Source organism: Gobio gobio (genome assembly GCF_949357685.1).
Source record: "Gobio gobio genome assembly, chromosome: 15".
Classification (NCBI taxonomy): Eukaryota; Metazoa; Chordata; class Actinopteri; order Cypriniformes; family Gobionidae; genus Gobio; species Gobio gobio.
Genome location: NC_137108.1, coordinates 43938255 through 44006350, shown reverse-complemented (window position 1 = coordinate 44006350; position 68096 = coordinate 43938255). Strand labels below are relative to the sequence as shown.

Here is a 68096-nt window from a genome sequence, read left to right as displayed (position 1 = left end):
GACTGAGTTTTTGGGAAGAAAGAATCATTTCCTTTCCAGATCTTGTAACAAACAAGGACTTATCAATCCTATAACCGAGGAGCTGGAGAAGAAGGGCTGCACTGTTATCAATGCCTCAGGGGATGCAAACGAGAACATTGTGAAAGCTGCAGTCAAGGCCTCAGAACATCAGCCCACAACCTTGATAGGAGAGGATACAGACTTACTCAATCTTCTCCTTGGGGCGAACAATTTAGGTCTCTATTTTCATTCAGACAAGTCCAAAGCTACCTAAGCTACTACATCAGTGAGATGAAACAAGTCCTAGTGACTTGTGTTCCCAGTAGCTGTTTATTCATGCCTTCAGGATGTGAGATAAATTCAAGCATTTTTAGTGTTGGCAAACAGACAGCATTCCAGAAAATTGTGAATGGTGAATCAACCATCCAGTCCTGTACAAATGTGTTTCTGCTCTCACATCAAGCAAGGATTGTCATAGAGCAGGGGTTTTCAAACTGGGGTCCTCCAGAAGGTTCTAAGGGGTCCCCAGAAAAATTCAGAGAATAAAAAGACAAAGCAGAAAATGGTTTAAGTCTACCAAACTTTTTCTAAAAGTTTCATTTCTAAATGTCTCTCTCCTTTCTTGCCGTATACACTTTCCAGAATTGTATATGTTTGCTTTGTATCTTTCTAGTGTGTTTTTCTCACTATAGTCCCCTTTATCTCGCTCACTGGGTTTTTTAACGCAGTACATCTGCTGCTTACATACATTTATTGTGAAAGTTGCTTTTTCAAAAAAAATTTAATTGAAAATGTTCTTCTTCAGGTTTATACATCCAACATTAAGTATAGCCAATTTAAGTTTAGAAACAATGCCACACCTACTATTTAACAGTTTAAACGTTTTTTTTTTTTCATAAAAATATATGGATTTTAGGAAGGGCCCTCATTAAGGCTCATCTTATTCGGGGGTCCTTAGCATCATAAAGTTTGAAAACCCCTGTCATAGAGGACCATGGGACCAAGGCAATGGCAGTGTTGTTTGGCGGAAAGAGTACCAATTCACTTGCCTCTTTGCACTACAACCTTTTTAGCAAGAAAATTTGCCTGTTACCACCAAGTGCTCAACCAAATACCACTGCCAAAGAGTTTACTCCCAGATCATGGTGTGGATTGGAAAGGAAGGTGACATGAACACAGTGGATTGGGGATGGAAACTGGTGGACAACCGGTTCCTGCCAGTTATGATCAGTAAGACTGCTGCCCAAGAAAGCCTCCTGCAGATGATCCACTGAAATTGCACAACTGCCTGCCGAACACAACAGTGCAGTTGCAGGGCATATGAACTACCACACTGTAAATGTCTCCAATTGAACATTTTCTAGTGACTGATCACATCTAAATTTTTTAGTTGGCCAAACTGAATTTCTGTGAATTAAATTGCATCAATTCACAGAAATTCAATTTGGCCAACTGAAAAAAAATTGGTCACTAGAAAATGTTCAATTGGAGACCACTAGAATTTTTTTTTACAGTGCATGCATACCTGCTTGTGGACCATGTCAAATTGGGAATAGTGAGAATCACTATAATCAACCAATATGGGAGGAAGATTGTGATGACTAATGGTAAATTAGTGAAGGTCACAGTGCAAAAAAGTATATAAAAAAACTAGAATAAGAGGAAACAAATGAAGAAAATAGAAAACAATATGTATAAATAATAAAAGTTTTTTTTTTTAATAAAAAAATTTAATAAAAGGGAGCCCTTTGACTCATTTTACACTACCACACAGTTCTAATTAATTCATATTTTATTGGAATCAAAAGAATGGTTATGAACCACAGAAACCACCAACACTAGACAATACGATATGAGAAAGGAGAAATAGGCTATGCAATTACTTAAGGGAATTTGTACTTATTTTATAACCAATTGCTTTAATATATAATTGTACTTATAATCACTTATGCAGATATGCTAATTAGAATATTACAAGGCCAAAACATGTATCAGGCACCAGTATTCCTGATCTAGGAGGAATACAAAGGAGTAATGGTCATTTTTAGGACCTGACGGTCGCCATTTTGAAAATAGGGCCTTTCTTGGAGTCAAACTTTGGTAAATTTTAGTATGTTTTAAGGACATCTGACACTACGGTAAACCACTGAGAAACCTTTTGTTAGAATTTTTTTGGGATCAAGCCGTATTTGCAGCTGACTAGTAGGCCTACAACTTATCTCTTTTTCCATTTGTCAGAGACATTAGGTGCGTTTACACTGTAATCGGTTTAAAAGTCCAATCCGAATAAAAATACTCCATATAAACACCTCAATCGGAATAAAAATGGCCAAACCGAATGAAATTGTAATCGGTTTGAGAGGGGTGGGATAAACCTTTTCATGAACCGATCAAACGAAAAATTCCACCATGTAAAAGATCTGATCCGATTACTTTGAGTGTACGTCTTTCTGTGACGTAATATACAGCGCGCGCCTCCTCAACTGAAGAGCGCGCGCCACGCTCACACCAGGCTAATGTTGACAAGAGAGGAAAATTCATTTTTCTGAGGTATTAAACTTTTTATTTCGTAACATGTTATGAACATGATGTTGGAATAATGACACAGACATAGCCTGGCTACACCATCTCAACTTGACAGCGTTTGTCCTAGGCTTCAACTGCGCCTGACAGAATAAATTATTTTTCTGAGGTGATTCTTACACTTTACGACAAATAATAAATAGCTTTTATAAAACTGTACAAGTCCTGGTGGCCGTTGAGAGCTGCCATTTCAACGGGGACCATTCAAGCTGCTCTCTGTTTCTCGTTAGTTAAGTTAGCTATAAAAAAAAATTCAACAACTGCTTCAAATTGGTTAAGTAACATTACCCACAGTCTACTTTAATTACTTTTGTTAATATTTATACCTTTGTGATTATGGTATCTTTCCTTAATCATCTGAAATATATATGTTTAGTACTATTAGTAATGATGCTGAGCACGTCTTGAATGCTTCATTCATGTTTCACCATATGTTTTTATTAATAATTTGAGTGCATTTTATTGTTAATTTTGTGTTTTTCAAAATAAATGAATTGAATTCATTTTTGATTCCGCATTCATCATTCACAGCTGTTGAAATATTGTATAGGACATCAATTAGGTTAAACTACTGCATGTCCGCCCACAGAAAAATAAATAAATATAAATATTACCAACACAGAACTATTGATCCACGATACGAATCTGATGCGGCAGACAAACTGTGTGGTCATGTCACAAAAGGATTCCGATTAAAAGTCAGCACATGTAAACACCAGATCGGTTTAGATAACGTCAAAAAAGTGCGCATGTAAACGTGGCTACTGAGAAGTGTTGTGTCGTCAACATCACAGCGCCTCCCAACGGCAAACAAACGGTTGACTTTTATTAATTATTACATAATACACATACACAAATTAATTACATAAAGACACAAAAGAGAAAGGTAAAACTGGAGTTTATCTACGTCATAAATGTTAAAATACAATTTTTTTAAAAACTAGCCACGAAATAACGTTAGTGAGTTATAACCGTCAAGACGCGATTCAGAGCATATCTTTACACCTTACAGCTCTAGCCTACATAATGGTACCCTTGTGTTCTTCTACACGCTCTTTAAGAAAGACATCATGCAAATGATTGAAACCTCAAAGCTACAGAGTACAGAAAAAAAAAATTGGATAAAGTTGAGATTGTAGTCTCAGCAATCCACCACAAGAGGGAAGTATACATCTGACTAAACAACAGTGGACTCAAAAAAGCTGCCCAGCTCGTGGACGTGCAACTGTTTCAGGTTTGAACTCTTCATTCCTCCACCATCGAAAATATCGATTGTATCGTGTGTGTGTGTGTGTGTGTGTGTGTGTGTGTGTGTGTGTGTGTGTGTGTGTGTGTGTGTGTGTGTGTGTGTGTGTGTGTGTGTGTGTGCGTGTGTGCGTGTGTGTGTTTCACATGAGTTTTGAAAATGTAAAAATGCAGAAAGTTTTGTGTGATGGGTAGGTTTAGGTGGGGTAGGGATTGTGTAAGGGGACAGAATATAGAGTTTGTACAGTATAAAAACCATTAGGCCTACGTCTATGGAGACCCCATAAAGATAGTGAAGACGCAAAAGCAGATCAAAATGGGTAGGCCTACCTTGTGTACCATTACCATACTCAAAAACACAAAAGATGCAAATACTTGGCAACCCTCATGTCATTCCAAAACTGTACTACTTTCTTTTTTTTCTGTAGAAAAGTTTAGCTGAATTTCTGATATGATCCTTTCCATATAATGAATGTAAATGAGAACGAGCTCTGTCAAGCTCCAACATTTATTTTGTTTATTTAATTTATTTTAATATTTATATATTTTTAAATGTAGTTTAATAGATTTTTTTTTATTTAATTTGGGCTATTTTAATAATTATTTTTTATTTATTTTAATTACTCTTTATTAAGCATTCCTTGTGTAATTTTTGGAGCGCAACAAATCATTTCACTTACATTGTATACATTAGAAATTATTTTCTCATTTTGTGTTCAGCAGAAGAATGAACATCATGAGTCAATCAATGAGTAAATATTGTCAGAACTGATTGATAACTAATTTCAAAACAAGTGAAGCCTCATTATTTACAAATGTTTGCCCAGATATTGGTCTGAAACATCACACTTTGACCAGTGTTAGTGCTTGTGACACTTGTGTATATTAGTTGTTGGAAGTGTTGGTTTTATCAGAGGATGCAGTGCCATGTCGGAAGGTTTTATCACTCTCGAGGCCTCGCGTGGTTGTTCAGTGAAGTGACCCGGATTCTGAAGCAAAGTGGTGGAGGTGTTGTTGAGTGGGAACGGGGGTGGGGGTGAGGGATTGTATGATGAGAGTGGATTAGAGATGGAGGGGGGGTATGGGTGATGCAGTTTTGCAGCTGTGCGTGTGCTTCTGTGTCTGTGTGTGATTACAGGGGGGGGCAGGAAAGGTTCAGAAGTGTTGGAGCAGAAAATCTCTCTTCTCTCTCCTCCTCCTCTTTCTCTTTCTGTCACCGGGCCAGACGTAAAGCAACAGCAATTTGTGCGATTTCACAGCTCACCGGATCCCAAAAAACTCTGACAACCTTATACTGAGAAAGGAAGAGAAGCGAGGAGAAATGGAAGGGTAGAATGATGTTATGAACTGAACAAGGGGAATTTGAAGGCCCAGCGAAAATAGAAATATGTGGGATGATGTGGAAAACTGTTACAGTGTCTTGTCGACTGGTTTTGCTTTAGAACCAAAGTGGCGACCTAAAACAGCACTGATATTAAAATGCTCTTAAAATCAAACATTGAAATGTATTAAAGAGAAAGTTCGCCCAAAAATGAAAATTCTGTCATCCTTTACTTACACTCAAGTTGTTCCAAACCTGTATGAGTTTCTTTCTTTTATGGATGTCAATGGCTACCATCAACAGTCTGGGTCCCAACATTCTTCAAAATATCTTCTTTTGTGTTCAACAGAAGAAACTCATACAGGTTTGAAACATCTTGAGGGTGAGTAAATGATGACAGAATGTTCATTTTTGGGTGAACTATCCCTTTAATATTAACTGCGTAACTACAAGCGTATTTAAATATTAAAGCAAAATATTAACATGACAAACTGAACAGTAAAACAGAAAAAGAACTGGTTAGCATCAATCATGTTTATCCTCACTGCAATTGGACCCTTATTTAATGTAGTCTGGGTGGTGTTTTCTTTTCCCTTGAGCAGTTTTTTTATGGTTTGCAAGGACAAGGGCACATCACACAACCTGTCCGTGTTAATATCACGAATATAAGAGTTTAATTGAGCATATGGCATTTGATGGTTCCAACAAAAAGATGGTTTGATGCATGTTTAGTGTGTCAGTCGAGAATCTCTGATCTATAGATAAATAACCCTTTAAAAAAAATATATTTTACATGATTTAGAAAGCAAAGATCAAATATTTGGGGTCAGTTGGATAAAAAAAATAATAATACTTTTGTTCAGCAAAGAAAGACAGATCAAATTGATCAAAGGTTTAAACTTTGATTTAAACTTTCTATTCATCAAAGAATCTTGAAAAAATGCATCACAGGCAGCACGACTGTTTTCAGCATTGATAATAATAATAATAACGGAGTGTCTATTACACCATAGTGCTATTTACACTAGCTCCGCCCAACAATGCCTAGTTGGGCCCATAGACTGCAAAAAAAAATATGGATGTAGTGTCTGTAACGTCACCCTTAGGATTCTGAAGAGCAGTTTTGAAGCATAAAGTCGGCCGTTGCCATCTTGCCACCACGTTTCACTCTCGGATAACTGAAAATGGGCTGGAGCTGAGTTAACGTGATGACTAATGCTACTGCGAATAGAGCATCAGGAGCGAGTGATTTCAATGTTAAGTCAATGGAAAGGCGTGTTGACGCGCATCTGGAGCTCCTACGGCGCGATTCCGCGCGTCCAGTTTGTGTGAATGATGCGAATTGGACGCGAATTGAGCGTCTTGCGAGTGGTGCTTTTTGTGCTCGTTTGAAGCAAATTCGCTTCTGACGCCCGAGTTGAAAAATTTGAACTGTGGCGTCAATTCGCGCCGCGTTAACCAATCAGGAGCCTGCTTGCTGCGGTCACGTGGTAAAGTGACGTGATGAGAAACCCTGCATAATTTAAAAATAGTACTGTTGTGTCACAAAATGAGGTTTTAAAGGGTTAGTTCACCCAAAAATGAAAATTCTGTCATTAATTACTCACCCTTATGTCGTTCGAGACCCGTAAGACCTCCGTTCATATTCGGAACACAAATGAAGATATTTTTGTTGAAAGCTGATGGCTGAGAAAGGCTTCAGATAGGCCTCCATTGGCATTCAGTACACGTATGCTCCCAAGACCGATAAAAGGCACTTAAAATGTCGTTACAAAGTCCATCTCACCACAGTGACTCTACAATAATCTTACGATGCGACGACAATAGTTTTTGTGCGCAAAAAAAAATCAAAATAACACCTTTATCCAACTTGTTATTGCCTTCCGCGTGTGCCTCCACGACGCATGCGTGAGAATATGACGTAGCGCCGGGGTTCGGGAATCCATGAAATGCACACTCTAACCCCATTTTGAGCACTACGCCGAGACCTAAAGCACGATCAATGTAGAATCCAACAGCTGAGATACGCGCGTCTTCCTCTGATTGTAAACAAATCACTTCTGGGTCATCTGTCCGAACGCCGGATCTGCGTCATATTCTCGCGCATGCGTCGTGGAGGCACACACGGAAGGCAGTAACAAGTTGGAAAAAGGTGTTATTTTGATTTTTTTTGCGCACAAAAACTATTGTCGTCGCATCGTAAGATTATTGTAGAGTCACTGTGGTGAGATGGACTTTGTAACGATGTTTTGAGTGCCTTTTATCCGTCTTGGGAGTATTAATGTACTGAATGCCAATGGAGGCCTATATGAAGCCTTTCTCAGCCATCAGCTTTCAACAAAAATATCTTCATTTGTGTTCCGAATATGAACGGAGGTCTTACGGGTCTCGAACGACGTGAGGGTGAGTAATTAATGACAGAATTTTAATTTTTGGGTGAACTAACCCTTTAAGACTCTTTCAGGTGAGAATGTAGTTGTTTAAAGAGCACCTATTATGGCATTTAAAATGTTCCAAATATTGTTTTAGAAGTCCCCAACAACAGTTTTGCATGCATGCATGCAATGACAAAAAAAGACTTTAGTTTTCTTATAATATGCATTTATTTTTACCTGTTTTGACAGCGATTCTCAAATGATTCCTTTAGTGATTCACTTTTCAAAACCCCACCTTTACGTGACGCTAATCTGCGGTGATTGGTCCGATGACCCAGTCAATTGTGATTGGTATAGTCTGTGCAGATATTTTCGGAAACGGAACGCCCATCAAAGTCTTATAGTGACAGTAATTTGTTAATATGTGTCAGGAGTTATGAATATGAAAACCGCGTCGGTACCGTTTGATTGTAATAAGAGCCTCAGCTGATCTCATTCATAAAAAAACTCCTCTATTCTCCTCACTCGCGACAAATCAACATCCCTCAGGGCTTTTAGTTCAAAAGTGTGCAGATGAGGAGACATATTGATAGATTCTCATATGTCTGTGTCAAATTTCTAAACAGAGGAGTATCTTTTATTCAATACTTCCTCAAAATGCTCAGATATAGCCTAATCATGAGCGATTGAGTCTCTTATGTGTTGTTTTCAGTTCATACTGGCAGCCGGAGGGCGCTCTGTGCACATGTCGTCCATATATGGTACAGACAGACGAAGAAGATACCATGTGCCATAATAGAAGTCCATAATAAAAGCTTCCTGGGATTGCTAAACATGCAAATAGAGACATTTGAAGACTAATAAACACTCAATCGCGACGATGTATGGTTTGTCTTCAAGCCACTTAGTCTTCAAATGCTCATCCTTGGGCAGATGAAAAAAGTTTGCTTTTGAGTCGAACTTCAGAACACAGCGTCTCGTCGCCATGATGTTTTCTAGTTTTCACTGGCGTCTTGGAGCGCAATAAGTGGGCGTATCGTATTCAAATAACTTGACAAGTTGACGTCATCTAGTCAGAGAAAAAGCTTCAGTCTTCTAACGATTCTTAAAAATGACTCAGAGTCGACTCTTACTTTTGAAAGAAAATAACTATATATACAGTGCACTGTCTTATTTCAAACTTTGCAGGATGTTTTTGTTCACTTAGATCTATGTTACACAATACATGAAAGGTAAATTTCAAAATTCCATGATAGGTGCTCTTTAAAGCTCAAATCTGTGGTTTATTTATAAAGAGATCGCCTATTTAAAAAAAAATAATCATGCATTTTTGTAGTTGTGAGATCCAGGCGATCAGCGGGCGCTCAGCGCTCATTAACCCCGGCGAGAGCAGCCTTTCCTCGGCCAGTCCTTCTGACGTTTGCCGCTGGCTCTGATGTCCTGTAGTGGTTCGTCTTGTGTGGATCTAACAGGCGATCTTTGGTGTCATGAATCTATAATTTGTTGTCTGCCAAACCGTTTTGACTGAGGGAAAAGAGAAGTTTCATAACTTTATTTTTTTAAGGATATTTAAATATACATGCAGTGAAGAGAATGTAGGAGTTGCCTGGAACACATTTCTGTGGCTATTAATGCTTAATATATATTTTTAATGAAAATGAAAAGAGCCAGAGTGGTGTTTTATGACATATTTCTCCTGGAGCGCCTTGAACGCGCGTCTATTTTGCTTCAAACGCTCAATTTATACGCTCGAACACTTCACTGTGGACACGCGAATAGATTCAAAATGTTCAAGCGTCCAACTAGATGCGGTAGACGCGATTTTAACGCTCTATTCGCGTTTGGTGTGAACGCAGCATAACAGACAGCAGATAAATGGCTATCCACCTGTCACTCAAAGTGGCCACGCCCTTAATTATGCAGAACTTTAAAGGGTTAGTTCACCCAAAAATGAAAATTCTGTCAGTAATTACTCAATTACACGAGAGTTCGCGGCAGTGCCACGACGCATGCGCGAGAACTGAGATTACGGCGTTCTTCTTCTACTACTACTATTTGACTGGCTGCTCACTCTTTCGGAGTAGGGTTAATCTCAGTTCTCGCGCATACGTCGTGACACTCCCGCGAACTCTCGTCAGAGGCTCAAATTGAACAACAATAATAGTGTGATAAAGTCGTTATTTTTGTTGTTTTTCCACTCAAAAAGTATTTTTGTCGCATGATAGACTTAATACAGAGCCACTGTAGTCATTTGGACTCCTTAAATGACGTTTTTACTTACTATTCTGGGCCATCAAGTTTCAGTCCCTCTGAAAGCCTATAGAGGAGTGAGACAGCTCTCAGATTTCATCAAAAATATACTAAATTATGTTCCGAAGATGAACGAAGGTCTTACATGGTTGGAACAACATGAGGGTGAGTAATTACTGACAGAATTTTCATTTTTGGGTGAACTAACCCTTTAAGGCTTTATATAATGTAAACAAATGAGTTATAAAAAAATTCACCCCCCTCACAGTTGTCATGAAGGGCAAAATTAGCCGTATAGACCAAAACCACAATTTGTACCAGGCTGTAAACATGTTTTTTCTTCTGTAAAGTTGGGCCTTTTAACATAGCGCTCAATGAGATTCTGCTCCCTTCTGGAGCCTGTCCCTATTGGCCATGACATTTTGCATGTCTCCCTCATCTAACACACCTGATTTAAATCATCAGCTCATTAGTAGAGACTGCAAGACTTGGGACGTTTCTCAATATGCGTACTTGTCTGTACTTGTGTTCTCGTGAGCTCAGTGGCTGCACCTATAAATTGTTGACCTATAAGTGTTAGTATTAAATTAATAGTTTACCCTAAAATGTAAATTCTGTCATCATTTACTTACCTCTCATCATTTAAAATCTGTATGACTTTAATCGTCAGAACACAAAATAAGATATTTTGAAGGATGGTAAACGAACAACGGCGGTGCCCATTGACCTATATTGGTTTTGTGTCCATACAAATCAAGTGAATGGGTACCAGTGTTTTTCAGTTTCCAAGATTCTTCAAAATATCTTTTTTTTGATATGCTGTAGAAAGAATGCCATTTATGTTTGAAATGACGAGAGTGAGTGAATGATGACAGAATTTTCATTTTTTGGGTAAACTATTCCTTTAATTGAATTCAGTGCCTGATGTACACTAACTTGTATCTGTTTGTAGGTCTTGTTAGGAATGCTGCACTCATTTTATTGCCAGCACTTTTCAAAGAAAACGCCAGCTTCCTCTACTGTGTAGATAGTGTAAGTATAGAGTCTTCTGTAGTTTCATTAACATTTGAGGGAGTTGACTTAATAAAGGAACTGTTCATTTAAATATAAAAAAATATTACTGTTTACTCACCCTTACACCAAAGTTTTAAACAATTTTCAATAAAACTTACCCTATAATTTACTCAATCTCTTTCTTAGTAACAAGCTTTGTAATGTCATTGAATAGCACCCCAACTTTTGAAACTCCCAAAAAGTGCTCTCCAGGGGTTAAAATTCGTCCCTGGACAAACCCTGTGGATGTTTTTTGCTGGAGTAAATAAATGAATAACTAAGCACAATCACACATCGGCACATCAGCTTCACATAAATAGTTTTGAGTCTTGTTGGTTCTTGCATGTCGCGTGCCTATTTGTCATATCTTATGTTGTGTCACGATTCAGTCACAAGAACGAATGAACCAGTGGGATTCAAAGTAATCAAAGTGGCATTACAAAGCTTGGAATGATTATAATTAAATATAACTCATATTGTGTTGAACTGAAAAAAGCAAGTCATAAATGTCTAGGTTGCCTTGTTGGTGAGTAAATTATGGGGTAATTTTAAGTCTGTTTCTATTAATTGGTGAAAAGCACTCATTGTTTGTAATTTTTTTTTTTTTACAGGAACCCAAAGGTCCTGCACCAACTGTAGTGCTTAACGGCTCTCCTGATCCCCTCAAGGCTGAAAGTGTCAGCATTATAATGGACAACGTGAACATTATAAGAGAGGCAGACATTGACATTACACAGGCTGTGGAATGCCTGTTTGCAGCCTATTTTCTTTTCAATGTTCAGCTTGCCATTAAGAACACAAAGATTTTCATTCAAAAATACATGCTTAAACTAAGATCTCGTCATGACACAAGAATACCAATACCTGTACTAAAAATGTACAGTCAACTTGTGTAAATAATACTATTTAATAAATGTGTTATTTTTGTTAGGATTGTGATTAGTTTCCTCAGTTCAGAGACATTTAAAAGAATGGTATATATGTACATAGGGTATATAAGCAAGCTGGTATATATTAAAAATTTAAAATGCGTGAATGTTTATTAAATTGAAAAAGAGTAAAATGTTCAATTACAATTTTAAAAAAGTACAATTGCAGTTAATATTAAATGGTTGTATGTAATTAAACATTTCAAGTTTAGCTGTCTAACACAGATACAGAGATGTAATTTTAAATGTTTATGTATGTTTTTTAAAAAGTGAAAATGCTTGGTCTAATACAGAATATACAGATTTTAAATGTTTATATATGTTTTTTAAAAAGTGAAAATGCTTGGTCTAATACAGAATATACAGATTTTAAATGTTTATGTATGTTTTTTAAAAAGTGAAAATGCTTGGTCTAATACAGATTTGAAATGATAATATTTATTCTATTTTTTTAAATAATAAATTTAATGAATTTTAAATTTTTGTACTGTCTGGATTGGTTATATTATTAAATACCGGTGATAACTTAATAATAAAGAACCCTTAAATGGTTCTAAAAAGAACCATCTAACTTGGATTCCAAGAACCATTTGGGGTTCTTTTTAATGAACCCTTTAATATGGTTCTATATAGAACCATTTTGGGGTTCCATATATGAAGCAGGTGATAGAACCATTTCTGGTTCTAAATAGAACCATTTCTTTTAAGAGTGTATGACGGTAACTTGTTCCATTACAACAGTTTGTTTTAAAGAACCGGCTCACAAAATTGATTCAGTGATTCATTTATGTCATCGCGTAATGCGTCACCACGTGATCTATGACATCCCACATTGCATCAAAACAAAACATCAGTTAGAACCTAAATATAATTTGTATTCATATTAAACAATGATCAAATTAATAGTACATCTATTGGATGAAAATCGTTTTCTTCTTGTGTTAAAATAAAATGCAATAAACGACTCTTCTCGGTTCAGTGAGTGAGTGTTGTGAGAACCGCTCGATCAGATTCAGTTTGATGCGCGAACGAATCTTTGGCTGGACACTATCGAACTGGTTCAGGAGATTCATTTAAAATATCCGACTCAAAAGAACGATTCACCGACACCGCTGTTTTGGGCCAATCCTAGCTTAGCAGAGTTCATTTTGCTGTTGAACAGCTAGTTAAACGTCACCAAAGTTTCGACATTTCCCTAAAATCTTGTTCATGAACTTTTGACTGTCAGTCACAGGGTAAGTCTGAGTTGTTTCTTAAGAGCTCTCTGAAATAATATTGAAAAAGTACATTTTGCGTCACGGTGGAAGTACGCAGTTCCAGTTTCTGCCGATAAATAAACTACAGCTGTGTTAATAATCAGCCTGTTCTAGAATTAGTCTGGGAAGGAGAACCAAATTACAGTTTATTATTACATACAGTTTATTATTTGAAAATTATGTTGGACAAATTGTTACCAGTTTAGTGAATTTTGTTTATCATAATTGTTTTCCTGTTTAAATTTTAAAGGGATAGTTCACCCAATAATAAAAAGATAGAAAGAGGTTTGGAACAACTTGAAGTTGAGTAAATGCAGTGGCGCCACCAGGGGGTGGCCAGGCCGACTCCTGGCCACCCCACTGGCCACCCCATGGCCAGTATAAATTTTAGTAGCATCAGTTATGCATTTCATCCCTAATGCACAGCCAGGCAGGCAAGCCGCTCTAGACCTTCGATCACACACAGCCCGCCCCGCCCCCGATGCCGCTGTTGCGCGCTCAGACAGCAACAGTAAAGGTCAGCGCGTGCCCGTCAGTCAACAGTTTCAAAAGAAGTAAGAAGACAAAGAAGACTACCGTAAATAAGTCAAAAAATATTCTTTAGTAAAAGAAGACGGGGAATTATGTGTCGTGACGTGCTTTTTAAGTGCCAAATGGTTACAGTATACTGTTACAGCAGCTTTTTGATGTGTCTTTGACACGTTTTGACAAGAGTTAACGTTACCTAGCTAACGTCGTTAGCTGGTGCAAGTTATATCAATTTTCAGACAATGAAGAGAAAGTCCACAGACATCTCTTCTTATTTTAAGAAGAAAAGTACAGGAGGAGTGAAAGAGATGGCAGGGGAGCAAGAGAGGCTTAGTAATAGTGAGGATGAGGAGGAGGATGCTTTTATTTGTATCTGCCAGTATCTGCTTTTCCCCAGTAACTGTTTTGTTTGCAATAAATGTACACCTTATGCCAAATATAATTGCAAAATAAAACAGAATTGTTGTGCAACTCAAAATGTTAACTGTACTGTTATTAGTCTATGCACATTATATAATTAGTAACATTAAATATAACACAATAAACCAAAGTATATCAGTAGGAGTTTCCTTAAGTCTTTCTGATAGTTTTCTACAGGCCGGTTTACTACACCAGTAGAATACAATTCTGAAATTATGGTTTCTAGTTTTGGTGTGCCACCCCAAGATTTTAAGTGGCCCCATCTGGCCACCCCTATGAAAAATTTCTGTAGGCGCCACTGAGTAAATGATGATAGAATTTAAGTTTTTGGGTGAACTATCCCTTCAAGTAAAGGAGATATTATGATACTTTATCCTTAAAAGAACCTGTTGTGACAACATGCTCCGCTATGCCATCATTTGTTAACTGAACTGTATCTTTTTGTCCTGGGGCCTCATGTATAAAACTTTCCGTCGATTTCATCCTAAAAGTTCTAAGGTATGGGGGGACGAAACCTGCAAAAACATTAAATAAATAAATCCACAACATTCTACACAATTATATATACAAAAATAAATGTGCAAATAAATACATAAATAAATGCATAAATCCACATATTCCCGCATAAATAATTAAATGTGCGAGGAGATAAATAATTCAATATATATAACAAATGTTGGGGGGAATAAATCACAATTTTCAAGGAAATATTAAACTGAAAGTTGACCATTTACTTTTAACCGTTTGTTCATTTTTGAATGTGTTTGTATTTATTTTTCCGCAATATGCTAATGAGGAGGTGTGTGACACCATTGGCTGATGGATGTTGACGCCCTCCTCATTAGCATGTTAGGCCAAGGAAAAATAAATACTGAGCTACTCAAATGAATAAACTATTTAATTGGAGGGCGAGGGCGGGGGTTGTGTTTGCAACTTCCAGTTTAGCATCCCCCCCCCATCTCCTCCTCGAAATAACCATATACAGAGCTTACCACGCCTAGTTTTACTATGCATAACATCATCTGCATATCATTTCCATCCACGTGATACCACGTTTAACGGTTCCTAAGACATGAGGAAAATATGAGAGATGGACGTCACATTACATTGCTAAAAATCATTCAGTATTGCCTTGTTTTAGAATAAATAGGCTAAATCAAATTTATATAAAATACATTTAGAAAGTTTTCAAAGAAGAGTTATAATCAATCTTTCCATTGGCCAAGTAGTATTTTTAATTGCTTCAAATAAATCAAATTTATGCAGTTTTGCCTATAAGGTGAACACATTTTTAATGGAAACATATCTTACCGCTTCCTTCAAATATCCTGCCAATACAATGGTATTGTTCATAAGATTTGTAAGACCACAGAAATGGTTATCATTAGGCTACTGTACTGTCTGTCTGTGCAGGACAGCAACAGCACACCTGCGTGCTGCAGAGTATTTACAGTGGCATTGGCCAATGGACCGGTCGATCACAGAGCGAGTCCTTCAGTATCTGTGCCATTCCATTATGTTGCTCTGCTTGGACGGAGTCAAGTGCGCGTCATTGATCATTATTCACACTAAAATATTTCCTCAGAACATGAGTTCTGCTATTTAGAACACAATTTAAAGCAGAATTATCATGCACCACAGATCTGTGCGTAGTGAGTGTGTAAGAACAATTTCATGAAAGTGTGGGATTTACCAACTTGTACTTATATGTAGAAATGTGTGTAAATATAAGCACTAGGGGTGTAACGATTCGTTTTAACAACGATTCGATTCGTATCACGATTTGAGGTTGTCGATACGATTCAAGGACGATATTGGTTCATTTAGAACGATACGATCCGAAACGATTCAGTGACTTGAAATCGATTCAGTAACTTTTTAGCCAAAAATTGTGTGACTGAAATAAATATCTGGATACTGCTCAATGCAGGTGAAGTTTCCTAGATTCCTGTTGTTTCTTGTAAGGGAATCAGGTATCAATTAATTATGGATATAAACAAACAAGTAAACAACAATTAATGGCAAATGCATTCAAATTTTATTTGAATAAAGTGCAACCAACAGTTTAGGTTGAATTAAAAGGAAGTTAACCTTTTCTGCTCTCATTTTCAATTTTCAATACATTTTCAATAAAAGCACAGTAAGTGCAACCAACATTTCAACAGTAGGTTAACCTGCTACTTCTGCTTTTGTTTTCCAACATAAAAATATTACAATATTAGTATAAAAAATAAAGTGAAACTAACTACTCTTCAGGTTTAATTAATAGTAGGTTTACCTGCTACTTTTGCTGTTGTTTTACAACATTAAAATAATCAAAATACAATATTAATATCAAAAATAAAGTGCAACCAACATTTCTTCAGGTTGAATAAACTGGCTGAACCTGCTACTACTCTCAGTTTAATAAACAAACAATATTTAACAAAGATAAAATGTAACCAACTACTCTTCAATGACTCTACAGATTTCTTTTTCAAAAATATCAACATGATCTGACCGCAGAACACTTCTCTGTGCGTTCACTATGTTGCCAGCAGTACAAAAACTCGCTCTGCAGGCACACTGGTGTCAGGAATTCACAGGTAACATTTAGCAAGGGTTGAAAGTACAGGTAAAACGTTACTAACTTAGCTCTTTCTCCTGGTGGCTTGATAAGTTCTCGCACGTTGGCTTCTCTGTCATCCGCCATGCTATGTTTTGTTTTCTTAGCGCTGCTGCTGGTGCGTGGCGATGACGTCACAGATAGGCAGACTTAATCGAGTAACGTTTAACGGCTTTATCATTAAAAGTGCTAAGAAAAAATATCCATATAAAGTCTGACGTGCTTAAATCCAATGCGTTATTTCCCATGATCGATACAATCGATTGATTACCTTTTAAAACGATGTTAGATCGATATATGTCGTCCGGAAGGCCATCTTGCCGAGCACAGATCGATGTAGTTAGATCATAGGAAAATAAATCGATACATCGATGTAGTAGATGAATCGTTACACCCCTAATAAGCACACATCTGAGCATGCTTACGCAGAGAATCTAGTGGTAGAATTGCGATACTACGCACAAAAAACATTTAAGAGTGTCACAGTATGCATTAAAGGTGCACTATGTAAAAATTTTTCAGTAAAATATCCAAAAAACACTAGGCCAGTGTTATATATTTTGTTCAGTTGAGTACTTAAAATATCCCAAATATTTCCAACTATTTGTAAATCGTGAGAAAATTGCTCTTTTAACCAAGGAACCGGGACGTGTGAAGGAGTCGCCTGTCGATTGCATCATATCTGCTTACTCTCGGTTTCCGGTTTTATTTTGCAGAAACTCTTTACTCTCAATGCAGTGTGAACAAGTGTCATAGCAGCCGCCGAGCGAACACACAGAGTAACATCATAACATCATTTTCAACACACTCAGATGTGTCTAATATGATAAATAGAGCTGCGTTACCTCATACTCATGACCGGAAAAGCGTAAGTGGCGCCGGTGACTGTGGCATAATAAAAGTCCCGCCGGTGACTATGCCATAATAACAGTCCCGCAGCTCGCAAGGCGTGTGTTGCGCTCATCTTATTAACAATCGCTCCAGCGGCCTTACTCAGCTCCACAACACTCGGTCCTGCTCTGCTTCATACTACAGTAACGTTAATAATCGCATCCAGAATCCTATCCCGATTCTTTTCCACCGCCTGTGAGGTGAAGACCACATGTCCCAAGATTCTGCGCTCAAACGTGGCGTCATCAAACTACGCCTTTGTTTTGAACAGGCGACCTCTAGTGGACGGAAAAGTTACATAGTACAGCTTTAAGCAATCTACATATGTCCTGCGTTTCCTTTAATTATAAAACACTAAATGTATATTTATATTTTTTTGTCATTTTAAACACGATGCGTAATTTGTGTCAAACCCTGTAAAAGACAGCTGTGACAAATGTTGGATGCAATTATTTCCTTGGCCCCAACCTACATCCAGTTCCCTTTCCGAAATCCTCAACAAGCCGAAATAAAATAGGGCTTTCATGCTATCGCCAGATTCCCAAACATAATCGGAGCCATAGACCGCACCCACCTCGGCAGAAAAGCACCATCAACCAACAAATTGAATGATGTAAATAGAAAAGGGTTTCATTCTGTTAATGTGCAAATCATGTGATGCAAATGTGTTGTTGTTAAATGTCGTTGCGTGACTCTTCTGTGTTTGTGAAGTTCCTCTTCTTTGCCATTATTGTGGTGAGGAAAAAAACACAATCACATGATTTTTAAAGGGATGTGTTGTCACCATATATGGTTCATTGGAGGCGTTTCCGAATGCTAATGACCCTGAACGAGTATGGTACTTGCGCACATGTGGGATTTATCAACAATGATTGCTTACTCATGTGAGTAAGAATTGTGTGCGCACGTTTGATAAATACGGATTTTCTTGTACTTAGAAACATTCTAAATTTCAGTCGTAGGACAACCTTTTCTGTGCACTGTTGATAAATGAGGGCCACTGTCCTCCAGAGTTTAGCTCCAGCTCTAATCAAACACACCTGAACCAGCTAATCTGGGGCTTCAGGATTACTAGAAAGCGGTGAGTTTTATCAGGGTTGGAGCTAAACTCTGCAGGACAGTGGCCCTCCAGGGCCGACGTTGCCCATCCCTGGTCTAGAGTGTCGGTACAGTGCGCACATATTTATGCCTAGTTTATTTTTTATAAATCCCGATAAAAGCGTGGAAAATGCCATTTTTGTGCGTACGCAACGTTTATACATCAGTGTATAATATACCACTTATACCCCTGTGCCTTTTGGGAGAACTGGCTTCTTTGTTTCTCCTCTGACACTTGATTTGAATTGATGTATTGACCCAAATATGATGTACTAACTAGAATGATTTGCTTGTCTTTACACAGGAAGTTTGGCCTTTATCACCTGTTGAAGTCCATCACCTCGGTCTGCAGCATGTCTCTGACAGTGTCTCAGGGTGAGGGTTTGACGGTCATCACCGTCACCTCAAACCCAAAGAGCAAATGGCCCATTCTGTGTCAGATTCTGGGTTTTCTGTGCTGCAGTCCAGTGTGTTTCGTATCTCAGGGTATGAAAGGAAAGCTGACGAACATCCACACAGCTCTTGGGGTGAATGAAACAATATTACACATCTTTTTAATATTTTCATTTGAAGACTTTTGCATGTTAAGTTGATTTTTAAATGTTGAGATGTGCAAACATTGTTTTTTTATTTCGTAGATTATGCAGATAATAGTTGGATTCGTCAATATTGTGTTTGGGATTTTGCTTAAAAGCGTTGAGGTATGGAACCTCAATACAGATAATGATGGTGCTTTTTGGATCGGTGGCGTGGTAAGAATTATCTTGCAAATTTTTTATGTTTCTAAATCATTTCATCTGTTGTCAAATTTGTAGGTACATTTAAAAAAGAAAAAAGACTTTGTAACAAATAAGTATGTTTGAAAATGAGAAATCGATTTTAAAAGACTTTTTTGAAATACCATTTTTATATATTAATTCATATTTGTCATGTGTTTTGAAAAACATTTGATTTAATTAAGAATGTCTAAAATACTTTCCCTACATGTGAGTGTGCACATGTTTGCAAATTATTCAAACTTATTTTTTCCTCAAAAATACCCCCGCACGCATATTTCGTATTTTTTAATATTTAAAAAATACTAAACTTAATATTTTAAGAAATAAGTTTTATTGGTTTAATTTTTTTTATACTTGATGTTTTTATTTACACCACCTGAGCAGGTGGCACAGAAGCATCACAATTCATTGATTTGAATTACATTTTCTTTTATTAAAGAAAAACGTAGATTCTGGTGGATGCGATGCATTTTTATGATTTTGTTCAGGATAACATGAAGATCTGATGGGTCACTAAACCTAAATTCCACCTTTCATTTGAATGACTATGTTTGGATGCACTGCACTTTTTATTTGTTTGCTTTTTAGGTCCTTGTAGTTGGAATCGTGACTATTATTGGAGCCAAGTTTCCCAGTCCTTGTCTGGTAAGTGTCTATCAAAGCCATATCATACATTTTATCTGTGTTTTGGACAGTTCTGGTTTTGAAAAATTCTTTTAAGCACCTCAGTTTTTATATTGTTTGTGTTTTACAGCTGGTTATTGTAATGTTTCTGAATCTCGGCAGTGCTGCAATGGCTATCACAGCTGTTGTGCTGTATTCAGTGGACCTGGCACATGGAACTTATCTAAACTGTGACAGTCATTATTATTCGTCTTACGATAACCATGCTACGGCTTCCCCTGAAGAGACGAGGAGTCTGGAGAACTGCATGGACTACAAATATCTCATTCAGGTAATTATAATATTTGTTTTATTTATTAAATCGTGTAAGATCAAAATTCCAGTCCTGTTGAAGCTCGTAATTTAAACAAGCTACTAAAGTAGTTAATTAATTTAATCTTTTAAAAAAATTAGCTATACTTCAAGTGGGTAAAGAGTAGGAATGCACTGATATGAAAAGTTTGGCCGATATCAATAACCGCAAATTCTTTATATGTGAAAGCCCATACATCTAAATAAATCTAAATCTTTATATAATTTTTAAAAGCCTGCTTACAAAAACAAAAGTCTCCCCATTAAAGGCCATGTCCCAAGCACACAATTGTGTTAATAATTTGATGTAGCCTATATGACAGTTGCACTTAACCATATTTTCCTTTTTGAAGTGATTTCAAACATATTTCAAGCAATTCAAAGAGTAGGGGTATGAAGGTAAATTGATGCCATAAAGAATCGTAAGCGCAGGCTAAGATTTGTAAAGGTGTAAATTGCCTTTCAAGTGTAAGAATCATGTATTGTGAGACTGCAGCTTCATGTTAACGCAAAATAAATAAGATCTGTATTCTTCTGACTTCCATTTTTGACATTTGCAACAGTTAATTTTTTTTTACACAAAAGTTGGTTTTACGCGGTCAATCTGTTTTGCAGTTCCTGACTCTGATGTTTTCGCTTGCAAATCGATGTTCACAGTTGTGCAATGATTTTGGCCGTATCTTGGCGAAAGAAACATGTCCAAAGTCTTAGCACAGAAAAATGGAAGTCAGAAGAATACAGATCATATTTATTTTGCGTTAACATGAAGCTGCAGTTTCACAATACATGGATTACACTTAGGAATAACAGTAAAATGCTGCAAATATTTTTTTTTCTTACACTTGAAAGGCAATTTACACCTTTACAAAACTTATCTTGCACATGCAAATTTAATTTACGCTTGCAATCTTATGTACACTTTCACAAATCTTACCCTGCGCTTGCGATTCTTTATGGCATCAAGTTACCTTCACATAGGGGCCCTATTTTAATAATCTAAGTGCATGGTCTAAAGCGCTGGAGCACTGTCGTGTCCCAATCTACTTTTGCCAGTTTAACGATGGGAAACATGGTCTGCACGCCCGGCATATGATCTAAAAGGGTTGTCCCTATTCTCTTAATGAATCATGGGTGTGTTTTGGGCATAACGTGCAATAAACCAATCAGAGTCATATCTCCCATTCCCTTTAAAAGCCAGTTGTGCTCGCTACATAGCGGATTCGCTATTTACATGGCGGAATTTGTAAGTGGAAAAACTGAATGCTTCTCTAGGGAGGAAACGGATCTGCTCGTGCACGAGGTTAAAACGTGCAAGCAGACCATCTACGGGACGAGTCGGATTCCACAAAAGCTCCCTAAACTTATGACCTGTAGACATTTTTATATTTATGTACACAATAATAATCTTTTACATTTTAATCCTTTAATTTTTCATATTTAAAAATGTTTGTGTGCTGCTGCGCATCCCTTTGTGTGTAATAAGCAGAGTGTACGCGCGTTGTGCACCCGCCTATAGGTGCATATTACTAACACGCCCTTCAAATGACACAACAAAAATATTTCAGTTGCCTCAAATAGCAACGCGCTAACAATGCGCCTGAACACACCTCGTTTTCAGACCCGCACGCTCATGGGCATACAAATGGGTGCAAATGCATTTGCAATTTAAACAACGTGGTGCAGCAAACTAGCAAAAAACACTTGCATCACCCCTGGGCCGCATTGCACCGTGTGTATGATAGGGCCCCTGGTGTTACTACTATATTTCTTATAGACTGTATTGACTATTTCTTCCTCAAGTGACTCTGATCTTTACCCACCTCTAGATGATCGTCGGAGGACTAAATATCATGATGATCGTGTTGTCGGTCTTTCAGCTCTGCGTGACGATCAGTTTCTGTGTTTTGACCGGGAAAGCTTTGTGCAAGAAGGATGAGGATGAAAAGGTACTGTATCATCACCACAGTCGCATCAATCAATCAGTCAAATCCACTGTGATCATGACAGATTCTGAGAGCTGCTCTGTGTGTTCATGTTTGTTTTGCAGTCGGTGGAGGATCCAGAACTTCACAAGCCGCTCCTGGAGGACGCCATTGTCGCTCCTGCATGTTAGAGAGAGAACATACAAAGCAACATAAACCGTATATACACCGCCTCTCAGTATAGTAGTGAGATGATTTAAAGCAGATTATGCCTTGATACATGTTTATTCTTATAAGGTCCTTAAACATTTGGTTATGCTTTCTATACATATGTTTGTCATTTTGTTTGTCACAATTTAAATCTGACTTTAGATGAAGCAGGTGTTCACCCCAATCTGACGTTTAAGAGAAGTGGTTCAATCCTAAGAGCAAAGTTCAACTTTTCTTTGAAAATCGTGATAGTATTGAAGCTGAATGTAGTGGAAAAAATATTATGGTTGAATCATTTCTCATTTTCGAGGATCTTGAAATCAAGACCCTTTTACTTGTGCAAAGATGCAAATTTGTCCTGAATTATTGTCCTGTGGCTATTTGCACGTTTCCACCAGCAGATGGTGTTAACATGCTGAAGTGTTATATGCCAACAAGCAAAATGTGATCAAAAGTAGGAAGAACTTTCACCATGAACACTTCCCCCCATAAGAGCTTGAAAAGCTATAAACATATATGATCAATTTTATGGTGTATAAATGCAAGCATTCCTTCATGGCTGGGCTTACGTTTGACTACATTTGTTACCACTTTTGACATTGACAAGATTAATATGCTTAAAGAAATTCAATTCTTGTAAATTAGATTTTATAATCTCAGCACCTACTTATCATGAGCACCTTATTCTATATGGCACCAAAAAGTAAATGGACACATTTCTTTTGCTATAATAATGGTTTGACTGTTAAAAGACTTGTTACTTAATAAAGAATATTGAATTGAGTTGAAGTTATTTTTGTGAGACAAGAGGCATGAAACTATAACTAGTCCCGTTACACTCTTAAAAAAAAAGGTTCTATATGGCACCAAAAATGGTTCTTGGCTCGTAATCATAGGGGAACCTTTTTTAGTGCTATATAGCACCAATTTTGGTGCTTCAGCAGTTCTTCAGAGGTGCTATATAGCACCTTAGTCAAAGAACCTTTGAAGAACCACTGAAGCACCAAAATTGGTGCTATATAGGTTCCCTATGATTTTTTTTTTTAGAGTGTATGTATTGTATGAAATCAGTTACATGTGCTTCTTCTCGCTTACATTAGTTTATGTCACTGGGATGTCGGCTGTCTTGATCTGTTTTTAGATTTCCACTTTTGTTCTCAAAGCAGCTGAAACCATCAGCAAGAATCAGTGCTTCAGAACAGGGGTTTTCAAACTTTATGATGCCAAGGACCCCCAAATATGATGAACCTTTATGAGGGACCTCCTTCCTAAAATCCATCTATTTTTATGTTCAAAAAATATTTAAACTGTTAGATAAATAGTAAGGGTGACATTATAAATACAACATATTGTTCCCCGACTTATAAACCTGAAAGAAAAAAAAAAAAAAACATTTTCAATTACAAATTATTTGTATAAGCAACTTTCACAATAAATGTATGTAAGCAGCTTATGTACTGCGTTAACCCTCTGGGGTTCTTCATTTATGGGTCACACTCAGGACCTTCTGGTCAAAAATGACCCGGAGGGCGGGATTAAGATAAAAAAGATTTGAGTAAAATCAATGAAATATATTTTTGTTCAATAATATTTTTTCTTTTTTGGTGTTTTGAGAATTTTATGATTTATAATTATTATTTATGCAATAATTATGACCCATTTTTTCCCATTGAATATAATTTAAAAAGTGATATATTATTATTATTATTTTTTTTATTAAAGCTGTATTTCATTTTAGAGTCAAGCCTAGGCCTCATGAAAGCAATTTTTGAGATCGGTGCCATCCGGTGAACACATTGAGCATTTTTATCATGCAATAGCACATTTTTACCACTATAGTGGATCTTGCGATTTATAAAAGAATGTTAAAAATCGTAGCATCATCGGAATGGTCCGAAACTTGGTGACTTTATTGGTACTTGGTAAATGAACACCCAAAAAATTGGGGACAGGATTTGAAAAGTCTAAGTGGTCGTAAAAAAAATAGTCACACTCAGGACCTTCTGGTCAAAAATGACCCCCATAGGAAATGAATGGGAAATTGGCAAAATACAGAGTTTTTTTGTGCATACAATCTACAAATCAGCCAGGATGCAGAAACAAAGGACTCAACAGTGAAGGGGTGAATCTCTAAAACATCAAGTGCAAAACAGACAAAAAAAACTCTCACACACTTATACAAACAAAAACACATGCACGCACAAATGAACGCGTGCCATTCCAAAAGCTAATTGGGTTTTTGTGTGTTTTTTTTTTTTTTTTTTTTTTTTGTCTGTCTGTCTGTTTTGCACTCTTGCCCCCGGTTTCACAGACAATGCTTAAGCTAATCCTAGACTAAAATGCATGTTTGAGCTATTTTAACTGAAAGAATCTTGCACTGACAAATCTTAAAATATGTCAGTGGCATTGTTTTGTCTCAAGATGCACACCAGTAATGTTTTTTTCTTGGGCACGTTTATAAAAGTTACTTAAATGTCCTAATTGAACTAAGGCCTAATCCTGGCCTGTGAAACCGGGCCTTGATGTTTTAGAGATTCACCCCTTCACTGTTGAGTCCTTTTTTCCTGCATCCTGGCTGATTTGTAGATTGTATGCACAAAAAAACTCTGTATTTTCATATTTTTGCCAATTTCCCATTCATTTCCTATGAGGGTCATTTTTGACCGGAAAATCCTGAGTGTGACTATTTTTTTTACGACCACTTAGACTTTTCAAATCCTGTCAACAATTTTTTTGGGTGTTCATATGCCAAGTAGTACCAATAAAGTCACCAAGTTTCGGACCATTCCGATGAAGCTACGATTTTTTTTTTTAAATTATAAAACGCTTCGGGTAATTTTTGACCCGAAGTACCCCAGAGGGTTAAAAATACCACCTTACAACCCAAGTGAGCAAGATAAAGGGGACTATAGTGAGAAAAACAAACTAAAGAAACAAAGCAATTCTGGAATGTATACGGCAAGAAAGGAGAGAAACATTTAGAAATGTTCGGTAGACTTTATCCGTTTTTGCTTTGTCTTTTTAGTCTCTGAAATTTTCTGGGGACCCCTTAGAACCTTCTGGAGGACCCCTGGGGATCCCCGGACCCCAGTTTGAAAACCCTTGCTTCAGAATATAGTAATTTCATATAGGCATACAAATGCCCTTCTCCTTGCTGTGACATGGTTTCCATGTTCCATTCATTCACAGCTGTCTGGGATTTCTACATTTTTGTAATGATGTGGTGATTTACACTGTCTGTGTGCTCTGTGATCTTGATTATTTATAGTCCAGATGGATTTTAAGCTGTTGAAGGCTTGAATCAAGAAACTTATTTGTTTTTCCTTGCTTATTTTATAGGCCGTTTTCCTTTCGGTTAATCAGAATCAGCTTCTGTCGTTGGTGCCAAACATCAGAACTTGGAAAGACAGCAATTATAGACACAGAATAGTGTGTGTACGGTGAGTTTCAAAGCTATGAGGATGTTCAGACAGTATAGATATGAAGTTGATCTATAAATATGAATTTGTCCAGTTTACATATTGCACTTTTTAAATTGCACAGTGAGGTTCATGACTTAGGAGGGAAAAAATGTAGAATTGAAGATTTGGTGCCCAGCGCCCTTTTAATTGTCTGTATATTTTCGGGCCATGACCCACCTAGTACATTTTCTGTTTGGAACGACACGAGAATGTGTATATAATGCCAGCATTTTCATTTTAGATGAATTGTGGTTTTAAGAATGTGTGTCGATTGGATTAGCTGTTTACCGTAGGCCTACTGACTTGTTGAACTCGATATTCAAGTGTAAAATTAAAGAAAACTGACATTAATTAGTCACTATTGACTTTTTTCAATGAAATGACAAATCTGAGTGCTTATTTTCATGCACATGCTATATCACCTCTTGATTTTGGTAATTTCCTGATCTTCTGAACAAGAACCATGGTTCCTCTCAAGAAAGCCTAGTTTATTCTCTAAGATATTTTTCCTTTCTATATTCATTTTATTAGACCAGGAAGAACCTTAGCATCTTGAGGATTTTCCACATCTGCACCCAATCCTGTTGGGCGAGCTTGTGCGCTATTGGATCCACTCACCTAATAAACATTTATTGGATCTTTTTCAGGGTGAAATTGGTCCAAAATGAAATTATTTCAATGGAGGCCGCATTAAGGAAGAACTAAGGTAACATTGAGACGATAAATGGCTGCACAATGTATTTTTGCATCTCACGCGAAACCGTCCTGGTGCACGTGATGTTTTTCTGCGTTCCTGAGGTCACCTGATGGGGCCGGACTCAATGTGAGGCACTGTGGCCAAATCATATTCATGGAAAAGTCATTTTGGTCTGATTAAAAGAATCTCTTAAGCTATTTACTCGGAGACTAAGTCCATGCTCCTCCCGAGGTGGAGGAGAGTGCAGTCAGACACTTTCTTTGTGATTGGTTGGGCACATTTCTAGAGGAAAGAAATGGGTAAAAATGTAAAAACGACAGATTCCATATAATTAACTTACTTACTTGACTAAAAAAAAGAAACAAAAAAAAACATAAACATACATTTTTATACCGTTGCCTGCTGCTGTTCTGTTGCAAGGGGTCATTGAGGCCCTGTGTCCTTGCCAATGGAGCCAGACAGTATGACTTGGAACTGCAGTAGGCTAAACCCTGAAAACAAGCAAGTCACCCTTACTAAGCCTGAATAATGATGCAAGACTGTACAGAAATAAACCAGTGAGCCAAAAGTCCCTCTGAGATCCCTCATACCCTTTAGCTGAGCAGAAGTGAAAGGAAGTTGAAGAAAATGTAGATGTATAAGATGTAGATCTTCTGACCCACAGCATTTTAAGGCATCATACACTGAAAAATACAGTAAAATACTGGCAATATATTTTAATACAGCAATTTATCAGTATAATAGTGTAATGTTTCCACAAAATTACTTGAGTGTGTTAATTAATATGTAAAATACTATTTATCCAGTATATGCTATAATTGTTAATGGCTGGCAGCTGAATTTTAAATGTATACTTGTATACTACTACTAACTACATAAAGTTTGCCATCTATGTTGTATAATAAATACAACTATTACATCACAAATAATATTAAAATTTGCAATATCTTGATAAAAATCTTTCAAAAACTGTATAACTTGAATATTGGTCAATAAAAATCTTAAATGTCAAAAAAATTTCACCACGATCTGCAAAAAAAATCTTTGAAATAAACAATGTAGCCTACAAATCTGTAGCTCTGTTCTAACACCATTTTAAGGCATAGGCCTTTGTCTTCCCAGAGAAAAAGGCAACTTACCTAATTTTTAATCAAATTTTAAGGCAGCATTATGTATTTTTCACGAAGGAAACCCATGCACTGCAATGAGCTCACTGAATGTTGAACAAAGAGAAGTAACGTTATAGCGTTGATTATTGTATTTACATTCGATTCAGTACGAAAAAATAACTAATTTAATAGTTAAATCATATTAAAATAGACTATTTTGCCCAATATTTGTGTGTGGGCTGTCATTTTATGCTTACCAGAGTAACATTAGGCTTTATCGTCGATCTTAGCAGCATGCTAATGCTAAAATCAACAGAAATAAGTTGATCAGCACTATTTGTGTGAGTTGCTGCCTATCTAACGTTAGAGTGTTCCAGATCTGTCACTTATGGGGTTTAAAGTGATAGTTCATCCAGAAAAGAAAATGATTTATTATCAATTAGCCTAAACCTCATGTAATTCCAAACCCATAAGACTTCAGTTCATCATCAGAACACAAATGAAGATCTTTTTGATGAAATCTGAGAGATTTCTGTCCTCCATTGACAGCTACGCAACTACCAATTTGACGCTTCAAAAAGTTCATTAAGAGATCATTAAACTAATCCATATGAACTGAGCTGTCACATTTTTCTGAAGAGACAGGATCATGTTATATGATGAACATTGAATTTAGTTTTTTGTTCACATATAATTCATCAACTCACATCCCGGAAGCTCAAGCATGTTCGCTTGACGTGTGTGAGAGCCAATGAGGTTCATTCTCGCATTACGCAGCACGTTTGAGCTTCCTTAAGAGCCAATGAGGTTCATTCTCGTGCGTAACACTCAATGTTTATGTGAATAAAAGCCTAAATTCAATCTGTTCCTCATATAAAGCGATCGAGTCTCTTCAGAAAATGTGGACTAAACCACTCAATTCATATGGATTTGTTTTACGATCTCTTTATGAACTTTTTGAAGCGTCAAAGCGGTAGTTGCATAGCTGTCAGTGGAGGGACAGAAAGCTCCAGATTTCATCATAGATTTTTTTGTCAAATAAATAATGAGAATGTCCCTGGGCCTAAAATATAAATGCCATTAGCAATTGCAAATGGCAAATCATGGTTTGTTGTTGTGTCTTCAGTAGCACTTTATTTCCTTTCCAAACCATCAGTTGGTTGGTGAAGGGAATTAATTTATTGATTTTGAAAGTGTCTTCATTGCTTTTGTCCGTGGTACAAGCTGTCAAGTGTGGTTTTGCTGGGCTGTGACGTAAACTAAAGGCTGTTGGCTATAATACTGACACAAGATGCTACAGCTGCTACAGTATTTTACTCTCTCCAGATGTGTATGACGATGAGAAGATGGGGTGAAACGCCACAGATGTCTTTCTCCGTGACCTATGAAGCAGCTGTGCAATAGGGAATGGTTGAGGTATTTTTGTTCTGTTTTGTGAGTGTCAACAATTTAGTGGGCATAATAGCTAGTACTTTGGCTATAATTATTGCCTTGAAAAGCTTCAAAATCATTCATTTATTATGTATTTTAGAACATTTTCCCATTTATAAGAAGAGTCATGACCAAGATCAGACCCAGGAAGCCTCAAGAGGGCGGTTGGCATTTTGGGTCTTAAAGGATCTGGTCTTGGTCTCAGTTTGGTCATGACTACAACTGTCTAAAAATGCTGGGTTGTTTTAAACCATGTTTGGGTCACAAATGCACAAATCCACCTGTTGGTTTGATTTTTATTAATAATTGAGTGTATACATCAAATGTTATTTAGCGTTTTCATATTGTAGTTTGTTCAGTTATAATATCATCTTTGCTTTTAAATATAAAGCATTGGCGTTTTTCTTTTCTTTTCTAGGTTTGTTTTTGACCACTGTCATAGGGTGGGACAAATCCTGAGATAATAATAGATCCGTTTGTGGCTCCTCTGCATAATTACAGGGTTTGATGGGTGTTTCACAGTAAATCTATTTTTACGCCCAGTGAAACATGAAGTCGTTAGGAGGGCGTACGATATCACAATTGTCCAGCTACGACTAAGATTCCCATAATACGAAAAACTGAAGTATTAATCATAATTTGCCCCATGTATAACAACGGATGCAACATCAACTGGAATGGATTGGCATTTAAAAATTTTATGAAGAAAATATCAGTGCAAAATAGTGCTGACATTTTCAGTAAACTTAGCCTTAAATCTGTGTTAATAAAATGCCACATAATTTCACATTATTCAGATGCACATGAGAATCAACTAAAGTCACTGTACAGTGTAAAGATGGCTATAAATAGTATGCAAGGAAGACAATACCAATCTCTATTGAGTATGCATATGCTAAAGTAATGATCACTCTATTGGTTACATTTTAACTGCTGAACACATCAACCCATGCATGGGAGGCTTTCAAACTTTTATCGAATATGTCTTTAAAGTGACTATGTGTATATCAAAGGCTTATATAATATACAAAACACTTCCTGGTGTTTAGTTCAGAACAAACCCTGAGCATAATGTTCGAGTAACATCAGTACAGTGCTGCCTTCCAAAGACTGTAAGAAGCGCAGAACAGATTATGTATGGAAATGTTTTCACTATCTGTGAGAGCTCAAGTTATCAGATTTCAGCAGAAACAGTGTGTAACAGAATCTTTGAAGTGTCCAAATCCAATAATGTGGCGTTGGGGGATTCTGTGTCTCTACCATGAAAGCTTGAACAAAGAGGATGTTAAACACAAAGACAAATACACAAAAAAAATCATAAAATTAAAAAAAAGTTAGACTGATTGATAGATTGTTTGTTTATTAAACAGTATCAGAAGAAAAATGTAGATTGTATACTACATCCTGTCAGCAATAAATGTGCTCTCAACCAAATGCAGACTGTTTTTTTGCTTTTTGATACATCTGTTGTAGACACTAAAGTAAAGACATGACCCATTTTACTTTGACAGTTTCATTTGGAATCATCCATTAGTGAAGTAAATAGGGTTCATTTTGATTTCATGTCGCCTTCGATGCTTTGACAACATTTTATTAGACTACAGGAATGTTATTGCTGATCCGCACTAAAATGAAGAAGCTGAGCATGCACTAACGTTTAAAAGTTTGGGGTCGGAAAGATTTTATAATGTTTTTAGCAAGAAGTCTCTTATACTCACCAAGGCTGCATTTACTTTATCAACATACAGTAATATTGTGAAATGTTATTACAGTTTAAAATAACAGTTTTTTACTTGAATAGATTTTAAAATGTAATTTAATTACATTTCCTGTGATGGCAAAGCCTTCGGAAATCATTCTAATATGCTGATTTGAACATATTGATTTATGATTATTATCAATGTTTATAATAAGGCAGCGGCTATTTGCACTAAGTTTTATTTGTACTAAGCTATTTGCACTTAGTTGCACTATTTACACTGTGAAAATAACATATTTTCTTAGCGATAGATGATATTTACATTAAGTGCAAATAGCTGTAGATGCTATTTACGAAGTGAAATAGTGATATATTACACCATGTAAAAGTAGAAGTTCGTTGTCAGAATAAAGTAAAAATAGCATGAACATTGAATTACTATTTACACATACTATTTGCACCTCAGTATTGTTGCACATTAACTGGATGCAATAATAACACAGAGTGTAAATTATCATATTTATTTAAATTATTAAATGGATGCATCCTTACTGGTACAATAAAAGCCCTCCCTACACCTACCCAATAAATGCTTTTATTATTATTAAACATTTCGTTTGGCAAGTTATTTCCACTTTTAGAACATTTTCTTAATTTTTATTTAAAGTAAATAATACATTTACGATGTGATGTGTGATGGGAAAAGGGAGAAGAGCAAGCTAGGCAAAAAGCAGATTCGAACCGTCAAAAGCTTGTTACGCTCTACTGACTACACCACTGAAGACGGGGAAGTCTTTTTTAAAATCCTGTTTGGGCTAACCAGGCATTGTTAGGCGGAGCTAGTGCAAATAGCACTTGCCAACAAGGCGCGCTATTTGCACTTGGTGTAAATAGACAGTGTAAATAGACACTCCGTTATAAAAAAAAAAATTAACTTTTTTTTTTTCAGGATTCTTCAATGAATAGAAAGTTGAATTCAAAATCTTTTGTAACATTATAAAAGTTGTTACTGTCTCTTGATCAATTCAATACATTCTTGCAAAGTAAAGTATTAATTTCTTTAAAAATGTTTTACTGATCCCAGTTTTGAACATTTCAGTCTAGGAACAACAGAGTACTCTGTGGAGGTTGATACAGAATCTATTGTTGCCACTTGCACTGCTTTTTTTTTTTGTCTAAACCTTGAGTGCAGTGAAATTTGTTCTAGACTAGAGCAACTGACCAGACTGTCTGGTTCACTTCGCATGTAATGGCCAAGAACTGCCCATGAGACCTTACCAACATGCAAGTTTGTTTTTACATGTCATTTAGGGGCCAGTAAATATGATATGATTAACGCTGCTTTTATGTGCTATTGGAAATTTCCTACTTAAGTCGTGATTACCAGCTCGTTAAAAGTGCTTTGTTGTCATAAAGAACAGGAAACATGGATTTATTATTGCTTATTTATTGGAAAAATCGTATTAAATCCAAAATGATATTTAGCGCCCTATTCATTCACAACAATATAAACATTCACCACACTATCTAGATAGTCTGCTTGCTGACAGTTTTGGAATTTATGTCAAAAACAAGCTATTTTCGCTGTGTATAAATATATAATACGCTTCAAGTGATTTTTCATATATCTAAATATGCACTTTAACGAAAAGACAAGGCAATGTAGCTGTTGTGGGAAAAAAGTATAAAGAATAGCAGCAATCGTTCTGCCCTCTGCCATGTTTAAAGTTTATGGCACGCCCAACTCGGAAACTTCCCAGTGGTAAATACCACTTGAGATGGCATTCATATCCAGTTTTTACCAAGGAAACTCGTATTTATGATAATTCTGATAGCAAGTGATGTCAGCACAATAACAGATTGCAGCAGGGCAAAAAAAAACTCCTGCTAATGTACATAAGGAAAACACATTCAAAAAAATTTGCAGAACATTGCATTCAGACTTAGCAATCAGAAGTTCTGTCCATTCAAATCTAAAAAGTACTGATTATTTCAGACAAACAAAACAATTTTTCTTCAAGTTCTTCCTCTTTTTCTATGCTTTGCTTATGTTAGCCCACCTTTTTGTTCTTTATTTTATTTCATTTATTTAGCTATTTATTCATTATTTTCCATTCTTGTTGCTTTGTTTGTGCTCCTTACTTTGTACATTATATGAAAAGTATTAAAGTATTTAAAAAAGTAAACAAAACAAATATTAAGGTTTGCTTGAGAATATCTAGATACAAATATGTGAATCTATAAACTAGGTGAACTTTGTAAAATCTAGTAAAAGTTCCTAACTTTTAAATAAATGTTTTTGTGCAAACATTTTGCATACAATCAGGGAACGTGGACGGTCGGTTGGTATGCCATCTGAGACTACTGATAGGCTACCATCACCCAGTACACACTAATAAGGGAGTAAAAACACAAATTTGATATATTAAAAGTGTTCATTTATAACTTTCAAACAAGCATAGATAAAGGCAACATTGGTTGATTTCGGTCATTAAAAGTCAACCTTAGAGAGGTTAAACTCTCTAATTATAGTGGTTTAATGGAATATCATGGTGTGAACATATCCTACAGCATCTGTAACAGCTGTTAATCATAGTATTTCTATTTCCCTGCCTTGTTTAAGCAGCATGAAGAAAGACATAGAAGCTCTTGAACTCCTCAAAGAAGTGCAGCTCATCAGAAAAGCTGCTGGAAAAGCCCAAATCTTTGCACGAGGTCTTGACTGTGTGGACCACACTGACAGGGATTTTCTCAAAAAGCAGTTCCGCAATCGGCGTCATCGCGATCTTCTTCTGCTCCGAGACTAGGCTCTGTATCCAGGCTTTATTGACGGGTATAGGCGCGGAGCTGTAGGAGACCACAACATTTAGCTTGTCATCCGACGCCGGCACCAGAAATCGACTCTTTCCCGTCAAACCCTGGAAGTCTTTCTTGTTGGTGAACAGGCCCGTGGGCGAGTTAAAGATGCGGACTGACCAGCACACCCAGTCATACTTCTTTTTCAGGTGCTCCACCAGCATGTCGGCCAGTTGCTGGTTGCTCTTGTCGCTTTGGTCTCTCACTATGCGTTTGGCGTCCAGCTCGGCCTGCGTCGGAAAGCTGTTGATGCAGTCTTCAATCACGCCGTTCATTTTAGACTGGACCACGTTCATCTTCTCGCTCCAATCTTGAAGCAACTTCTCCTCCTCGTCATCGCCTTTCAATGCCGCGTGTCCCAGTAAGGCGATCAAACCGATGCAGAACAATTTCTTGAGCATAGCGCAGAACTCCTCCACTGCCCTGCGGCTCTTTTGCTCGTAATTCAGAGTGATTTCCAGAACAGACTCTCCTGCGAAATTATCTCCGGTTACGGCGTTATACAGAATGTGCAAGTTTTTCTCACCCCCTGTCTTGTTGAAGTGTTCCAGGAACGTTTTCTTTCGGACATCTCTGAATTTAGGTTTCGCATTCAGGACGTCCATGAATTTGCGGAATTGGTTGGTCATATTTTCCTCTACGGAAAAGTAGGTGGCATCTACCCCGCTCTTCTTGATCTCCTGGTTGATCTGCTGGACCTCTTCAGAAATGACATCCAGGCGCTCGCGCACCTTCTGGAACTGCTCCTTCATGTACTCGGCCTCTTTGCTTTCCACGTTATCTAGCGCCAGTTTCATAATCGGAGCAGCAATGGAGAACACAGGGAACAGATCTCCAGCGATGCTGGCCAAAACTTCTGCGCCCTGCTCGAACACTTCCATTACGGTCTCGACAACATCCTTATTCTGTGCAACAAGTTTCTGCAGCTGCTGGGCCATCTTTCAGTTTCAATAGCAAAATATCTCTGTGTAAAATAAGATCAGTACATAATTAGAAAAAAGAACATTTAAAGGGGTCATGAATTGAGAAATCACATTTTCCTATACAAGAGGTCATTCAACTACAAAATATCCTTTAAGTTTCAGAACTCAAAAACTGACACGTTAGTCCAAAAGCTTTTATTGAAACCAAGCTCAGAAAAGGACTTGTTTCAAAATGTGTCACATTATTACAACCTGCCTCTGTAGAAGATCAACGCCTACTTCTACATCATTGCCTCTTTAGCCCCGACCACTGATTTGCGCATGTCATGTAGCAGTAAATATGAGAGAGACGCAAAAACAGGAATATTCCAGCAACAAAACGATAGACGCCTCTGAGGATTACAAGACGTTTGAAGTGCCAAGTTGTGGAAAAACACAGTCTTTGCATCGCCTTCCTTGTGATCCTAAAATTAAGAAAGCGTGGATGAACTTTATTTGTTACAAAGTTCCAGTCAGATCAGTTTGTTCACTTCATTTTACCGTGGATTCATTTTTAAACAAGACAGTTCGACGCAGGCTTTTTGAAAAAGGTATGAATAATTAATAAAAGATGATGCCAACAACCGACAGTACTGTCGAAAAACACACAAGTATGAGTAACACTGTTTTTACCATGTGTCACTATTGCTTTGTCTGTTACAGATCGTTTGATATGTACTGAGGAGTTATACTTTAGCGCAACAGTCAATCTGAATAGTGATTTGCTGTTCTTTCCTTTGCTTCGTCATTTATGGGGTTAATGCGTTGGATTACACTGCTTTGGTTATTGTTTTGATCTGTAATCCTGAAGAAAACCTTCAGTAAGCAGTCATCCTGGCATAATGTTGCCTGTTCTTAATTTAAATTAAATTAAATTAAAAATACACTGCTGTAGGGATGCTCATTTCGGTTCATTTTCACAACTGACAAAAACGCTGCTCATTATCCGATTATTAACCGTTATCTGATAAGATTATAATATTGAATTGGCATTAAATAAAAATACGATTGACGAGTGTCTGTGACCCGTTAAAAGACACTTTTTTCACGGGTTTATTTTACCGTGCAAACAGCAGCATACAGATAAACTAGGTGAAAAGTTTTTCAGATAATTTATAGAAAACTGTTTTTTAAAATTATAATAATTTATAGTTTATTTTTTACGTTTTGTATATATATATATATATATATATATATATAACATAATATAATATAATATTGTAACATATTGAGCATAAAAACTTATTTTAAAAACATTAAAAATATCTGAATTGACCAAACTTTTAAATGGAAGTGTAATTTTGAATAATCAATTGTTTTTTTTTTTCATTTCACATTTTGTGCTGTTCTTAGTTTTGCCACAATGACAGCAGCCATTACACAACATGAATCACATGAATGTCCTACATTTGTATTCATTTGCTCACATCATTTCTGAAAATAAATGTAAAGATTCATTTTGCAGTTACTATTTAATGATTTGTATCTGACACCACATACTATTTTGCATGTAAATTGTATGAAAACACAATTTTTTCATTTGAAAGACTAAGGTTGGACATTTGTGAACATGCTATCCAGTTTACTTTAGGCCCTGTTTACACCTGGTATCAAGATGTGTTTTCGTCGATGGGATCACAAGTAAACGAGGGAGACACATTCACATTTACACCTGGTGTTTTAATCCATCTCTTTTGTCCACTTTCAACCACTTCTGTCCTGATTTCTTCTATGGGCGGGTAAATATATGGCCTTTTTCAGATCTTTCGATCTAATGGACAAAATAAGCTTGTGTAATTTACATATAAACGCGCCTGAAGACGATGGAAAAACATACAGAGAGCAGTAGCTTTCGTTTCAGCTCTGATATCCGCAAGCCCGCCGAAGGCTATGACTGCGTGTTAGAAATCAGGAATGGTGAGAGAACATTGTGCTCCAGCCGACAATGTTTAAATCCCGTCTGGCTAGCGCGCTTCCCATAATGTTTCGCGTTAGGTCAGTAGTTTTTGGTGGCTGTTCAAAGTCAAACGCATTCGACCACATGAGCGTCTACATTACGCAAGCAATCTGGTCTAATGCGTTTCCGACTACCTCTGGAAGGGGCCAAAAGTGGACAAGCTCAAAACGTTTTAGACCCCGTTTACATCTGTATTTAAAGCGTCGTCCAACTTGTGACGGAAAAAGCATCTTAATACCAGGTGTAAACAGGGCCTTAGTAAGGGTCTTTGTCTCCTGAGAGACTGGTATACAGAAAGAAACTTACACGTGTCAGTCTTCGTTTCCTCTCAACCTTTGAGTGGTCAGTGTGAATCAGGGTGGGCTTGCTGAAAAAAGATAAAGGAAATGAGAAATGTGTTATACAAACCATAAAATCAGCAACAATACCTCAACAACACACACACCAGGTGTATGTACACATGCTAAAAGAGGCTCACTCGTTCGAACAACCACACCTTCACTTACATAAAAGACATGGGCCAGATGCATTCATTCAATTCAAACATGCACTAAAAGAATGGGCAAATAATGTAAGAACACTTAGTAACAAAGTATGCATAATGGAACAATAGAGAGGACAACCATTTCAATTGGAAACAGTTCAAATGGATTTCCCCTTTTTCCAAATGTTAATGACATAACACTCGTTTTGTTTAAATAGCATGTTAGGTCATATTATAGCTTCCTATAAGGTCATTTGCAATATGACCAGTCCAAAATGTGGACATACTTGACTGATTAATGTCTTGTGATCTAAAGCGTTGTGCTTTATATGAATCATTTTACAAAACATAAGAAATTGTGTTGTTTCATAATTTTTATGTCTTTAAAATAATTTGAAAATGTGAATAAATTAACTGAGGAAGTGTGTGAAAACTTAAATATACAGAATGCTGATACATTCTGAATAAATGTTTTTGATATACCATAAAATGGTAAGATAATTAGGGCTGAGTATCGCCAATAATCTGGCGAAACAATTTGTATCACGGTACAGGGGCTAGGTTACAATATAGTGTAATACTGTAAGAAAGGCGATAGATTGCAACATTTCTTGTTATTTTTAGGAAGAGGATCTAATTTTCATAAAGAGCACACCAGCATATGCATAAAACCTGAGCAAAACTTTGCATTTGAATTTAGCTATATCCCTAATCACTATTTTGTGCTATCTAAATAAAGGGCTTGCAAGATTCTTTAGCTAATCCAGCAAAACCACTGATGATTTTCCATTAACATTTCTGGCTAGTGCCAACACAGGTGTGGAAATAATTATCAGGGTAGTTCAACTAGCTGAGCAAGAACCTTTTTCCAAAGCACCTCAGCAGTAACCATAGAAACAAGACAAGGAAAACAGCATGTCAGCTTCTCTCCAGACACCCACATTAGGCTCTTTTTGACTGGGCAGTAGCTACAAAATTCCAGTGTTACAAAATAACACGAATTCAAGCAATTATGTTCACCACTTAACTTACAAACCAAAATAGACGTATATTTAAAATATTGTAAATTGTAAAGATCTGTTGGCATGGATCATACAAAATGAATGACTAATTTTAGTACACTAAGTGGCGCCATTAGCTTATGGCCTCAACTGAACTCTTAACACACATATGAAAAGTCAGATGTCCAGATTCAGACACACCGTGCACCTGCGCTCAGATCATTAAAATAGGGCCCATGGTCTCAGGCCTGTGATTTAAAGGGACAGTTCACCCCAAAATAAAAAGTTCCTTCAGTAGAACAATATTACAAGAAGAGGATATTTAGAAGAATGTTGGTAACCAGACGTTGACGACACCCATTGACTTCCATAGTATATTGAAAATATCAGCGTTTGTGTTCAACAGAAGAAATAAACTCAAACAGGCTTTACAGGTTTGTAACAACTTGAGGGTGAGTAAATGAAGACATGTTTCTTTTTTGGGTGAATATTACCTTGAACTTAGTTACAAGAACTTACATTGAATACTTGATTCTGATTGCCAATAAAATATTTTCGCATAATAACCGTTGTTCAGGGCATATGACTGCTTGTCCATTAAACGTTTGCTTTGTAATTGTGCCTTTCGTGGTCTTTACAAATAATTTGATTTGAATAATATTTCATTTCATGTGTAAGTTAGCCTATTTGTTTATTTAACGTTAGTTTGATAAGCAGTCGTAGTAGGCTATGCCTATATAATACTTGGGACAATGTAACGTTACAGTCATAAAACAGTTGGTAATTTTCGCAAAATAAACGGCTTGAGATACGAGACCCCGTCGCGGTTTATTTTGCGATAGCGACCGACTGACTCAACGTTGACCCGTACCTGCACCAAGGTAAAGAAAAGGTAAATCTGTTCTTGTTTTTTCCCCTCTCAGGATACAGATTTAGTAGTTCATAACCACATCTCTACCGTCACACAAGCATACATGTTCCCTTACGATAGGATTTAGTTATCATATCAAGCTGGAAAAGTTAATACAATGCTTGTTGACATAAGAGAAACACTTCCTGGTTTAGACTGCAGCCCACCGATCACTGTCAAACAAACCCTCAGTTCTTCAGAACGATAACAAATGCGATTAAATTACAGAGATGTTAATTTGTGCCTGAATAATCGATCGGTTATGCAGCTCTCGTGTTAAAAACATGTCGATGTCGCGAGCTGGTGAAAATGGCACAGAGCAGACGGCTGTGAAGAGAGAAACGCCCAAAAAACTTTTCATGAGCAAAAACTGAAACCACGAGGCACAGACCAACGAACCGTTCGTTGTACTGACGTTTAGAGAACAGATTAGCTCGGTTATGAACCAAACTCACCTTCCAATCGATCACAAATGGCATAGAATAAAATAAAGCAAAAGTTCAGGCTGATCTGTCTCGCTCGACGTGTGATCATGTGCTGGTTCTTCTCTAACGCTCGTGGCACACCCTTCAACTGCACACTGACTGAAGGAATTTCAACTATTGTCCATTATACCTTACAGATATTGTATCCTAGTTTCCACCAAAATTCCAGTGTATATGTTTTGTTTATGGTATAAGAGAAATATTTAAGTGTTGTCCTTTAACTCTTGCAAAATATACACCAAAATACCATAGACTTTTAAGTGAATGACTCATCTATTGTCCTGTATTCCTTAGAATTTTCAACAGTAACCACAGTTTCCCAATAAAAAAACAACTAATTTTACAATGAAAAACACTTTTTGTTGTTATTGTAAAATAATTGAAGTTTTGTCCTTTAATTTTTGACATATGGTTACCAGAGTAAGTTTTTTTTGGTAACACTTTTATTTTACAGTGTCCTTGTTACATAATGTTACATGTAGGTATTTACCATAGTAATAACACTAAATTATGCATCATTACATGCAACTAACCCTCAACCAAACCCTAATCCTACCCTAACCCTATAGTAAATACATGTAGTTAATACTATTAGGCTACTCAGTATTTAAATATATAATTACACTGTAACAATTTTTTTAAGTAAAATTATGTTATTTATTTAATTAATATCTATATTCACTCTCTTTTATAAATCTCATACGTTACCCTTAAAATATGAACCTTATTCAACTAGACATTTTATTTTTGTAAATGAAAACAAGGCTGTGACGTATTGACATACAGTAAATGTAATAAAAAGAATAAGGTCCATAACTTAAACGCATCTGGATGGTTGTTGATACTTTGAAACAAATTTCTAGAGCATAGTTGTTTTTATTTGCGATTACATAACATCATAAACATGATATGGACATGATTCTTGGGTTACAGAGAATATATAACTATACTTGAATGCTCATCAGTTTTCATTTGGAAATAAAATTTTCCCAGAAAAGACTACAATCTAAAGTTTAAATGAAATGATTTTTGATTGTAAACACCACAACTAACAAAAACACCCTACAATCTGTCCATCGTTGAAGTTTTCACCACTCAATTGGTCTTTCAAAATTATTCTTAACTATAAAACAATACAATCTCTATTGATGCATTTATGTTTGGTCACAGACATATATTTTTTTATATTCCTTTTTTTGCCTTGACATGCGAAAATAAAAGTGAAGAACCAGCAATAATATACTTTCTTGTTGTGTGTGCACAAGGTCAATTCAGTCATCAGTTTGCTTTATGTAATGCAGAAATATAGAGAAGACTGATTGCCGTTTTAATGTTTCACACATCTATTCTGAATGAATGCACAGATATGCCTTTTTGTGCCTCGCAAAGTAGAGACATTCTGGCTGGAAGTTGTTTTTCTCTTCTACTTTCTTATAGCAGCTAATGGCATGAACCAAAGTGTCGGGAAGAGTCTTCCACAGCTCCTGAGCCACAGACTGCATGTTTCCCTTCAGCTTCTGTGCCTCAATCTGATCTAGCATTTGGCTCTTGTTGAGGGGTTTCGGGTCTGCACTGAAAGACACCACGATTCTGATGCTGTTTGGGGTCAGGAGATCAAAAAAGTTGCCACCTCCACCGCTTCCATGGTACTTTTTGCCAGCGAGCCAATTCCAGAAGAATATGCCACTGTGGTTGAACACCCGGACTGACCAAGAAACCCAGTAATATTTCTTCTCAAGGAGATCCAGTATAAATCCTGCGAACTCTGGGTCAACACTGGCTTGCCGCTCCAGAAGTTGATGCTCCACATCCGTCTTGGCCTGCATGGGGAAATTCTCAATGCAGTCATCCACCGCCGCTTTCATGCGTGTCTCTACGTCTTCCATGCGATCCTGCCATTTCTTCACCATGGCCTCGCCTACCGCTCCCTCTTTCAGGGCGGCGTGACCCATGACTGCAATAATTCCCATGACAAATATCTTCTTTAACCTGGCACAGAACTCCTCCACTTTCTTCCTGCTCCTTTGCTCTGTGGTCACCACCGTGTCCAGTATGGCATCTCCGGAGATATTCTCTCCAGTTACAGCATTGTACAAGGCATCAATGTTCAGATCGCTACCGGTGTTCTCATACTGGCTTATAAACTTCTCCTTCTTCTTCTCCTTGAACTTGGGCTTAGCATTGATAAAGTCTTGAAACTTCTCGTACTGGCTGATTATCTTCGCCTCGCGGTCAAAGTTCTGCTTGTTCATGGATGTCCGCTGCAACTCTAAAGCGATTTGGTCGATTTCATCTTGAATGCCTTCGAGTTTCTGATTAATCTTTTCAAACTGCTCAGCAAGGAACTTGGCTTCCTTGCCATCTGGGTTGCCAAGGATTTCGGCCGAGGCCATAAACACGGCCTCCAGGATGGGGTGGAACTGTCCCACAGTGGCTGCTAAAACCTCGCAGCCTTGCCCCATGATTTCCACTCCTTTCTCGATCTTGTCCTTGTTCTCCAAAACCCATTCTTCCACCCGATTCATTGTGGATCAAAGCAGAGATGCCGTCTTATCCTTCTTACCCTTGTCTGTAACAGATCAAGGCATATATATCATAAAGTGGAAGCCACAACATAAAAATCAATACTGAAATCAATGCAGCCATTTCTAAGGGTCATATTTGTTTGCTCAGGATGAGACCTTAACAGTAACCTGAGATGAATTGGACAGCCAGACCACAGGGGCAGAAATACCAGAGTGTTTGTACATTTATACATGTTTTCCATGGGCTCAAGCCATTTAAAAAAAAGAAAAAGAAAAAATTCTAGTCTTGTTCGGGCATGTCCTGTTCCACCTTACACCCCGCCAGCTAAGTCTCGGCAAATTATACAACAATAAAGGCAGATCAGTGAGATCAGGTGTCTACTATTAGAATTAAAAGCAAATACTCTAAAAGTTTTTTGTTCTTCAAAGCACACTTTATTATTATTATTATTATGAGCACACAGTCATTGTGGAGTCGTTGAATAGGAGAGTTGTTCTCTCCTCTTCTGTGGAGAATAATTCAGCATTTAAACCCCAGATGTATAGCAAAACAGATGTTTTCAGGAGGGGTTGCCGGGTGGGAGAATATATTTGATGGCTTTAGCTAGCATTTCAGGACATTTCTGGGCACTTCAATTACACAAGGGAGATGATCTCACACTCGTATCTAATTTCCCAAGACTCAATATACAGAAAAAAAAGGCACACCCAGATCTGAGAAAATCTGAAACCAATACACTTGTCCTGCGGTGAAATCATGTTCTAGAGCAGGCAACAAAATGACTCAGATATTCACGTATAAATAAGCACAAATAAATATACAAGACTAAACCTGACATTTGATATTTCAAAGACTTAATTTGGCTCTTGTGCAATAATGTCTTACATAATGACTATGTGAACTATTATGAGAATTCAGTATTATGAATGATAAGCATGTAGAACTCGTATTTAGACTTTATGACTCAACAATTCATCTTTTAAAAGAGCATTCTGATCTCAATGGAATTAGGAGCAAAACAATACTTACTGAACAATACAACGATCCTGATTGTTTCAAGTCCTCCTTTGTAAGAATAATTAAGATGGCTTTGAAACTAAAACTCCAGGACGTGTCCGATTTGAGAAAGATATTGACTTCATAAAAAAATTTAATGTAGGAAAATGGTCCCAAATAAATTCAGTCTAACAATTTGTACAAGAAGACCCAAAAACTCTGTGGAACAAAAAAAGGAAAGGAACCAACCAACTGATTCTGAAAAAGAGGAACTGTTCAAGTTCAAAGCCACGTCCCTTATTTCTATCCAAATGCTGCTTAGAGCTTTGTGGCAGTCAGTACAGTATATTGACTTAAGCACAACATCCATTATTATTTGGCCATAATATGGCAGGATGTGGTGCTTAAATCAATATTGACTATCATCCACATCACAAAATGTCATCTCCTACTGTTCATGACAAATGTTAATAAAAAGCATAGATCACGGACCAGCTATTTTTACTTGTGTAATTTAAAAATATATATATCTTTGTGTCCTTTCATCCTTGGCTCTATGAAGTTTTTGAAGTTGTGAAAAAAAAGAAAAAAAAAGAGAAAGGGAAGGATAACAAATGGAACTAGACAAAGAGCAAAAAAAGGAGACTCACCGTTAGTCTGGTGAAATGTATAGAGGTGTTCTCTTGTGTTCCAACAGTGTCCAACTGTGCCTAAAAGCAGCAGCCTCCCAGGGTCCACATGTATATATAGACTCTCCCCTGCGGCACTCCCCCTTCAGATTAACTCCATCCCCTGCATGCATTCCTCTGAAGCCCACTGAAGAGATGAGGGACAGGCACACAGACAGATTACATCCTGTAAACATTCCTTCTTTGAGAAAAATCAGCATGTAGTTGTATAGTGGCAGACATGTTTAGTGGAGTCTTTCCTGTATAAAGCAAGCTGCATGCTCTGCCTTTCTACATGGGTTGTCATGGGCACAGGCACTCACAGTGGCCAGTATACGCACACCACACACACACACACACACACACACACACACACACACACACACACACACACACACACACACACACACACACATATAATGCCATGTTTGTCATGTAGCAGGCAGCTGTAGAATTTATTAAAGGGATAGTTCAGTCTAAAATGAAAATTCTGTCATTTACTCACCCTCATGTCATTCCAAACCAGTAAGACTTTTGTTCATCTTTGGAACACAACTGAAGATCTTTTTAATTGAATCTGAGAGATTTCTGTCCCTCTATTGACAGCTACATTGACGCCTCAAAAAAGATCGTAAAAATAATCCATATGAATTGAGCGGTTTATATTTATGCATTTGGCAGACGCTTTTATCCAAAGCTTTAGTCCAAATCTGAATAGACTTGATCGCTTTAAATGATGAACAGATTTGATTTAGGCTTTCATTCATATATAAACATTCATCAACTCACACATCAGTCGTGGTAAACGGAAGCTCATGTTTGCTTGACGTGCAAGAACCAATGAGGTTTGTTCTCACGTGTCAAGCAGGTTCAGTGGAGCTTCTGTTTATGTTCGCCGATCAATCGTCAAATGTGAATAAAAGCCTAAATTAAATCTGTTCATCATATAAAGCGAATCAAGTTCACTGAACCGCTCAATTGAATACTTTTACGATCTCTTTATGAACTTTTTGAAGCGTCAAAATGGTAGTTGCGTAGCTGTCAAAGGAGGGGACAGAAAGCTTGTTTTTTTTGGGTGAACTATCCCTTTAATTAAAAAAGTATGAAACAAGAACATACAATCTAAGAGTTCAAGGAAATGATCTAAATCCAAAAAACCTCACGAGACAATGTTGCCATGTTGCAATATTTGTGCTGACACATTACAATGACTTATAAAGATGCACTGTAGAATAATCACCCATAGTAATTTGCATATATCACACTCTGAATGGCCCAAACAGTAGTGGATACCATGCATTAGAAAGCTAAATTATTATTGCAAATAAATAAGTAGTCTTCAAATTGTCCTTTTAGGAGACTTTGGGGAAGCAACACTTGCCAATCTGGAATTAGAGTGAAAACAGCGCTTGGGGGCACGACGCTTCTAGGTCATTTCCGTCACACTGCTTTACATGGAGAGAAAGACTCTACTGTTTTCAGCATGGCAGGCGGACAAACCCAGTGCCTTTGTGCTGAAGCGGTCGCTGGGACACGCTGGTATGCAATGACTCGTCTGTAGAAGAACAGTAAGGGGTTGTTGTGGATTACAGAGGGTCTGGCATTAGCATTTTAAATCTTCATGTCAATGTTAGATCTCACACTATGCAAATCAGTTGTGCTTATAAGCGATTACGTGCCCTCGCAGTAGCACAGCAGTGGGTGTGATCGCTGATAAACAGTAAACAGGGCCCTGGAGTGTGTTGTGGCAGATTTTAGGATCCATACTTTCCAAAAAGATCTATTAGAAGTACAAACACATTACTAATATGCATTGTTAGTTCATAACCCTAAGAATTATTATTTGTAATACAGATGTGAATGATGTCTCGAGATGGGCTTTCTCTAAGGAATTGTTACCTGTAAATGTAAAAATGTTAGGGTTTGACAAAATGTCAAATATTTTTCTTTGATAATGGGCCTCTGTCTAAAATGCATAAATCATCCACAGACTATTAGGCAAAGATAAACTGAAATAAAGATAACGTCCATGTCCTCTTGTTTGTTAAGGTGTGATTTAAGGTGTGAAAGTAAGTCATTTGCTGCATTTGAAATCCCTGCCCTTTTTTTCTCTCCAAATTTTGCATGAGTCATGATTTAAAGTTAATAAATGGATTAGGCTTTTCATTTCATCTGAACAACATCAACAACAAATCTGTCATCACAATGCCTGACAGTTATGCAAGGTGTGCAAAAAAGGGTAGTATAGTTCGCTGCAATGTCGTCATGATGAAATTATCATCAATAATATTTGAGTGTTGAATTAAATGGAAAATTTGAGGCGTGATTTATGCCCAACACAAGCTTGTTGCTTATGGTTAGGGGTTTTGAAAAACGGATACGAGCTGCTTGCCTCAGCAAACGCCACTAAATAGCACAACATCATAAGCTTTTTTATGCCACATGATATATATATATATTTATTTTTTTAATCTTATTCTTATCCTAAATACAAAACCCCTTCCATGTATTAGTAAAATCTTGGTAGTGCTTCTCATGCTATTCTGTGATGTTTACTGAGTAGTAAAGTGTTTATGTATGTAGCCACAAGATGTCACTTTGGTTTATGTAGATTCCTTGTTTTTTGTGAAGCAAAACCCATCTAGATTTTTTTGTTTGTTTTATGAATCTATACTAGCAGACAATGACATTTTACACAAATTAGTATTAGCATGCCTATTGGGAAAGGAAAGTGTTAGAGTTAACTGTGGGAAATATTTTATGTGGGAATTAGCTGCAGGCCATGGTGACTAACCGTTAAGTTGAAATTATTCAGACAGGTTTGTCCTCTTAACTGAAACTAAATGAACATTCAGGTGGGTCTTCCAAAGAATGACATGATCATGTGGTTTTTGTTACCTATCAAATTGAAGTGTGTTCCTGCAAAATATTTCTTTGGAGCATGCTTCTTTGTAAATGTGTCAACGATCAACTGACATGTGAGGCAAACAAGATCTACTGGATCTACAAATGAGGAAATATCCAATGCAAATAAGTTGCTGTGTATTGTTGTGTTGTGTTAATGATTGTTCTAGTGTTGGTCTCTCCACAACAGCTGAACAGTCCATCAGTGCTGAACAGTCATAATTAAAGTTAGAATATGATGTTAATATTAATAATGATCATTAGGAATTTTATTTGAAGGTCACATAGCAGCTGAATGGCAATGTGCGGATAAGAGTAAGACATGTGGAACATGTGGATGTGTTAGGAAAAATGGGCAAGCGTAAGGATTTGAGCGAGTTTGACAAGGGCCAAATGATGGCTAGACGACTGGGTCAGAGCATCTTCAAAACTGCAGCTCTTGTGGGGTGTTCCCGATCTGCAGTGGTCAGTATTTATCAAAAGTGGTCCAAGGAAGGAACAGTGGTGAACCGGGGACAGGGTCATGGGCGGCCAAGGCTCATTGATGCACGTGGGGAGCGAAGGCTGGCCCGTGTGGTCCGATCAAACAGACGAGCTACTGTAGCTCAAATTGCTCAAGAAGTTAATGCTGGTTCTGATAGAAAGGTGTCAGAATACACAGTGCATCGCAGTTTGTTGTGTATGGGGCTGCATAGCTGCAGACCAGTCAGGGTGCCCATGATGACCCCTGTCCACCACCGAAAGCACCAACAGTGGGCACTTGAGCATCAGAACTGGACCACAGAGCAATGGAAGAAGGTGGCCTGGTCTCATGAATCACGTTTTCTTTTACACCACGTGGATGGTCGGGTGCGTCGCTTACCTGGGGAACACAAAGCAGAAATGGTTCAGGAATGGTTTGAGGAGCACAACGAGTTTGAGGTGTTGACTTGGCCTCCAAATTCCAGATCTCAATCCAATCGAGTATCTGTGGGATGTGCTGAACAAACAAGTCCGATCCATGGAGGCCCCACCCCACAACTTACAGGACTTAAAGGATCTGCTGCTAACATCTTGCTGCCAGATACCACAGAACACCTTCAGGGGTCTAGTGGAGTCCATGCCTTGATGGGTCAGGGCTGTTTTGGCAGCAAAAGGAGGACCAACACAATATTAGGATTATTAGGTTACGGCTGATCGGTGTATTTTTTTTTAAACTTTTTTTTTTTGCTATAGTGTGTCAGTAGGATTTTTCCATTTACATTTCCAAACATTGCATTAAAACCCTTTTTTTGGGGTGAAAATACTAACGTGCCTAAGACTTTTGCACAGTACTGTAAAATATTAAAATAATTAAAATGTAACACATTATTATTATTATTGTTGTTATTATTTTGCTACCTAAGTCTTTTAGGTTCCATTCTTATTTTGTTGGTCCGTTCCTTTTCTAACATGCAATGTCAGGGAACAGCTGCTTCCGGATCGCAGGACATAAGCAGAGAGGTTTCGGTGAACTGGAAAAACATGTCATTTCGCTTAAGGCAAAGGATGAGCACTGCTTTAATGACAGACATGAATATCTCTGTTTCCTCTGGTCTGGACAAGCTTCAGAGGAAATGACTGGAACTACAGTTAAAAAAAAAAAAAAAACATATATAATGCTAGTTTATTCCACATAAAATAGTTTTTTTTAAAGATATCTGGGGTATGCATATTTTAAATAGTTGCTTTCAAAACATTCTACATGAGTCACAGGTCCAAATATTTTTGTAAGCTTTATATATTTGTATACAAAAACTAAAATTCTCACTATTAACTTGTTGCTTATTAGCATGCATATAACTAGGATATTGGCTGTTTATTAGTACTTTATAAAGCACATATTAATGCCTTATTCTATATGTACATATTCTACATCCCTTAATCCTACCCAATACCTAAACTTAAAAACTACCACACTATTAATAAGCAGTAATTAGGAGTTTATTGAAGCGGAAGTTGTATAGTTAGTTCATAGTGAGAGTTGGACCCTAATATTATATATATATTAACACATCATAACATAGTGTGCTAAATCAGCCATCTTTTTAGTTCCCATCTTGACCATCACACTTGATGGTGAGTTTGTTAGCAGTGTTTTGGCTTCACGTGTGTCTATTGATTGATTTCAGGCAGATGTCCTTAAGCATCTCTCTCTTTGCCCTTTAAAAACCTTCACCTTATGCAAATGGGAAATGTGATTACAGCCCAGACAGCGATGAAAGGAGAAGGTCACCGCTTTGCAGCTCTTCATTAATGTGTGGCTGTTTTGTCCTATGAAGGCCATTGGAGTTAATTTATGATCATTTGTCATTTAACCTTAGTTTGTCATCTGGTTTTGGTTGTCCTCATGCACAGCATCACAGATGATTCATAGTTATGACATAGTTGTGAATTTAAAATGGAATGGCACAGAAATCGTTATGCGAACCCAATGTTATTGCCTGAAGGACATCCATTGTGTTTGGGTTTTATCACAGTACAGGGTCACTTTGGTGTTCATGTGAGCACTCAGAGATAACACATATCAACATGAACATTTAGACTGTCACAGACAGATGCAAGACTAGAGGAAGGCTGTGTGCTCGCAGATGGCGCTTGTGGTTTTATCAGGAAAGAAGCTATAAAAAGCACTTTGTTCATTTGTTAAAATAAAATGGTTTATAATGGCTAAATATGTCCATTTTAATATAATATTATTACTTAATATTTAAACATCAGGCCTACAGTTCCCCTTCCCTGTTAATGATTAAAATATAACTTTTTAGTGTATAATACATTTTTCCATAACATTATACCTTCAACAAAAAGGATCTGGAAGATGTCCAGGATGAATTGCAGAGTAATAATTTTAATAAACTATTCCCAGTCCACTCCCTGGAATCCTCTCCAGATCTGTCCTCTCCTCCCATATGAGCCTGTTTGTTTAGCCAGTTCCTGTCAGACAAGTTTTCACTGTGTACTTTAGCCAAAAGGGTCGTCCGTTTCAAATTGCACATGTTTGTTTGTGGTAGTTTGAAAGACATATATTATAAAAGTGCACCATTTTTTTTAGGAATATTTTGTATGAGACATCTGTATGTATTGTGAAATGCAGTCCACACGAGCTGTGTGAAGATAGTGGAATCCATGGGAAAACATTCAGCCGTCTGTACTCATGTTTACCGAAAGCAAGGTCAACACAACACTTACAACTGCAGTATGCTAGCCATCTTTGTGGACGAATATATATCTTTTGTATGAGCTTAAACTTATAGGTCACAAAGAATTTAGCCTATTGCATAAAATAACATTTTGTGTAATGTTCTTCAGTTTTTACTTCCTGTGTTCCAGATTCAGTTTGCACTGAATGTTTATCTTTTATGTTTATCCTTCATTTTCTTTCTCACGCTCTTGATCCTTCACATTCAGATGATTAAACTCGCATCCCAAAATAAATAACCACATGCAGAGAGCCCAACAAAGGGAGCAGATTGTAAACCCAGCTTAATTAATGTAATTTTTTCCCCTATTTTTTTAGGAACAGTTTGAAAAAGACTGACTGCTACAGAGATTGACAAATGTTGTGCTTTTTTAAGTGTCATATAAACAGTTGTACCACAGTTTGTTGTTATAGGAAGAACCGGCGAACGTTTAAAAGACTTTAATCAATAAAACAAACAAACTGAAAGTAAAAGCGGCAGCCCCTCACGGACGACTGCCACGCACACACATAACAAAACGTAAACAAAACACAACGTAGCGTCCAGGCCTGGTCCTCTCTCGTCCTTCAATGGTGTCGCTCGTCCTTATATGCCTCCGGGCTCCCTCATGAGAGGACTCGCAGGTGACGCTCATTCTCAATCACGCACCGGTCTCGCTCGCTCCTCCCACGTCTCTCGCTCACCAGTATGCAGAATCAACTCATATTGTTACTTTTGGAAAGAGTGAAAATCACATACTTCCCTGATATATAGGCCAAAAACAGTATGTGACGAGTAGTATGTCAGAATTAGTATTAACCTTTATTAAACCAGGCAAGTTACTTAAGAACAAGTTCTTATTTTCAACAACTGCCTGGCAGGAGAATTGGATCTCCTGGAAAACAAACAAACATATTTTACAATACATACAGTACATATATACATTCATTTAATACATTTGCATGTTGTAATAAAAATACTTCCTAGTAGTTTTCTAAACGCAGAGATTGAAATATATGATTCCAATTGGACTTTTGTAGTAAATTCCAGTCATTAGGGGCAGCAAAACCAAAAGCTGAATGGCCATAAACAGTTTTCTTTTTTGGGATAGTTAAAAGAATATGATGTACTCATTGTACGTCAATATGATGTGAATTCACAGTACTCATAAAAGAGTATAGGCAAAAAGTACCCGGATGACCTACTTCTTCCGGTGAGATTCTGAAGTGTGCATACGATGGACACTTTACTATCCCATGAGACCACTGGAGAGGATCACATGATAATGACAACATGGTGAATGTAGTACGTCCGGATTACATTCATACTAAACACACTCATACTATATAGAACATGCATTTTTAGCGGTCACAAAGTAAGTACTTATTCAAAATAAGTACCTACTCAAGAGAGTATGCGAGTTCGGACGCAGCCAAACATTTTTTAAAGCATTTCTTTTATTCTGCAAGGACACATTAAATGAATCAAAAGTTAGAGTAAAGAAATGTGAAAGAATCCTGAAAAATGTATCACAGTTTCTACAAAAATATTAAGCTCAACTTTTTTCAACATAGCAGCAAATCAGCATTAAAATGATTTCTGAAGGATCATGTGACACTGATAATGCTGAAAATTCAGCTTTACATCTCAGGAATAAATTACATTTTTAAAATATATTACAATAGAAAACAGTTATTTTAAATTGTAATAATACACCGATCAGGCATAACATTATGTAGTGAATAACACAAAATAACTTCATCACGGTTCCTGTTAGTGGGTGGGATATATTAGGCAGCAAGTGAACATTTTGTCCTCGAAGTTGATGAGTTAGAAGCAGGAAAAATGGGCAAGCGTAAGGATTTGAGCGAGTTTGACAAGGCCCAAATTCAGTTTCATGTGCTGAAAAAACAAGTCCGATCCATGGAGGCCCCACCTCGCAACTTACAGGACTTAAAGGATCTGCTGCTAACATCTTGGTGCCAGATACCAAAGCACACCTTCAGGAGTCTGGAGTCCATGCCGCGACGGGTCAGGGCTGTTTTGGCAGAAAAAGGGGGACAAACACAATATTATTTGGTCATAATGTTATGCCTGATTGGTGTATTTCACAATATCACAGTTTTATTTGTTATCAAATGAAGCCTTGGTGAGCAGAAGAGACTTCTTTCAATCTTACGACCCCAAACTTTTGAATGGTAAAGCACATAAAAAGTCAAATAAACATGCAAAAAACAAGCACTTATTATACACATAAGTGAATTGACCTTTGAACTCCATTGTCAAACACAGTAGTTGTTGGGAGCTGTTCTTTATAGACCCACTAGATGGCATCAATCTGTACCTGATTTTAAAGTACCAATAACTGATGTGTGAATATCAGTCAAAAATGCTCTATATCGACACCGCAATTCAACTAAACAGATCCTCACACTTTGCTTTTTTTATTTTATTACTGGCATGAAAGTGACTCTCTGTCATGGAAGGGAAGCGGCCGCTTCCTGTGAGAGTTGTGGGAAGAGAGGCCAGTATATCGACAGTCTGATATTCCGCAGTGCTGAGGAGACACTCACACTGTTTAGAGTCAACAGAGCGAAGGAGTTGAGCTTATCTCACCACGAGAGAGAAAACAGCGAGACAGAGAGAGATTCCAGAGTGCTGACGTGTCCTCGGAGGCAGACAGGCAGAAAATGATACAACACTGAGATTGAAATTATTGAGCATTTATATGAAGGTTCTTAGGAGAGGAATGCATGTAATTCATCCGTTACCATTCTGTGAGGGAAACTACATATTCAGAGGTTTTATGGCACAAACAGAAGCATCAGAAGGATAAATCCAGTGCTGAGGGTGAGCTGGTGTGTGTCACAGTACAAATGTTTTAATGCTTTTTATCAGATCAGGCCACTTAAAGGCAGGAGGCCGGTCGATGGTCCACTCTGATGAATAGGTAATGTCATTAGCTCAGGCTGTGATTGGCAGATGCAGCCAGAGTGAGGTATCATGGGATTGATCCGCCATCCCTGGCAGTACTATGATGCTGGGTTTCATAAAATCACTTATTGGTTTATTAAATATTGATATTGACTTTCCTAGATTGGGTTGGGCCTTTATTTTCATTATAGCTATAACAACAAAGTCGTAGTTTGTAAAGTATTTGTTAAAGTATGTACTTTACCTAACATTTTGAACTCCCCCTTTAGTTGATAGTCTTGTGTTTGGTTATATTGAACATCATCCATTAGTTCCAGTGTGTTTTTAGCGCCATCTGCCAGCAGAATGTGCATGACAACAAACAATGTAGCCTACTTTTTTGTTGTCTTGAGTAAAAGGCTTTGCATTTCAACAAAACTTGTTACTGCCGTAGTGAAATAAAAGACATTTGTTTTGGACTAGTAACAGACAGGTGTAAGCCACTAAACATTTATCGGAGTTGGACACCACATGGATCAATAACTCCAGCCAGGACAGAAGCCTCAACCGCTAATGAATACAGGAGTTTCTATTGGCTGAGACATTTGTTTCCATTTAGACTCTGGAGGGGGAGAACAAGCTGGTTTAGAAAATACAAATCCATAAAAGTTTAGAATAATACACAATTGAATACCAAATGTAAAGGTACGGCATAAAATGTTGGCCCCAGTAGCAACATTTTTGATCATAACATAAGCCACTTAAAGGAATTCACCCAAAAATTAAAATGTTCATAATTTACTCACCCTCAAGTTGTTCCAAACTCGAAAATTAGTTTCTTTCTTCTGATCAAGTCAACATAAAAGAAGATTTTTTGAATATGGGTAACCAAACAGTTGATGGTCCCCATGGACTTCCATAGTAGGAAAAACAAATACTATGGAAGTCAATGATGACCATCAACTGTTTGGTCTCCGACATTCTTCAAAATATCTTCCTTTGTGTTCAGGAGAACTTAAAAATTCATACAGGTTTGAAACAACTTGTGGGTGAGTAAATGATGAAATAATTTCATTGGTGATACGAGGGTGAGTAAATAACGACAGATTATTATTAATCTTTTTTTTATTGAAATGTCCCTTTAATATTTCCCTAAATATGATAAAATGGGCTCTTACTTTGTGTCTTCTAGGACGAAGGCAGTTTGCTTATGATATCATAAATAAATGTATTTTCAAGAACCTGAGCGAAATGACAAACACTAAAATACTGACATAGATCATGAATTGTTGTATGTGGTCCTAATGTACAATTCTGATCTGAATCAGTATTTTTGTCTTGTTTTCCAGTATAAATATCTACACATTCCTACATTTACTTGAGAAACAAAATTGCATTTGTGTTTTTTCCCCCCTCAGAATTGAATACATTTAATAAAGTTAAATGTACCTTCATTAAAGAGTGCTTAGATATTTGTACTGGAAAACAAGACACAAATCCTAAGTCAATCCTATAGCAGTGTGTGAACCATCTAAAAAATGTTAACCTGTTAGCCAGGTCTGTCTGTCTGTCTATCATCAGTCTGTCTGTCTATCATCAGTCTGTTTGTCTGTCTGTCTATCATCAGCCTGTCTGTCTGTCTGTCTGTCTATCATCAGTATGTCTGTCTATAATCAGTCTGTCTGTCTATCTTCAGTCTGTGTGTCTGTCTGTCTATCATCAGTCTGTTTGTCTGTCTATCATCAGTCTGTCTGTCTGTCTATCATCAGTCTGTTTGTCTGTCTATCATCAGTATGTCTGTCTTTAATCAGTCTGTTTGTCTATCTTCAGTCTGTCTGTCTGTCTGTCTATCATCAGTCTGTTTGTCTGTCTATCATCAGTCTGTCTGTCTATCATCAGTCTGTGTGTCTGTCTATCATCAGTCTATCATCAGTCTGTTTGTCTGTCTATCATCAGTCTGTTTGTCTGTCTATCATCAGTCTGTTTGTCTGTCTATCATCAGTCTGTTTGTCTGTCTATCATCAGTCTCTCTGTCTGTCTATCATCAGTCTGTTTGTCTGTATATCATCAGTCGGTTTGTCTGTCTATCATCAGTCTGTTTGTCTGTCTATCATCAGTCTGTTTGTCTGTCTATCATCAGTCTGTTTGTTTGTATATCATCAGTCTGTCTGTCTGTATATCATCAGTCTGTTTGTCTATCATCTGTCTGTCTGTCTGTATATCATCAGTCTGTCTGCTGTCTGTCTGTCTATCATCAGTCTGTCTGTCTGTATATCATCAGTCTCTTTGTCTATCATCTGTCTGTCTGTCTGTCTGTCTGTCTGTCTATCATCAGTCTGTTTGTCTGTCTATCAGCAGTCTGTCTGTCTGTATATCATCAGTCTGTTTGTCTGTATATCATCAGTCTGTTTGTCTAGCATCTGTCTGTCTGTCTGTCTATCATCTGTCTGTCTGTCTGTCTGTATATCATCAGTCTGTCTGTCTGTATATCATCAGTCTGTCTGTATATCATCAGTCTGTCTGTCTATCATCAGTCTGTCTGTCTGTATATCATCTGTCTGTCTGTCTGTCTGTCTGTCTGTCTGTCTGTCTCTCATCAGTCTGTCTTTCTGTCTGTATATCATCAGTCTGTCTGTCTGTCTGTATATCATCAGTCTGTCTGTCTGTCTGTCTGTCATCAGTCTGTCTGTCTGTCTGTATATCACCAGTCTGTCTGTCTATCATCTGTCTGTCTGTCTGTATATCATCAGTCTGTCTATCATCTGTCTGTCTGTCTGTCTGTATATCATCATTCTGTCTGTCTATCATCAGTCTGTCTGTCTGTCTGTCTGTCTGTCTGTATATCATCAGTCAGTCTGTCTGTCTGTTATCAGTCTGTCGGTCTGTATATCATCAGTCTGTCTGTCTATCATCTGTCTGTCTGTCTGTCTGTCTGTCTGTCTGTCTGTATATCATCAGTCTGTCTGTCTGTCTGTCTATCATCAGTCTGTCTGTATATCATCAGTCTGTCTGTATATCATCAGTCTGTTTGTCTGTATATCATCAGTCTGTTTGTCTGTCTATCATCAGTCTGTCTGTCTGTATATCATCAGTCTGTCTGTATATCATCAGTCTCTCTGTCTGTATATCATCAGTCTGTTTGTCTATCATCTGTCTGTCTGTCTGTATATCATCAGTCTGTCTGTCTCTCAGTCTATCATCTGTCTGTCTGTCTGTCTGTCTGTCTGTCTGTATATCATCAGTCTGTCTGTCTGTCTGTCATCAGTCTGTCTGTCTGTATATCATCAGTCTGTTTGTCTGTCTATCATCAGTCTGTCTGTCTGTATATCATCAGTCTGTCTATCATCTGTCTGTCTGTCTGTCTGTCTGTCTGTCTGTCTGTCTGTTTATCATCAGTCTGTCTGTTTATCATCTGTCTGTCTGTCTGTCTGTCTGTATATCATCAGTCTGTATATCATCAGTCTGTCTGTCTGTTTATCATCAGTCTGTCTGTTTATCATCTGTCTGTCTGTCTGTCTGTCTGTATATCATCAGTCTGTCTATCATCTGTCTGTCTGTCTGTATATCATCAGTCTGTCTGTCTATCATCAGTCTGTCTGTCTATCATCAGTCTGTCTGTCTGTCTGTATATCACAAGTCTGTCTGTCTGTCATCAGTCTGTCTGTCTGTATATCATCAGTCTGTCTGTCTGTCTGTCTGTCTGTATATCATCAGTCTGTCTTTATATCATCAGTCTGTCTGTCTGTCTGTCTGTTTATCATCAGTCTGTCTGTTTATCATCTGTCTGTCTGTCTGTCTGTATATCATCAGTCTGTCTATCATCTGTCTGTCTGTCTGTCTGTATATCATCAGTCTGTCTGTCTATCATCAGTCTGTCTGTCTATCATCAGTCTGTCTGTCTGTCTGTATATCACAAGTCTGTCTGTCTGTCATCAGTCTGTCTGTCTGTCTGTATATCATCAGTCTGTCTGTCTGTCTGTCTGTCTGTCTGTCTGTCTGTCTGTCTATCATCAGTCTGTCTGTATATCATCAGTCTCTCTGTCTGTATATCATCAGTCTGTTTGTCTATCATCTGTCTGTCTGTCTGTCTGTCTGTCTGTATATCATCAGTCTGTCTGTCTGTCTGTCTGTCTATCATCAGTCTGTCTGTCTGTCTGTCTGTCTGTATATCATCAGTCTCTCTGTCTATCATCAGTCTGTTTGTCTGTATATCATCAGTCTGTCTGTCTGTCTGTCTGTCTGTATATCATCAGTCTGTCTGTCTGTCTGTATATCATCAGTCTGTCTGTATATCATCGGTCTGTTTGTCTGTATATCATCAGTCTGTCTGTCTATCATCAGTCTGTCTGTCTGTATATCATCAGTCTGTCTGTATATCATCAGTCTCTCTGTCTGTATATCATCAGTCTGTTTGTCTGTATATCATCAGTCAGTTTGTCTATCATCCGTCTGTCTGTCTTGTCTGTCTGTCTGTCTGTCTGTCTGTCTGTCTGTCTGTCTATCATCAGTCTGTCTGTCTGTCCGTCTGTATATCATCAGTCTGTCTGTCTATCATCAGTCTGTCTGTCTGTCTGTCTGTATATCATCAGTCCGTCTGTCTATCATCAGTCTGTCTGTCTGTCTGTCTATCATCAGTCTGTCTGTCTGTCCATGATGGAAAGTGTTGGTGCTGTCCATGGTACTGTATGACTCCAGATGTGTCATGTGACCTGTCATTTTTCTCTAAGATCGTTCACACTGTGAAAGGACGTAGACCTGCTTTAGTCGTCATGCAGTGGGAGGTATTGTATGTACATAAATCAGGTTCCTCTAAAAGTGGAGTGATTCTCTTCACACTGAGTGAGATTACTCCTACAATTGAGGACATCAAATGTAAATGGGCGTTCCAAAGTAAACAATCAGATGACAGCGAAGACACAGACAAGGATTAAAGAAGAGATTTTACTGACATTTCATTCATTAGCTTGACAACATGAGGAATAAGAATATGAGTCTGAGAAAATCTATCCATCCATCCTTCCGTATATCTGTCTATCATATCTTTTAGTATGGTCTGGTGTATTGCTAGTGCTTATATGCTTGTAGCCACAAGATGTCACTTTAGCACATAATTAATGCTGTGATGATAGTAATAAATATACTTAAAATGATCAGCATGTTTTGGAATATGTGTGATTAAGCTGCATGTTGAGGACCTGTGGGGTCAGTAAAAATCAGACTGGTTTGTCCTGTAACTGAAACAAAAACACAGATGAGTTTGTTTAGTGTTCATATAATTTGTTTTATAATTAGCATGGCAGATTGGTTCTTATTTTTTTGTAAAGGTTCCTTTAAAGCTGCAGTCCATAACTGTTTGCGCTCTAGCGGTTAATAAACAGAACTGCAGCCGGAGCTACTTCTCTCTGTTTATGTCTATGGCGAGTCACGCAGGGACTGTGCTCCTCCTCAGCGATTCTTACCAGACCAGTCTGAAATAGTCCCAATATAAACACTTATTATAAGTGTACCATAATGATTCAGGGTAAGACAAAAAACGCGGTTTGGAAAATGGATTCATGTTGTACATTCCCATTATATCATTTTTGTAAATCTTGAACACAAAAAAAGTTACGGACAGCAGCTTTAAGAGGGGGCTTTTATTCTGACATTGTATGTCACTTTCGGGCTGAGCAGTCTCGTGAGAGAATCTACCGTTGCCTGCTGAACTTTTATGGTCTGTTAGCAGATCGCTGAAAGGACATTTATTCCTGTTTAGTTGATATACTTTCTGTATATTTCTATCGCTGGACTCTGAACAGGAGCTTGAGTCGATGTGTGCGCTGCCCAAACACACCACATAGCCTTGGCCACAATGGTCAGCACTGCACACTCTGAAGATGACTCTGGGATTGGAGACTCTGGCGTGGCGGCCATCTTGCCGGAGGGCTCAGGTCTGGCGACCATGAAGGACAAGCCTCTAGACTGGCGGCCATCACGGGACGAGACTCTGGACTGGCAGCCATGAAGGACAAGCCTCTGGACTGGCGGCCATGATGGGACGAGACTCCGGACTGGCGGCCATGACGGGACGAGACTCTGGACTGGCGGCCATGAAGGACAAGCCTCTGAACTGGCGGCCATGACGGGACGAGACTCTGGACTGGCGGCCATGACGGGACGAGACTCTGGACTGGCGGCCATGACGGGACGAGACTCTGGACTGGCGGCCATGAAGGACAAGCCTCTGGACTGGCGGCCATGACGGGACGAGACTCTGGACTGGCGGCCATGACGGGACGAGACTCTGGACTGGTGGCCATGACGGGACAAGACTCTGGACTGGCGGCCATGACGGGACGAGACTCTGGACTGGCGGCCATGAAGGACAAGCCTCTGGACTGGCGGCCATGACGGGACGAGACTCTGGACTGGCGGCCATGACGGGACGAGACTCTGGACTGGCGGCCATGAAGGACAAGCCTCTGGACTGGCGGCCATGACGGGACGAGACTCTGGACTGACGGCCATGATGGGACGAGACTCTGGACTGGCGGCCATGACGGGACGAGACTCTGAACTGATGGCCATGACGGGACGAGACTCTGGACTGGCGGCCATGACGGGACGAGACTTTGAACTGGTGGCCATGACGGGACGAGACTCTGGACTGGAGGCCATGACGGGACAAGACTCTGAACTGGTGGCCATGACGGGCCGAGACTCTGGACTGGCGGCCATGACGGGACGAGACTCTGGACTGGAGGCCATGACGGGACAAGACTCTGGACTGGGGGCCATGACGGGACGAGACTCTGGACTGGCGGCCATGACGGGACGAGACTCTGAACTGGTTGCCATGACGGGACGAGACTCTGGACTGGCGGCCATGACAGGACGAGACTCTGGAATAACGGCTATGATGGGACGAGACTCTGGAATAACGGCTATGATGGGACGAGACTCTGGAATGGCGGCCATGTTGTGACGAAACTCTAGAGTGGTGGCCATCTTGGCTGGAGACTCAGGACTGGTGGGTACTGCGGGAGTGCAGTGTTCCTCTTCTGCGGCTCCCACAGTAAATGTAGAACCGTTGTAGTGTTGTAATGCCAAGTCAATATTAGACATTTGCCGGTAAACAGTAATACGAAATACCGCAATAATGAACATGCACAATATTGTTATCGTGGGCACTTCAAAATACTGTGAATAATTATTTCTTACGAATTATTCAGATTTTTAGAATGCATTTTAAGAATACTTATGTCAAATGAACAATATGTCAAAGAGGAACGCACTGATGTAAACAAACCCAACATGCATGAGCCGAGCTCATGGCGGAACGAGTGAAGGAGACGCTCTGAATGAAACACGCATTCACTCTCTGACAGCAGAGGGCGCTGACGGAACAGCAGAAATGCAGCCGTTTCCCCGGTAACCCTCGTAAACAAAACAGTTTTCTGTATTCGCTACGGTGCTCATCACATAACCTTATACTTAATACTTAAAGACTTAAGGCTATTCATTTTCAAACTTAAACATTTTATATTTTAATCTGGACTAAATTACATGGCCTAGATATTGTTTGAATATGTTCTGAATGTTGTTCAGTCACACACTTTAAAATAAGGCTCTATTATTTAACATTAGTTAATTCATTAACAAACTGACAATGAAAAAATACTTCTAAAACATGTATTAATCTTAGTTAAATGTACATTTCAGCATTTCAATAACACATTATTAAAATCAAAAGTTGTAACTGTATTATTTAATGGACCTGAGCTAACACTAACTAACAGTTGCTTTTTTAACTAACATTATTAAAGAATAATAACTGTAAAAATGTAGCTATTCACTCTTTGTTGATGTTAATGCATTAACTAGCGAGACCTTATTGTAAAGTGTTACCTATTGTTCTTTAAAATTATTTAGCACTTTAATCTGTTTTAAATATTTGTTTACTTTATACATTTTTGTGTATTGCTTTATTGTATTTAAATGTTTGGTTCTTTTTGTTATAAGAAAGTTATTAAACCTGTTATAGTATGACAAAAAATTTTTTGCAACAAATTTCAATATCGTGATAATACCATATACCGTGATAAAAGCTTCAGAATTGATACCGGCACATGCCTAGTCAATATAAAATATTAAAATAATATAAAAGTCTAAGAAGGACTGTGCAGTGGCATTATTGAGCTGAGTGGCTCAGATAGCCCTCCTCTAAAAAAACAAACAAAAAAACCTTAGACATACTGTGTCCATCATGGAAAGATGTGCCAGTTCAATAAAGTCTTGCACATAGTCCTCGATCCGGCGGTCTCCTTGATGGAGACGCATTATTTGTGCTGCTGGATTCATGTTGTGGTTGTTCGTCACGTGTGAGCAGGGATGAGGCACAGTGAGAATCCAAATGCCAGCACAAAACATTTATTCAAAAACATAAACACAGATAATCCGGGAACAAGAGCATAATCCACTGTTGGGGTAACATTTTAGGACCCAGGACCAATAGTGAAAAAATGAAGACCAAGAGTCAGGTTTGCAATTAATTAATAAAAAAAAAATGACTGAAGCATAGTTTACAGTTTCATCATAGAAGCCAGTTTCAAGTCTCACAAGGAGTTCGTAGGCCGCGCTTCCTCTCTACCCGTCTATCGTACATACAATTTCTCAACAGTTATACTGTTTTCAAGGTCTAGCCACGTCATTTGATGATTCTGATTGGCTCAGTGAAAATCAACAGTCATGGTAAATTTCCACACATTGTCTGTTAATCATATTTACGTGGCCATAGATTACTTGTTGACGTCTTCACCCGGGAATTAGGCACGTAGTGACCTTCCAGATTCTGAAGCAGGTGCCAGCTTGTCCAGAACAACAAGCCCCCCCATCTCTTAGGATGCCCGTAATCCACCTCTAAAACTGATCTGTAACACCGAATACTGCGCACACACACAGATACACCATCTCTTCAAGGTTGGTTGGTGGAGCTCTGGTCCTAACCAGAAAAAGTTTCCCAAAACATACTGATAACATGTGCTTTCTCGCAGTGAGAGGTACAGACAACAGTACTAGCAATATTCATACCCAGGGCCGTCACTAGTGGGGTGAAAGGTGGTGACAATTATGGGGGCCCCACTTAATTCAGTAGTTATGCTATGTATTCCTCTACTCTTATGGATCATTATAATATATAGGGGAGAGTGGGGCACAACCTAACGCTTTTTGACTTTCTCAGTTTGTGTAATTCCACTTGGGGTTCAGAGTATTTATTGTTTCCCACATTAATTGCACACGTCTAGTACAATTATGTGGTTTTGTTTCATTAATATAGTGTATACTTTTTTTTCTTGATTTACCCCGAAATAATGGAAGTGAAATGTGACAACATGCCCCATAGGTGGGGTACATTGTAACATGTGGTGGGGCACAATGTAACATGACCAAATAACAGCTTAAAATGTTACCTGATATAATCAAAAAAATTTACAAGATAAACTAAAATATTTTGTCAACAAAATACAATTATTAACTTTTTAAAATAAAATAATGGCATTTTTTAATCATTAAAAATATAAGCATTTTTGAGTTTGACTACAAACACATTGCTAAATACAGCTATACAGCATAGTTCAAAACATAATAATAATTCATAATTTCTGAACATTAACTCGCAGTCATTATTCACCGTTTTCTCATGGTTTCTCAAAAGAATTCATAAAAGTATAGAATATAACGACATATTTCTAATGGGGGCTCATTGTAACGCAGTGCTACAACACACCCCATCTGCGCAATTGGGATTTAAATTCTGGCTCGTGTCTTCTGCTGGTTTGATCAGCATTAAAGAACTAGCTCAACTGTTAAATAACAGATATAAGATTAAAATAATATCGGATTTGTCTTATTTTACATAAACACAAAAAACAGATGAAAACAAAACTTAAGTAGGCTAAGAAATTTACTTTTGCTATGGTTAAATACATGTTCAGTTTAAATTTTGGTGCTATTTTTTCTCTAAATAATGTTGATATGGCAACTACTGTAAATACACTAAGTTTCGTTATTCTGGCATGTATGGAAAGGGTTAAAACATGCACGTTACAACTCGCGTTCAACCCCGTGTTAGGTTGTGCCCCACGCTCCCCTACATTTGTTTGCCTGATAGTTCAATGAAATCCATAAAAACATGCAATTTAGTTAGAGAAGTATTCCAAATCTCCTCTCTCCCCCCTCCCTAAAAATGGTTTAGTCTGATAGTTATTAATTATTTCATCTTAATCAGTGGAAAACAGCAGAGAGACCCAATAAAACCGCAAGTCCCACCCCAGCTAGTAAACAGAAAAACCATTCGCAGTTGAGGCTACTCCGAGAACATTTGAAGTTAGAAGCAAAGTTACAGTGGAAGTGAAACTGACTGAAAATGTCAGGGGGGAAAATCTGGTTACCAGTAACGTCATGAAAAGGAAAGGGAGGCCAGGAAAATTGGAAAAGTCTATCAAAACGTTCTTTAAAGGCTGATGAATTGAGATATCAACTTTCCTTTGAGCCTTTGATATATAAAAGTTCATCGTGATATTAGAATATCCTGTACGTTTCAGAGCTGAAAACTTCCTTCTTAGTCAAAGAAAAGCTTTTATAGACACCAGGCCCAGAAAATGAGAGATCTCAGAATATGTCGACCATTGACGTCATAAAATGCAGAAGCACTGCCTCAAGCCCGCCCACCGACTCGTGGAGCTAAACGGGGCGAGCAGTAAACATGCCGGTTCAAGCTCACGTGCGTAAGACATTGCACGTTTGTTCCTTCATTTCACAGCGGAATCGATTGTAAACCAGATACAGGTCCAGACTGGATTTGCAGACATATTGATATTAAAACACAATGCTGTGCCTTCTATATTGGATCCGACAGGAACGGTGCAACACACTTATGTGAGTAAAACATGTTTTTTATATGTGATAGTATTGCACTGATACAGATCGTTTGATATCTATTGATTACATACCTTAGCACGCTGTCAGGCTGGATAATCCTTTATTTGAGGTGTTAAGTTCATTCGGGATCAGACTCGGACTTGTAACGCCAGGGCTCACAAAGTGTGTGTGTGTGTGTGTGTGTACGGGTCGCTGTTATTCACTGATCTTGCCGACCAAGTAATACAAAAATAACATTCCTTTCTTGCGCGCGCGTGTGTGTGTTTGTGTGTGTTTGTGTGTGTGTGTGTGTGTGTGTGTGTGTGTGTGTGTGTGTGTACGGTTCGCGGTTATATTCACATGGGGCCGGCCAAGTAATACAAAAATAACATTCCAATCAATCGCGGGTGGATGAGAGATGAATTATTGTGTTTGTTTGATGAGCCCTGTGAGCGTTTCCCCAGATGATTCCCACATATACTGAGGGGAGCTGAAGCTCAATAAATATGCAAATCTTATCCAATCCTAGCCGTGGGCGTTTACTTCCAAGTCTTCAGTGCGGCACGCCCATCAAAACCGATCGTTTTTCAGAGAGCCTCAAAACCAGTGCAGAAAATAGCCTATTACTTATTCATTATGATGTTTCTGAATGTAAAAACCACACAAACGTCATAAGTTGACCTCAGACAACAGTATAAAAAAATAAAAAATGCCAGTTAATAACATCTTTAACAAGACAAATCAGTGTGATGGAATGCCGTGCCCCGATATTTTCGCTGCCTGATTTACTCTGCGGCAATAGGACGCCGCTTACGCACCCTGGTACTGTCACATCTCAGTATATACCAGTGCGGCGCGTGACGTCCCCGTCTTTTTTGCGCTATTATGTAGTTTTGTTGGTTTGTATAACATGCAGAAATATATGCCTGTCACAAAGATTACAGACCTGCCGGCTGCTGATGTGACATAGGGTGAATTCAGGGTGATTGGGACACTTTTTCCATCATCAAGTCATCTCAATGGCAAAAAGTGTCCCAATCACCCTGAATTCACCCCTATTTAACAATACTGTCAAGAAAAACTGTCAAAAATTAAGACAATGAGAAACTTCAGTGGTTTTATTTTACATTTGACTGCATTCATTTTCATTTCTGAATATTTTTCTCAGCTGTTAGACATCAGACTGACTGGAAAGACATTCTATAGGCCTATATATTGCTGGTAGGCCTACATTAAAAAAAAACGTTTATTTTACAATTTTATCAATTTCTTGTCTTTTGTTGTGATTTTATTTGTTTGTCTTGCATAATAGCTTAATGACTGTATCACTTAATGCCATTTTTATATAATATTTTATATACAACTTTGTATGTAAAATAAGTAAAAGCAATAACCTTTATTTGCATTTATTTATTTGTCTGTTTAGTTATTTTGCAAGAAATCTCTATTGGGTTCATGGCACCAGATGTGGGCCTCCATGCCCATATCTTATAGGCCTACCGTTAATGTATATCGTATATGACAAACAACAACTGAAGCACTGGGGTATATATACACAAAGGGGAACAAGGTTAACAAGATAACAAGTGGGAGAGGCTAATGAGCAACACCTGGGGAAAATGAATCATCAAGAAAAAATACAAAACATGGCACAAGACAGGAAATAAAAGTCCTCACATAAGACAGGGGAACACAGGTTAGGATTATGACACCTACATTGAATACTTGATTCTGATTGGCCAATCACGACGGACCATCAAATATTTTCGCTTAAAAAATATTGTTCAGGGTAGGCTATCTGACTGCTTGTCCATTAAACGTTTGATTTGTAATTGTTCCTTTCGTGGCCTTTACAAATAATTTAATTTGAAAAAATATTTAATTTGTAGTATTTCGTGTGTATTTGTTTAGTTTGATAAGCAGTCATAGTAGGCTATGCCTATATAATACTTGGGAAAATGTAGCGTTACAGTCATAAAACAGTTGGAAATTTTCGCAAAATAAACGGCTTTAGATACGAGACTCCTGTCGCGGTTTATTTTGCGATAGCGACCGACTGACTCAATGTTGACCCGTACCTGCACCAAGTTGAAGAAAAGGTAAATCTGTTCTTGTTTTTTCCCTCTCAGGATACAGATTTAGTAGTTCATAACCACATACCAGCACACATGCAGAAATGTTCCCTTACGATAGGATTTAGTTAACATATCAAGCTGGAAATGTTAATGCTTGTTGACATAAGAAACACTTCCTGGTTTAGACTGCAGCCTTTTCATGAGCAGAAACTGAACCGTCATTGTACTGATGTTTAGAGAACAAATTAGCACTCTAATGAACCAAACTCACCTTCCAATCGGTCACAAATGGCATAGAATAAACAACCCATTCTCACTCCCAAGGCGCCAAAATCTGAAGTATGGTCAAGTGCCTTCCGCGTCACAATGAAGAAGCTAAAGGTACCCCTAGGCGTCACTATATCAACGCGCAGGTGCTCCATTGATTTCAATGGGAAACCTTTGACATCATACACAGATGCATTGGGCATATGTTATCGTCATGATGAAATTATATTGGGTTGGAGTGTGATTCTCAATTTAATCAGCCAGCATAATTTTATTTACATTTATTTTATTTACACTATTTAGACACGTTTGAAGATGTAACCCAACCCCATCTCATCCCTAAACCTACCCATTTGTGTATTATATGATATAAAACACAGGATGTAACAGGCAGATACAACTGCAGGCACAATTTATTTAAAAAGTACAAATATTCCAAGTGTAATTTGTGTGAAGAAAATCCCCAAAAGCGATCAGCGTCTCCATCCGCCGAAAATCATGCACACATTCAAATATCAAAAATTGTCGCCCGAAGAAACGTTACGTCAGATTTCATAGTGAAGTTGCATTGGGTCTTGTATGTCTCGTGACCAATTGCGTCATTACGTTAGCTTTGATTGTTACATGTCATTGGCTCTTGTGTGTCTCATGACTGATTGTGTCATGCTCAAGAGTCCTGTATTATTTGAATGTGATATGACTGCGTGCGTTCACGGAGCGGCGGGATCATCATTTCAGCGATTAAAACATTAAGATCCACTCTGTTCTTTACATGAAGATATTGTATGACTTCAGAAGACTTGGAATGCAACATGAGTTAATACTTTTATACTGTTTTTGGTCAATTTTTGCAATAAATACCTGTGACTGTACTTTTATTTGCCTGTTATGTGTTTTATATTGTTTAGAAGTTGGTAGGTTTAGGGTAGGGGTTCACTCTAAAAAAAAAGTCTCGTAATCATAGGGGAACCTTTTTTAATGCTATATAGCACCAATTTTGGTGCTTCAGTGGTTCTTCAGAGGTGCTATATAGCACCTTAGTCAAAGAACCGGTGAAGAACCTCTGAAGAACCGGTGAAGAACCTCTGAAGAACCGCTGAAGAACCACTGAAGCACCAAAAATGGTGCTATATAGCACTAAAAAAGGTTCCCCTATGATTACGAGCCAACAACTATTTTTGGTGCCATATAGAACCTTTTTTTTTTTTAGAGTGTTGGGTTAGTTCCGCTAAAATATAAAAGTAGCCTATAAATATTCATAAAATCATGTCTGGTTTTACAAATGCAAAGAATTAAATGCATCTTGATCTGAGGCAAACAACTGAAATCAATGGAGCACCTGCGTATCGATATAGTGACGCCTAGGGGTACCTTTAGCGTCTTCATTGTGACGTGGAAGGCACTTGACCATACTTCAGATTTTGACGCCTTGGGAGTGAGAACGGGTTGGATTAAAATAAAGCAAAAGTGCAGGCTGTCTCACTCGGCGTGTGATAATGTGCTGGTTCTCTCTAAAGCTCGTGGCACACCCTTCAACTGCACACTGACTGAAGGAATTTCAACTATTGTCCATTACCCCTCACAAATATTGTATCATAGTTTCCACCAAAATTCCAGTGTATATGTTTTGTTTATCGTATAAGAAAAATATTTAAGCGTTGTCCTTTAACTCTTACAAAATTTACACCAAAATACCACAGTACAATTTTTGTTAAGAGAATGACAGGACAAGTATTGTCCTTTATTCTTTAGAATTTACCACAGTAACCATAGTTTCCCAATAAAAAAAAAACTAATTTTACAATAACAACAAACTTTTTTTTTGTTATTGTAAAATAATTTAAGTTTTGTCCTTTAATTTTTGACACATTTACCACAGTAAGTTTGTGGGCACTTTATTTTACAGTGTCCTTGTTACATATGTTACATGTAATTACCATAGAAACAACACTAAATTATGAATAATTACATGCAACTAACCCTCAACCAAACCCTAATCCTTTCCTAACCCTATAGTAAGTACATGTAGTTAACACTATTAGGCTACTCAGTACTTAAATATATAATTACACAATGACACCTTACAATAAAGTAACCGTTTTTTTTAAGGAAAATTATTTTAAATATTTATATTCACTCTCTTGAATAAGTCTCAT

At 37.8% G+C, this 68096-nt stretch overlaps 3 protein-coding genes across 4 annotated transcripts; 1 reads left to right on the top strand and 2 right to left on the bottom strand.

The window, feature by feature from the left end:
- The first annotated feature begins 12749 nt into the window (after nt 1-12749).
- LOC307139070 (uncharacterized protein) lies at nt 12750-23223 on the top strand. Its single transcript, XM_079837872.1, has 7 exons — nt 12750-12991; nt 18859-19081; nt 19193-19306; nt 19922-19978; nt 20088-20288; nt 22135-22254; nt 22356-23223. The coding sequence occupies exons 2-7, from the start codon at nt 18908-18910 to the stop codon at nt 22419-22421; spliced, it is 732 nt and encodes a 243-aa protein (XP_079693998.1). The 5' UTR covers nt 12750-12991; nt 18859-18907; the 3' UTR covers nt 22422-23223.
- Nucleotides 23224-30483: 7260 nt separating this feature from the next.
- rpz4 (rapunzel 4) lies at nt 30484-39732 on the bottom strand. Its single transcript, XM_079837870.1, has 3 exons — nt 39463-39732; nt 36919-36979; nt 30484-34657 (listed from the first exon to the last, which is right to left on the bottom strand). The coding sequence occupies exon 3, from the start codon at nt 34629-34631 to the stop codon at nt 33456-33458; it is 1176 nt and encodes a 391-aa protein (XP_079693996.1). The 5' UTR covers nt 34632-34657; nt 36919-36979; nt 39463-39732; the 3' UTR covers nt 30484-33455.
- LOC307139067 (protein rapunzel-like) lies at nt 39463-43948 on the bottom strand. 2 transcript variants are annotated; one of them, XM_079837868.1, is made up of 2 exons: nt 43665-43948; nt 39463-42061 (listed from the first exon to the last, which is right to left on the bottom strand). In XM_079837868.1, the coding sequence occupies exon 2, from the start codon at nt 42015-42017 to the stop codon at nt 40836-40838; it is 1182 nt and encodes a 393-aa protein (XP_079693994.1). In that variant the 5' UTR covers nt 42018-42061; nt 43665-43948; the 3' UTR covers nt 39463-40835. The 2 variants fall into 2 exon arrangements, with proteins under 2 accessions (XP_079693994.1, XP_079693995.1); XM_079837869.1 differs by having other exon boundaries at nt 39869-42061; nt 43048-43732.
- Between the last annotated feature and the right edge of the window lie 24148 nt (nt 43949-68096).

Coding starts and splice junctions, on each gene's coding strand:
- LOC307139070 (XM_079837872.1), top strand. CDS start 18,908: ATGTCTCTGACAGTGTCTCAGGGTGAGGGTTTGACGGTCATCACCGTC. Junction 19,082..19,192: donor ACATCCACACAGCTCTTGGG/GTGAATGAAACA, acceptor TTTATTTCGTAG/ATTATGCAGATAATAGTTGG. Junction 19,307..19,921: donor CTTTTTGGATCGGTGGCGTG/GTAAGAATTATC, acceptor TTTGCTTTTTAG/GTCCTTGTAGTTGGAATCGT.
- rpz4 (XM_079837870.1), bottom strand. CDS start 34,631: ATGGCCCAGCAGCTGCAGAAACTTGTTGCACAGAATAAGGATGTTGTC.
- LOC307139067 (XM_079837868.1), bottom strand. CDS start 42,017: ATGAATCGGGTGGAAGAATGGGTTTTGGAGAACAAGGACAAGATCGAG.